The sequence below is a fragment of the Pseudopipra pipra genome, chromosome 24 (assembly GCF_036250125.1).
Source record: "Pseudopipra pipra isolate bDixPip1 chromosome 24, bDixPip1.hap1, whole genome shotgun sequence".
Lineage (NCBI taxonomy): Eukaryota > Metazoa > Chordata > Aves > Passeriformes > Pipridae > Pseudopipra > Pseudopipra pipra.
The window spans coordinates 1,001,853-1,071,192 of record NC_087572.1 but is presented as its reverse complement, the minus strand read 5'-3'; the positions used below and the strand labels follow the sequence as shown (position 1 = coordinate 1,071,192).

General features: G+C 52.1%; 3 protein-coding genes and 1 long non-coding RNA gene across 7 annotated transcripts; 1 reads left to right on the top strand and 3 right to left on the bottom strand.

Moving 5' to 3' along the window:
- Positions 1-113: 113 nt before the first annotated feature.
- PSMB2 (proteasome 20S subunit beta 2) lies at positions 114-9,115 on the bottom strand. Its single transcript, XM_064634895.1, has 6 exons — positions 8,974-9,115; positions 7,829-7,951; positions 7,363-7,433; positions 2,891-3,053; positions 1,248-1,297; positions 114-347 (listed from the first exon to the last, which is right to left on the bottom strand). Exons 1-6 carry the CDS (start codon positions 9,062-9,064, stop codon positions 240-242), a joined length of 606 nt encoding a protein of 201 aa, XP_064490965.1. The 5' UTR covers positions 9,065-9,115; the 3' UTR covers positions 114-239.
- A 28,392-nt stretch (positions 9,116-37,507) lies between these two features.
- C24H1orf216 (chromosome 24 C1orf216 homolog) lies at positions 37,508-40,942 on the bottom strand. The gene is made up of 2 exons (XM_064635478.1): positions 40,830-40,942; positions 37,508-39,678 (listed from the first exon to the last, which is right to left on the bottom strand). Exon 2 carries the CDS (start codon positions 39,660-39,662, stop codon positions 38,841-38,843), a length of 822 nt encoding a protein of 273 aa, XP_064491548.1. The 5' UTR covers positions 39,663-39,678; positions 40,830-40,942; the 3' UTR covers positions 37,508-38,840.
- Positions 40,943-43,605: 2,663 nt separating this feature from the next.
- On the top strand, positions 43,606-46,059 carry LOC135402209 (uncharacterized). The gene is made up of 2 exons (XR_010425054.1): positions 43,606-44,626; positions 44,923-46,059. It is a non-coding gene; the product is annotated as an uncharacterized LOC135402209 (long non-coding RNA).
- Positions 46,060-54,249: 8,190 nt separating this feature from the next.
- CLSPN (claspin) lies at positions 54,250-67,725 on the bottom strand. Of its 4 annotated transcripts, none has more exons than XM_064635498.1 (25): positions 67,626-67,725; positions 66,845-66,956; positions 65,875-66,329; positions 65,392-65,559; positions 64,710-64,799; positions 64,412-64,484; positions 64,066-64,174; positions 63,013-63,566; positions 62,383-62,574; positions 61,781-61,965; positions 61,222-61,424; positions 60,998-61,062; positions 60,385-60,590; positions 59,779-59,939; positions 59,456-59,682; positions 59,147-59,261; positions 58,407-58,488; positions 57,988-58,082; positions 57,221-57,385; positions 57,014-57,135; positions 56,634-56,761; positions 56,237-56,342; positions 56,072-56,154; positions 55,722-55,883; positions 54,250-55,548 (listed from the first exon to the last, which is right to left on the bottom strand). In XM_064635498.1, the coding sequence occupies exons 1-25, from the start codon at positions 67,668-67,670 to the stop codon at positions 55,435-55,437; spliced, it is 4,017 nt and encodes a 1,338-aa protein (XP_064491568.1). In that variant the 5' UTR covers positions 67,671-67,725; the 3' UTR covers positions 54,250-55,434. The 4 variants fall into 4 exon arrangements, with proteins under 4 accessions (XP_064491568.1, XP_064491570.1, XP_064491569.1 ...); XM_064635500.1 differs by having other exon boundaries at positions 59,147-59,258; XM_064635499.1 differs by having other exon boundaries at positions 65,392-65,556.
- Between the last annotated feature and the right edge of the window lie 1,615 nt (positions 67,726-69,340).

The following is a 69,340-nucleotide window of genomic DNA, read 5'->3' as shown; positions in this document are numbered from 1 at the left end:
TAAATAACCTGAGTGTGCCCCCATGAACAGTAAATCAAGTTTCACCTTCACTGTGGAACAATTTACTTAAATCCTCTCAGGAAGGATGAGTGGAATAAAAAGATAAAACTGGCTATATAAATGTCAAACTTTATTTGATCTCCCACTGCTGCACATGACTTGTGTGCTCCAAATGAATAGAAAAAAACAAACCCAAAAGTGAACAAAACAAGAAGGCTGTTGAAGAAAGATCTGGGGGGTTAGGACTCCAGTTTTGTGAGGGGTACATTGTCCACATCGTGGATGCCCTCCTTGTCGATGAACCGGGCGTTGAAGGAGGCCAGGTTCAGGATGAAACGTTTCTTGAGCTGTTCAGCAAAGACACAGAGACAGAAGAGATGAGATTCACCCAAAGCTTTAATAAAAGAGGAGAAAATAATTTAAGAGATGTGCTGTTGCACTACAAAATTTCCATCCTGGTTCTAGTGACCTGAAATGTTTGGAACTAGGGTGGGTTTTTTCACTGCTCAGGAATGAATTAGGGTGAGTTTGTCCTCTGTTGTAAGACAATCCACGTTAGACAAGCCCAGGCTAGAGATGCAAAACTCACAGGCCTTAAATGTTAACATTAAGCAGGAAGACTAGAGTGGGCTACAGTTTTGGGCACAAAGTGCATTTATCACAAAGATACTTCAAGCAGGACCTCTTTAGAGCATTTCTGCCTGATGTTTCCCAGAGTTACATTTGGTTCAATCTCTTAAAGACAAGGATAAAGACTACCTTCCTACAATAAAAGCCTTAGTGTCTGAAATATCTGGAGTCTTAGTTTACACTAAGATTAGTCATGAACTTTAAGGTCAAGGCTTTACTTCAGGTATCACTTCAGAGGCTGGAAAAGAACTAGTATATAATTCTAAGAGTGCTTAAGTGTAACACAAGTGACAGAAGGATGTTGCAGGATGTTCACAAGAACCATCAGAGGAAAAGGTCTGTATCAATATTATGCTAAGCACGGAAGAAGCAGAAGTAAAGAAAAGCAATTAAGCTCCAAGTTTAAGGTTGTGGAGGACGTGAACCGTGCAAAGGCAACACAAGTGCCCACAAATCCCTTCCCTCAGTAGCTCCTCCACATCTGGCCAACGTGCATTTATTACCCTTCTGGCAAAGGCAGAGAAAAACGTGACAAGGGGAACAGGAAAGTCTCAGCGAATGAATGCAAACAAACATCCCTTTCTCAGGATCACCAGGGCCCGAGTTTGGCAACTCACCTCCACGAGGCATTTTTTCAAGAGCTCCATGGCTTCCTCACGTGTGATACCTGAAAGGGAAAACATCCACAGATTGATTTCATTAGAGGCCATCTCCCTCTCTCCGCCGAAACTTTATTAAATTTAAACAACTTTTCAGCTGAGCACCAAAACCTCTCTCCTTCCCAGCTCCCAGCAAACACTTTCCAGATGTCCCTGCACCGCCGCGCTCCCGCCGCAACAAGCCATTGAGAATCGATTTGTTCCAGGGAATGGGAAGCATGACGGAATTCTGCCTCCCATGGCCAGGGCCCGGGCTCTGCCTCCCTCTCCTCGAGTTGATTTCAGCCCCAGATCAGCTCCAGCTGCCCCCAGGCCGGCTGCGAGCCGGGGGCAGGAGGTGGAGATGGGTTTAGCACAACAACGTTCCTGCTGGGGACGAGCTCAATAATGGGGAAGGCACGTGTGGGATGCTCCTGCTATTCAAACACTTTGGGATAAAATCCAGCACTCTGTAGGGATGACAAGCCATGGCAACCTACTGCAGGTCATTATTTTTCTCCGTTCCATGAGGAGTGGTGGAAATGGAGCAACAGAATTTTTAAGGGACATGACTGGAAAACAACCAAGGTCTGTGGATCTCTCAAAATTTGTTTCTACACTTTGTTCCAGATCTGCATCCACTGTTCAGCCAGAAATTCCATTTGAATAAAACTATCAGTTTACAGCTACATGTCTTGCAGGAGGTGGATGAAAGGATTTCTAATCTCAGAGCAGAGATATTAACTTAAACAGCACACGGGAGTGAAGTTGTTTTGTAGGTAAAGCCAAAGATGTCAGATTAACAATATTCCAAGCTTTGCAAATTTCCTCATTTGTACAGCGGGGATGGGGCCATGTTCATTCCTTGGCAGTGGGTTATGATTCTAAAATTAAAACTTTAGACAGGTACAAACATGTACAAGAATTACAAGGAGCAGCTGCCACGTGCACAGAACTGCAAATCAATCCAAAACCTCTCTGTTGCCCAGAGAAGCTGCCCCATTCCTGGCAGTGTCCAAGGCCAGGTTGGATGGGCTTGGAGCAACCTGGGATAGTGGAAGGTGTCCCTGCCCAGGGGGTGGAACAAGATGAGCTTTAAGGTCCCTTCCAACCCAAACCATTCCATATTCCATGATTAATCACCACCACTTCAGAGTGCTGGAGACAATCTCAGTAGGATTATCTTTTCACTTGAATGTTTTTAATGTATCACACACAAAGCCAATTCAAGATATGGAGCAATAGGATCTGGGACTGCCCTCTGCAGATTGATAATCTGGGAAAGTGGACATGTCAGAGCCACCAGACAAGCAGGAAGACAATGTTATCAAACTGTTATTTATTAAAAGCAGACTACCAGCAGCTAATGGTCCAGGAACTGAAACTTCCTTCACTTCAGTCTAAGTTGCAATCAGGAAAAAAAAATTCAGGAGTTGCCTAGTTTCACGTTACCATTCCAGCAAGGCAACGCTTAAAGCTCCCTTTATCCAACAAAAAGTCAAGTTCCAATCTCTAGCACCACAGCAATCACACCTGATTTGGCAAATGTCAGTCTCACTGATCGATAAATTAAAAGACCTAAATTGAAACAGGAGAATTTCCCTGTCCCTGACCCCACTTACTCGGTTTGTAGTAGCGGTCGAGGATGCTGAGGGTGAGGAATGCTCCATATCCATGTGCTGCAAAGGGAGCCTCGGCCAGGGCTGCCAGGTAGTCCATGAAGTACAGGGCAGGGCCCTCGTGGTCGTCGTAGCCAGCCAGGAGGAGGTTCACGTGGTAGGGGGTCTGCAAACACAGGGATGTTTTACACCACAGCACTGACACCTCGGCCTTGGGATCCCAACTCCCCGTGGCACCTGGAGAACAGCAGCACTGCTGCTGCCACAGTTCCTTACCATAACATGCTGCCTCAGCCCTGCCTGCAGCACATCGTGGGTCTCAACCTAAAAACCATCAGCTCTCCTGGCTACATGGGCTGCACAGCAAATAAAACCATAGAACTCTGATTCTCCTGCAAACCGGCGTGTTTGGGGCTTTTTTACAGCTTTCACAGCACACTCCAACTCCAATGTGGTTTTCACACCAGATTCTTTCATCTCAGTGTAAAACATACAGCATTTTACTGTCCACACGTGAGCACAACATGGACATTTTGCAGTTTCTAAGAACTCTTTGTTCCTTTAACCTGCTCTCTGCTCTTTTCCCAGTCCCCTCCCGGTGACCACGGCCCGTTCCAGTGCACATAAAAGCTCTCACACAGTTACACACAGGGTCCTGTTCACTGGCAATTTGATTTTTTTTTATTGCATGTACCAAGTTTAATCTTTGGCAGTTTCCTCCATGTTCTGGGTTTAGTGTTCCACCATCATGAACAAATCAAACATCCCCTCTTCTCCCACATCTCCTTCCAAGATCTGTACTTTGTAAGACCATGAAACACACGTGCACTGTGTTATTTTTAAATGCAGGCTCAGAAAAAAATTTGGGAATTGTATGTATTTTTAAAAGCAGCTCTTATACAGTTCCAGTATTTTCATATCTACATAATGTTTCTCATTAAATTAATTGTACTAACAGGATATCTCTAAACTGCTGGAAAGCCTGGATCAACAAAGCAACAAAATAAGAAAAAAATGATGATGCAACCAACAGATTAAAAAAGCAAACAGAATTTTACCCTAAAGCCAAAACATTAACTGTATCGCAGGAAAAAGTTCATTTTGATGCTAAGTACAGTGAATTTCCACGCAAGAAAAAAATAAATCACAGGACACTGTATTTTTACTTTCAGACAGTAAGCAAGAATAAAGCAGGCTTCAGTTACATATCAAACATCACTGTAAACGGTGTGATTTAATCTTCAAAGCATCCAAGAATATTTGGAAAGAAGTTACAACGCAGCTGTATTCGTTTAATTAGGCTGTATTTCATCATTTATTTATTCTGAAACATCACACAAGTTGATATTTAAGAGCCATGACACAAGATCACTCAAATTATTGTGTGACTTGGAATTACCAACATTGGCATATGCGAGATACTCAACCATAAATAAATGGTGTTATACACACTTAAACCCATCTGTAAACTGATTTTCAGTTGTAAGTTCTCCTGCTAATGGTCTCTGAGACTTCTTAAAACTCAAATGTAAATAATTATCCCCCATGCCTTATTACTGAAGAAAGGCAGGATTTAAACATTAGAAAATCTACATAATCTATTTGCTACTCCCGTGATTATAAATGAAATTTGCAGCATAACACCTCGATGATGGGACTGGAATTTCTTGTACATCCCATTCCTTTAGCTTATCCTGAAGGCAAGCCTTCCTTGGCTTCTGTGACTCAATCCATGCCAACAGTTCTGAACTCTTTACAAGACTGGTGTGGTTAAAGGGCCACCAAACAAGTGATGACTGACACCCAGAGTTCCTTATCCCAAACTCCTCTTCCTACAGGGACACATTCCCCAGCCCCAGTAGCTTTGCACTTGACTGCTGTTTGATTTAAAATAACGACAGCAATTAGGAAATGTGTGAAATTCTTCAGAATTTGCAGCTGAAGAGCAGAGCTGTGCTAAAGGCCCCAGCTCAGGAGGGTGGTGGTGACACAGCCCTGTGACATCTGGCGGAAGCCAAAGTCACAGCAAGGGGGGAAAGGTGGGAGCCAGGAAGTTTCCTGCCAAGTGTGGACACAGGGAGAGGGGCTGACAGGCTGCCTTTGGACTCCAGCCAGACCCTGTCACCTATAATTAAACAGCATCACAACTAGAGACTGAACTTCATCACCTTTAGAGGGACAGGGGGTTGTTTTTCCTACTCCCCACACACACAACCTCACCAGTGAGTTAAATGCACTAAACCTGGCACCTGGTGAACCAAGAGAGGTGCTGGAGAAGGAAAGAACAGAATCATGGAATGGTTTGGGTCGGAAGGGACTTCATCTAATCCTGCTCTCCTTCAGCTTCAGGCCATTCCCCCTTGTCCTGTCACCACACACTGCAGCACCACTCACCTCCAACAAGTCTCTAATGCCTGAGAAAGTCCTGTTGCAATTTAACCTTTCCCCCTCACACACCTTCAGGCCTCTGTAACAGCTTCACACGGTGAGTGCCAATACAGCAAGAAACTACATTTTCCCCACCAAACTTTTTACTTCTCAACTATTTTCCTACTCCTGACAGGAGGCACTGGCATGTTTTACCTTCTGATTTTTTAATTTCTAATTTTTTCCATCCACATGATTACACCAGTAGCCTCCAGGAACCCCATATGCAATTCAAATAGACACTGAGCACTAGTGTTAATCCCTCTGGTATCCCACGTAGGATGACGGAAACGTAACAAAATTCACAGGGAAAAAAAAAACAACCAAACACAAATTCTGACGGCAAGGCTTGTATTATCAAATTCTAAATCCCACAAACAAGTCATTAAGTGCTGTGGTTGGAGAGGAAGGTTCTCCCTGCAGTGTGGGGAGCAGTGTAGTGTGACAGCAGTGTCAGGGAGCGCCGTGCCCCGGGGCGCTGCCATCTGCACCAGAGCAGCGTTTTGTCTCCGGTAAATAAACACATCTGCCTCTGCCAGTGTCCTCCCCACTGTGCTGCCCATCTGGAGCAGGTGAGCTGGAAGACAGGCGTGGGCTCAGGAAGGAGGGGAGCCACGGGGAGGATCAGGCCTCAAGGGATGTGGCACAGAGGAAGACAATGGTGCCACATCGATCCTGATGGGCAAGTCCACCAAAAAGCCTGTTAAAGGCACTTTAAATCATAAGTAAGAAAGAGCTGCCTCTGTCTAAGTGGGGCAGGACACTCAGTCTCATCTGTGCAGGTCAGATGTCCCTGACATGAGCCACCAGCACCAGGCAGCCCCCAGGGCCAGGCCCCAAGCATTACTGCTTCCCATCAGCCTCAAAAACTGCACAGAGGTGCACAAAACACACACAGACCTTCCAAATCCCACCTGAACAGCAGCCAAAGCAAACAGCATCACTGCCAACCACCAGCTACCAGCCATGGAGTTGGCTGAAGCCATTTAAACCAGATGAGTCGTGTGGAATCACATCTGAGCTGGAAGGGACCCCCAAGGAAAAGCTGTGACCTGCAGCTGTGATCCACGCCAGAAAGGAGAACAGTAATCTCTGGCTGCTCCTGGGGATGAGTTCTTGGAGAACTCTCACTCCACACACGTATAGTTCTCAACAATACAGCTCTGAGGTTAATACTGGTCTTTATTTGCTACTGTAAAACCTCATTTCAGGCCTGAGCAGTGCATTGTTAGAATGCAACACAATTCATCCCACGCTCTATCCCTGACAGAGTTGGTCAACTTCATTCTCAACATCCTCTTTCTTCCTGTTTTCTCTCATATAACACATTAACATTCTTCTCAATGAAATGCTTCCTGACCTTGGATTGTTAAAAGTCCATTTGCCCCTTCACAACATCTTTTCACACTTTGAAAAAAACCACCACAAGAAACATCAGTAATTGCAGATCAGTAACTTGAAAACACAGCTCCAACTCGGATTTGATATTTACTGAAAGCTTCATGTTGCTGTTTACAAAAGGCACTTGTTTTGCTAAGTACATCAAACAGCTTTGCTCTACAAAATCACTTCCCAAGAAGATTAAACGGATTTGGTGCATTTGCATGAAAACTCCCAATCTTATCAAGGGGTTTAATTCACTTCACGTCTGCAGCGAGTGACAAAGTGTTTACTGGGCCCAAGGCTGGAATTTTAAGTCTGCAGTTGTATCAGTTATTGATAAGTGATAAGTTTTTTAAGCAAGCAAATAAAGTTATATTTTACTAAGACATCCTTTCAGCAACGTGAATTCACAGAACCACTGAAGTTGGAAAAGACCTCCGAGGTCACCAGTCCCCCCTGTGCCCGATGCCCACCTTGTCCCCAGCCCAGAGCACTGAGTGCCATGGCCAGGCCTTCCTGGGACACCTGCAGGGCTGGGCACTCCAAACCTCCCTGGGCAGCCCCTGCCAAATTGACCAGCACAGACAGCAGGTCCCACCTTGCTCAGACTCCATTCCTGGAGGATGGGCACGTTCCCTGTGGGATGCCCCTGAGCCAGCACTCACCCGACTGCGCAGATAGTCCGCCAGGTTCCGCCGGGTGAAGTTTGCAGCTGCCTTGGGAGACAGTTCATACCCTGGGGAGAGAGGGCAGCACTCAGTGGAGAACAGCACAAACCCACGCTCAGGTTCACCTCCCGCCTTCCCACTCCTGCTCTGAAGTAAAGAGGTGTTCTTTAGTGAGGCAGTGCCGTGTCCTTTCTCCAATTCCTGTTTTTTCTGAAAGCTACAAGCACAAAAAGGACCCTCAGAACCTGGGGAGCTCATCTGTACAGACCATGGCAATATACGTGGCTACAAAAAACTGAAATATTAAGGACATGTAGCTTGAATTTTTTTGTCCAATATATCAGAAGAAGTGGTAACAGTTGGCATGCAATGGACACAGAAACCCAGTCCTTTCCACCAACATTCACCTGGAAATCACCCCACCTCTGCTCCCAACCTCCAGTACCTGTCCTGCTTCACTCACCATTTCTCATTTTGTAGAGCTGAACGTTTTTCTGGATGTATTCTGCAAACTGCACCGTGTCTCCAGCCTCCCCCACACACAGCAGTAAGATCTTTTCACTCATCTTAAACATTTTGTCATGGTCTAGGCAGAGAGAAACAACACTGAGAGCTGTGGTCATAGGAATAAATTATTTTGCCAATATCCTGACACACCAGGACTCTTTAGAAGCAAGAAAGAGGCTTGGATAAGTGCACCATGACCTGGAACACCACCAAAAAAAGTCTTCCTGAGCAAACCCTGACAAATGACTCCCTTCCCCTGATATCCAGCAGTCTCAAAAATCAGAAGTTTACGTGACCGAGACTTTTCCAGACACTCTTTTTACTTGTCATTTTATGTGCCAGGGCCTCACCACCATCACAGGGAACAATTTCTTCCTAATCTCTAAACTAACCCTGCCATTCCCCCTTGTCCTGCCACTCCAGGCCCTTGTAAATAGTCTCTCTCCATCTTTCCCATAGCCCTTGAGGTACTGGAAGGGCCAATTAGGTCGCCCCAAAGCTCCTCTTCTCCAGGCTGAAATTAATTTACTAATTAAAGCAATTACCAGCAAACACCAATATTCTAAATAATTATGTGAAATTTATGGGGTTATGCCCCTAACCCTCCCCTTCAAGAGCAAACTAAGTCCTACATTCTAAATATATATTCCTTAGTGAAAAATAACTATTTGGCAAGTCAACGCTTAGCTGGACAGGGAGGTTAAAGCTGAGAACCCAACACAGTGTTTATTATATATAATAATGGAGAACAGTTTATATATAATAATATATATATAACATAGTTATAGTGGCTGAGGATTGGGAGCTTTACAAGCGGCCCTTTGAGCCCCGGGCTCAGGTTTGGGATCTTTAGAGCGGCCCTTTGAGCCGCGGGCTGGCTCCGAGCGCCAGAGGCGGCCTGGCATCTCCTACAGCGACCAAACCCCACCTGGAGCCCCCGGCATTGCTTCCCCGCACCTTTACCTGTGCAAAAACCTCCCCCGGGGCCCAGCGAGGCCTCGGAGCGCCCCAACCCCGCCCGGCGCGGGCACGGCCGGGGACACCGCACCGGGACACCCCCGGGCGGGGCTGGGCCGCCGGGGCAACCCCCTCATATCTCACCGTGTTTCATCTGCACGATGCTGGAGGCGGCCACGGTGTCGGCGGCCACCAGGACGAAGTCGGGGCCGCGGATGCCGATCAGGTACTCCATGGCGGTGACACAGCGGCTCCGCTGCCGGCGCGCCCTGATGACGTCACGGCGCCGGGGCCGAGGGGCGGGGCGGGGGAGCGGCCCCAGCCTGGGCCCAGCGGGGAGGGGGCGCGGGGAGCGTGGGGTCGGGTCCGGGTCCGGGTCCGGGTCCGGGTCCGGGTCCGGGTCCGTGTTTCGGCTGGAAAAGACTTCCGAGGCCTCCAGTCCGACCTGTGACACACCCCCACCTTGTCCCCCAGCCCAGAGCGCTGAGTGCCACCTCCAGCCCTTCCTTGGGCACCTCCAGGGGTGGGGACTCCAAACCTCCCTGGGCAGCCCCTTCCAACGTCCAGTCACCCTTTCCAGGCAGAAATTCCTCCTGATGTCCCACCTGAGCCTCCCCTGGCACAGCTGGAGGCCGTTCCCTCTCCTCCTGTCCCTTGTTCCCTGGGAGCAGAGCCCGACCCCCCCCGGCTCCCCCCTCCTGTCAGGGGGTTGCAGAGCCAGAAGGTCCCCCCTGAGCCTCCTTTTCTCCAGGCTGAGCCCCCCCAGCTCCCTCAGCTGCTCCTGCTGCTCCAGCCCCTTCCCCAGCTCCGTTCCCTCCTCTGGAACACTCTCTTCTGCGTGTCTTTCTCTGGATGTGCTCCAGCCCCTCAATGTCCTTCTTGTAATGAGGGCTCCAAAACCGAACCCAGGATTTCACATTCAGTCTCACCAGTGCCCAGCACAGGGGATGGTCAGTGTACTTCTATTTGTGTCCCAAACACCACCCCAAGCTGCATCCCCCGCAGCCAAAGGGACAAGCCCAAGCCTGGCTCACCTATTGAGACAATATAGGATTTTCTTCCCAGAGCTGCAGGTGTCCCTGTGGATTCTTCTATCAGCTGGTGGCTTCAGCACATGGCAAATGCCCAGCTGCACCTATACCCAAAAAACCCCTCTGTCATGGAGAGAACTGGGCATAACCTTTGTGTGGTTTAAAAAATACTAAACGTGCCAAAAAGCAACAGCAGATTGTCTCCAGGAAAGGGTATAAATGTGTGCAAGCAGCAAATTCACCATTTTGACTGTTTTCCAATTGCCTGTAGCAACACTTGTTCAGTCGAGTGCTGCGTGTGTAAATCAAAGCAGGAGGTTTTCTTTCACCGAAGGATTTTCTGTGTCGATCCAACCCAAAGTTTTACACACATTTTCCCCCTATAGATTTCCATGCTTGTTCCACGTGTACAACCAGCCCTTCTCATTCAGTGGGTTTTTTTTGAGACCTTTTTAAGAGAAAGGTTAACGAAAAATCCACAGCTACCATCCCTGTTGATTTTTGCTGGGCCCTGGGGTACAATTAAATGTGAAGGTTGTTATTGAATTTTCTTGGCAGATTGGATTTCCCTGTTTAGGAACACACGTGCATGCCAGTGCACACCCATCTACCTCTTCCTGGGGTGCAGGACACTAATCCATGACAGTGGTAGGACAGCTCTGCCTAGCAGGAATCAGGGAATATTTTCCACCATTAAAGGGAAGTTGTCCAGGCTGCACCATGTCTTAAAATTATATCCACCTTTGCCTGTTTTATTTTCAAGACCAACACTGCAGTTGGGTGTATTTATACATGTGTTTGCTCCACAGCCTCCGTGGGGACATTCCAAAAACAAAAGCTGTGAGTAGCACAGGGATGCACTGAGCTCCTCTCCACTGCTGTAGTGTGCCTTTGGGATCACCAACCCTGGAATGAACCCTGCAAGGCTTACATGGGGCTTTGCTCTTAATCTCCCTGTCTGGGCTCCACAGAGCTCCTGGAGCTGACTTTCTGTGGGCCTGAACATGGTATCTTTAAACAGATCCCCCTTAGGGATGGGCAGGGACAAGCCTTACCTTGTTCCTCCTGTGCCCAGGCTGTGGGCAACCCTGGTGCCAACCTGGCTCTGTCCTCCCCACCACGATGCCTCAGGGTCTCCACAGAGCAGCTCTTACTGAAGTTTCAGCAAGCAAAGTTACAGAGTCTCCTTTCACACATTTGTTTTGACAGATGGGTGTTAGACACTACCTGGATGGGGTGTTTGTCCATGGGATTTAAACCCTGAGCCTGGCTCTCCCGGGATGCAGAGCAGACTGTCAGCACCCCCCTGCAGTGCTGGCTGTCAGGGGCACAGAGGGATTGCTCTGACCTCAGGAGGACCCTTTCACCTCCTGATGTTTCTGAAGCTGAGGTCAGTGTGGAGGGACTGTGTCCTCCTCTCCCACCACCAGCAAAACGCCTTCCCAGAGTCCTCATTCCTGCTGAACTCGTCAGGGAATATCAGTGCCTGGCAGCACCAATCCCACAGGCATCCCTCTGCCTCCCAGCATGGCTCTGCTCCCCACTCCCAGGCCCATTGCAGAGTGTTTACCCTCCACCTGTGGTGGCAAGAGTGGGGCATCCACTGGAGTGTGCAGGTGAAAATGGATTGGAACCTGCCACTGCCACCAGCTGATTAACACTCGTGTCTCTGGCAGGATTGATCTTGCAGGTGAGAACATTCCAGAGACCAGCTGGGGCCCTGCTCCTCGGCTGGATGCTCCTTCCCAGTGGTTCTGCCGTGGCCATCATTGTTTTTTCAGAGTGGGGAAGAGGATATGCACCGTGAGCAGCTGGGATGGCCCAGGACAGGGTGTTATCTCTCCATTTTCCCGTTTCTCCCAGCACTCTCCAGCAGTGCAGAACATCTTCCCACTGTGGTAACTTTGGGTTCCCTGTCCCAGTTTGGTTTGTCACTCAGACCTCAGTGAGGTGAGAGATCAGCAGGAACTGCAGAGTCCATTACACAAACCCAGGCTGGTGACACCAAAACCTAATCTTTGCAGGATGATCCATTTCATAAATGTTGTAAACCATAAAAGTTCCTTCAAATCATCGAATAGTTTTTTTCTCAGTGTGGAGACACAAATCAAGAAATCGAAATATTTGGCAAAATATAGATTTCTGCAGTGTCGTGGGGCATTTATGGACAGCAACGTCTAGTCAGAGCTCCCCCCAGCTCCTCTAGCTCTGTCCTGTTTGAATTCCTGCTGGTCACTGAATTATTACTTTTCTTAGTATTTCCTGTGCTTTAAAAGTGGGGAAAGCACAATCAAATTATCGTCATGCTCATTTGGTTAATCACCCATTTAGTTACTTATTCAGTTCATTAACAAGACGCTGGCCAGTGTCAGTGTGGAGGAAATTCAGAGAGGCAGGCAGTTAGGAGACAGGATATAGGAGAAATAGGCCATTACTCCAGCCCAGGGAATGGCAATTTCTAGCCCTCTTTTCTGCTACGTCACTTCAGTGCACAGTTTGTTCTGGATTTTAAAAAAAACAGCCAACAAACAAACAAATGAGGAAAGCGTTCTGCTGCAGATCACCATCGCTTGTTAGAATCCATTTAGGCTCAATCCAGAGCTCTGCAGAAGGACAAACCACCTATTTTAGGATTCCTTTTCTTCGGCTGAGAGAAACGTGCTGCTCCACAGGTCATAAGATGCCTGTAATTATGACCCCGAATGGATGGAAATGCTGCTTCTTGAGACAAATCCCATCTGACAGTTTTTACAGTACGTTCGTTCAGAGCAAAATGCCCTGTCCCCTGTCACCCGGATTGAAATTATTAAGGAAGACAGACATTTCACTGACAACTCTAGCCTCAGGGGGGAAAATATTCCTTCTGTTCCCCTCTGAAGGTCAGAGCTCACATAATGCAGAGCACTTAGAGCACGCGCGTACACAGGCTCACGCACACGCGGGTGGAACCTTCTCCTCAGCGGAGCTCTGCCCGGGTTTGATGGCAAACAGGACCCAGCTCCACGGGCATCTCGGGGAGCTTGGGCCACAAAAGATGGGCTCTGCATTTCTCCAGTGTTAATTCTTATTGTCTGGTAGATAATCTCTTTTCTCCTCTGCGTGTAAATCCCGTCAGGAGATGGTCATGTGTGCTCACATGTTCGGGCTTCCCCTCACATGGCACACGTGGCACATCAGGCACTGGCAACTCCCCCGACAGTGTGGGATCTGTGGGATAGTCACACTTCCCTGCTGTCTGTTTATTCTCTCAAAACACTTCTTGCCTTCTTTCCCTTCCTGATAAAAGCCCATTTGCGACCTGCGTGTCCCATTTCTCACTCAGGCTGCACTGCCAGCTGTCCCCCGGCAGTGTCCCCGTGCTGGGGATGTGCAGGTCCCCTCCATGGGAACACCGACTCCTGGCTGTTCCAGAGCTTTTCCATGCTGGAGGAAGGGCAAAGCCTGGCCCGTCAGTGCCTCCCCAGCCCCGGCTGGACGTGTGAACACGGCGGTGCAGCCGCAGATGAGCTGCCAGTCACCGTGTCCTGCCTGTGGATCTCACCAGCCTCCCTCAATCTAGGGCTGAAAATTGGACCTGAGCCAAGGTGACCGGAGGTGGGAAACCAGCCTGCAGCTCATTAACCTCTTCCCATCCATCCTCCCCATCTCCCTGGTGGTTTGGCTGACACCAGGCTCACACCAGGTCCCTGCTGACCGCACACGTGGCCTGGTGTCATTTGCACCGAGTTTCCCCGGCAGGACCCAGCTCCCCAGCACTGCCCCTGCCTTTACAGCCTGTCCTAGAAACACTTTCCAAACCGGGGTGTTAATGGGCAGCTGGTTTGCAGCTCCTCTCCCAACACCCCAGGACAGCCCTTCCCAGATGCTGATCCACACCTCTCTCCCAGAAGCCTCTGGATTAATGTCACCACCTGCCCAGGGACCTGAGGGGACCCCAACAACCCATCCCAGATTGTTTCTTTGGCAAGCATGTACCTCAAGTGCACAGTGGCAGCAGTGGTAGAGTGGGAAACAGAGCTGGGAAGCTTTTTGCCACATTTACTCACAGAAAATGGGTGGAAATCCCAAATCCTTCTCCACACTCCCTGCTCTGAGCATCCCACCCCACTGTGCTCCTGTCAGGTGGGAGCACAGCCCTGCTCTGCCCCAGCTCTTGCCCCACTGAACCGCCCCATGTCCCTGGCTGCTCTTCCCATGGGGACACCAGCTCCAGCACAGCATCTTCCCTCAGATCCACAAGAATCTTCAAACTTTTCTTTCTTCTTTCTCTCACTCCCTCTTTTTCAAAGTTTAATTCCGAACAGCCGGCTACGTTCAGCCTGACTGGTTTGTTATGGCTTATAATTTGTGTTAGGATTAATTAACTAATTACCGACAAATGTCCGTTGGCAAGATTCTGCTTCTGCTTGTCAACTTGAAGTATTTAATTATTTTAATCATTTACTTTCATCTTCAGAATTTATGCTCTTCCAAGAGCGTTTCTAGGCATCTTTTAATTATTATTCTGATTTTTTTTCAGAGGGGTGGCGAGCTGGGGGGAGAGAGCTGGGGGATGTGATCAGTCCTCATTAACTATTTCAGTGAGGCAACTTCCTTGGAAAGTCATCCCTGGTTTTCAGGTGCTGTTGCAGGGAAGGGACATCCTGGAATGCAGGTGTGCAGGGATGGGATGGGCTGTCCCTTCCAGTCAGAATCCTCCCTTTCCCCAAAGGTTTTCAGGGATCCAGACTGGGTGGTGCCATGATTCCTGTTCCCTGGTCTAGGGGTCAGGCAGGCCTTGGTTTACACAGATACTTCATCCATCAGGAATAACTCCTAAATCCAGAGGAGCGCTCAGGACACCACATGAGGCACCGAAGAGTCTCTGCAGGATGAAAATCCAAGGGGACTCACAGCCACTGTGCCAGCAAGTAAATAAAACAGGATCGTGGGAAAGCACCCATTTATACAAGTTTTTTATCTTTAAAAGATCATGAATTGCTTAAAACCCACAAACTGAATCCTGCTTTGAGCATCCCACAGGTTTGAAGGCAGAAGGCGGGAGCGCATCAGGACAGATTTGGGAATCCCAAATCTGGGGAATTCCCTGGATGGGAATCCCAGCCCAGGGCTATAGGTATGCATGGGAATCCCAGCCCCTGGACATGCTGCCAGTGGTGGGACAGGAGGCCAGCAGGTAACTGGGACAGTGGAAAACACAGCCGAGGGCATCTTGTTTTTACAGGAACTTCCACGTGGTTGCTGCAGACAGGACCCCACCGGAGCACACCCCGACTGAAAAGTCAACCTGCTCAGAAAAATAATGGACCACCTGAAAGTATTTTGTGTAAATTCAATGTATGCGTTTGATTCCTCCCTTCCAAACACACTGGCTTTGCTGTTCCTTCCCAGTTTTGATCTCCAGGTAGGGCAGGGCGCCAGAGGGATGCCGTGGCAGGGATCTTTGGTTTGCACCTGCTCCCACAGTATCATTTGGAGGGCACTGGGAGATGGAATGGCACCTCGGCACCTTCCCGTGCCTGGGCACGTTCTGGGAACGCAGCCTCACACCCAGCTAAGCACCAAGGGATCTAATTCCTCTTTTTCCTTCACACATCGGAGCAGCAGCACTTCTGTGGGATTAAAACACAAGAGGAGGAAGTGTGAGAAGCTGATAGAAGACAGTGAAACTCAGTGTCTTTTGCTGATACTTTCCAGCAGACTTCCAGGCTTTTTTTTCCCCCCTGCCAAATGCTTTATGCTGCCAACAAACCAAATTCTGAGGGGCTTGTAAAAATCTTCCTGTGGTGGGCACAGCCCCACGTTCTCCAGTGGGACACACACACACCCCGCTGACTTCAGCAGGAGTCTCTCCAGCAAAGACTAATGAAGGATTCAGCCCCAAGAATATTTCTTTCCCGAGACAAATGAATCCCTTGGACCGGAGCGCTGAGGAGAGCGTGCTATTTAAAAGGTTTCTTGAGGGTACATAATTATATTGAAAATAATTAGGGCCAAGGCAGCAGTATTATTACTACTTATCATATCACTCTAAACTTAATCCAGAGTGATCTTTGAAAAGGCATTGGGAACGCAGAGGATGGATCTTTCTTAAAGAAGATGGATCCATGATGTTGCCAGTTTGGGGCTGCCATGGGAGGCACGAGGCCAGTTTCCCCGTAGGACTGCCCTGGTGAGGCAGTGGGTATGTCCAAGAAGGGAATGGAGGGCCCAGAAAGGCTGGAACACAGCCCCAGGGTCTCTGGAGTTTGGAATTCCATGCTGATCATTTGGTCCTTTGGACAAACACGTTCCAGGACCTGCCTGCCTGTCAGGTGACATCCCAGACCCTTGCCCAGAGACTTGACAGCCCCTGTGATGAGATTTTCAGGGGGAGCAGAGGCTCCCGAGGAGCCCAGGGAAGCAGCATTGCCCTGGAGAGAGATCTAAATGAGATTGTCTTAATTAACTTCAGAATCCTGTTAATTAGAAGCCTCTATGCATTAAAAATTGCTCCAGAGACCAGACCAAGTCGTGGCTACACATGGAGGCAGAGGAAGAGGCAGGTCAGGATCACACCCAGGACCTGTTTGGGGCAGAGGCTGTCAAATGGCAGAGTTAAAAATCCAGCTGGGCCCCCAAGGCTGCTCGGGAAGCACTGGAAGCTGCTCTGAGGACCCCACAGGGGCCATGGCATGGTAGGAATGGGGCAGGATGTTTTGGAGAGGCTGAGAGCTGCTGGGGGACCTTGCACGAGAGGAGGTGTGAGCAGAGCCCCAGGAGAGCTGCACCAGGGAAACTGAGGCACGAGGGAGCAGGGGGGCAGGCTCTGCAGAGCTGTGAACAGCTCCTGGGATGGGCTGTAGGTACCCCAAGAAATCATCCCTACAGAGACCACGGGGGCTTGGAGGGCTCCCCAGCAGAAGGGGAACAGCTCTGGGGTCACCGAGGAGCAGGAGCCGGGCTGGGGCTGGGGGTGCAGACGGGTCCTTGTGGGAAGGAGAGCCTTGTTCTATTGAAGGCTGACAGAATGAACTTCAGTTTATGCCCCTGGCAGTTTTTTACAGCTCAGCTATTCCATTTAGGGGTTGGGAGCCAGTGGAAGGAAGCTCGGATCGCTTCACTGACCAGCCATAACATCCAGCCAGTACATTAACTGCCCTGCTGCCCTGATCTGATGTGGTTTTACAGACAATAGCTACTGGCTATTTAGGCAATGTATAAATTAACATATTCTGCACAAACTAGAAGCATATTTAAATTAAAGGAAAGTGCCCTTTATTTGTCAATCATTCAACATTCACATTTTTACATTCCTTTGAAAAGACAATTTCAGCCTTCTGAATCCTACCTCAAACTGTTCATCTTCACAGGGGTAAAATGTTTGATTGCTCGAGTGTTGCTTTGCCCCCCTTCCCCTGTCTCCCTCCTTTAATTAAAACAATCCCAATCTGCTCTCTTGGAATTTCTTTCCCAGATTGGCTCAGTAACTTGTGACCTTCATTTCTGCCCAGGCTGGAATCTGCTGGCACGAAGGGTCAGAGATGTGGAGATAACAGAGTCACCTCACAGGCAGCCACCAGAACATGGGTGCACAGAAGTGTTTGGGGTGTTGCAGTAGCAAACTTTATCTGCTATTCCAGTACCAATGCCTGAAATGGCAATAAAGCAAGAAATGGGTGTTGGAGATGTGTTGCATTGGACAAAATGATGCTCAAAGGGAGAAAAAATGACCTGAGTGGTATTTTCCAAATCTGACTCACTCATCTCTCAAGGGCCATTTCCATTAATTTTAAGACCTACACAATGCTGGTGCAAAACATTTCCAAGAGTCTCGGGGTTTCTTGAAGCTCTACAGCTCTTGCAGATGTGAATTGCCACAGCTCAGCAAATTATCAAAGGGCTTCTCTCTTGACAGCCGCTGTCGGCAGTGAATCACCTTTCCCTGCTCGATGGTCTGATCCATCACCAGCAAGATCTGATGGCTTTTAGCAGCACAGTTCTGTTTGAATATTTGAACTCTGTTTTTCTGTCCACAAGTTAAAGGAGAAAAATTCAAAATAACCCCTGTCCTGAAACCTTCCCGTCCCAGCTTCTGCCCCGCTCCCACGGCACAGCGCTGAGAGAAGGGAAATATATCGCAAGGAAATGGCTGTCTGGCAAAGTTAGCCTCTCTCTGCCTGTCAGCCAGGCGCTGGCACCTCGCTCTTCCCGGCAAACCAGGGCCAATGTGTTTATTTAAGACCCAAATCAGCATCGATCAGGGTCTGTCAGTCACTCTCCTGGAATAAAGCGCCGGGGCTGCGGCGGGGTCTGAGCGGGGACGGTAATGGACACACGCTCCAGTGAGCTCACAGCCATCCCACTGCATGCCCCGAGGCTGGAATTCTTTTTTTTGTTATTATTATTATTATTCGGAAAATAAACATTTTGTTTGTTAAGAAACTGTATTTAAGGTGCTGAAATGGAGCTTTCTTTAGCACTGAGCGGCCTTTCCTGTAACCCCTCAGTCACAGAGTTTGGAGGAGCCGCCTGGATGCTGAGCCTGGAGTGTGGGGCAGCCTCAGCTTATCCTGCAGCAGTCCTGGGGGATGAGGAGGAGGAGAGCTGCTCCAGCAGGGACATGGATCCTGCACAGTATTGTGGTGCTGGCTGGAACTGGGCTGTGAACAATGTCTGAGAGGTGTGACCGCTGCAGCACATGGGAGCCTCCAAATTATAACACCAAGGGAGAACCACCCTAACGGCCCTCAAAATGGAGCTGCCCCCTCCCTGCTCCCCTCCCCTCCTCCTCCCACCTGCCTTTCATTTTTCCTCATGCATGGAAGGTATTAATTACCCAATGTGCTTTAATGGCTCACAGGAAGTGCCCTGCAGCGATCCCGGAGCGGGGCGAGCCTTGCCCACTGCGTGGCTGAGGAAGAGGAGCACAGTGTGAGGCTGCTGGGGCATGAGGTGTTTCCCGTGGCCCTGTGGAAGGCACCCCATTTTTCTGAGCCCTCTGAGCAGCTCTTTTATCTCTGATGTCCAGCTCCTGTGCCCTCAGGGTGGCTGCGCAGGGTTTGTTAACCTCTGGGACGGGCAAACTGCGACCTCTCACCTCCCTGTAATGAGCACGGCTGCTCACTCCTGCTCACTGACATTATTTGCTGCTGCTGAGCTGTGCCTGACCTGTCTGAGCTGTGCCTAACCTGGCTGAGCTGTGCCTGGCCCTGTTAACCTGTGAGGGGGGCTTGGGGGAGCATGGCCAGGTAACTCACCCCTCGCTATGGGAGAGCAGAGGGGGGAATGCATCCCTCCTGCATCTCCCAGGCAGGTCCCCATCCTGCAGCAGGATGCAGTGCTGGGACCAGCGAGTACTGGACTCCAGGACTCCCTCTTTCTGCTCCCAGCTCTATGCTCCAGCTGTCAGTTTGGGCACCAGGCTTGTCCCTGGCACAGGGAGCTCACCAGCACTCTCCTCCTGCTCACAGGGCCTGCAGAGGCCTCCTACAGAACTCCATCCCTGCTTTCAGCAGCAGGAAATCCGAGTGCCCTCCCTGCCAAGCCTGGTGCCCGCCGGTGTGGGACCTGCCGAGGCAGCAGGGCCGAGCCAGGGCAGCACGGGAGCGGAGCAGCGGCGCACGGGAGCAGAAGGGCATTAATCACCTCGCTGTGATTAGGGGCTCAGTGAGCACAGGCTGCCTCGGGGCCTTTCTGCTCCCTCCGAGTGCCCCAGTTTGCCGTGCTCTCCGACAGATGCAGCCCGGCCACGTGCACGAGCCCTGGTGGCTCTGGCTCCTTCCCACCCACCCCCTGCCAGTGCTGCAGGAGGCTGTGTCACCACGGTGGAAATGGCCATTTCTTAATTGCTTTTGGTGCTTTCCTGCACTGGAGACCAGTAAAAGCTGAGTCTGCTTCCCACGATGTTCCAGTTCCTGACTGTGAGTCACCTTTGTGAGGCTGAAACTGGAGCCTTCAGAACATTACTCAGGAATAAATGAGGTGGTGGCAAGGACAGGGAAGCCAAGGGTTGTCTGGGGGCTGAACCCCAGGAGGGGCCATCAGGGACAGGCCAGGGCAGCAGAGTTGGAGTAGACAAGCAGAAGGTGGGAACGAAGGGGACCCAACACTCCACCAAGGGAGAGGGTGGCTGGCAGCATGTCATCCTGGGGAACAGCACCCACCTCACAAAGCCAAGTGCCAGGATATGCAGAGGTTGTTTTTTTTCCATCTGGAAATACACAACTTTATTCACTCAGAGCCATCCTTTCATCGTACAGAGATGGATGTGGCCGCACACGTTATTTTAACTTCACGGCTCTCCCATCCGTACATAAAACAGCCCAGGGAGCCGGGGTTGATTCATCTGTTTGCCACAGAAGATGGATCAGTTGGCAAATTATTTTATTGACCCGCAGCGCTGCTCAAGGTCATTTGTTTCAGTGGACAAGCAGCATGCCTGGCATGCAAACAGGGCCGAGAGGGAACCTCCATATGCAGTCGGCAGATCCCAGCCCCGGGAAACTGGCCTTGTTGGGGAACCTTCGGCATCAGGCTGGACCCCTCTCAGCCCGGCTGTGCTCGCAGGATAAGCTCGGCGTTTGGGCTTTAATGCTGCAGCTTGCTCAGTTTGTCTCCAGGCTTTTATCCCTGGCTGCTGCTCGGGAAAGAAAATCCCTCCTTCTTCAGCAAAATGTGGTTTGGAATCTTTTTGTTTTGTTCTCAAAGGGCAACGAGAATGATTTGTGATGAGGAAGGTAGGAAATGGAATTAAGTAGCTCAGTCCTCATCCAAACATAGCCCGGGTCTGTAGCCTGTAGGGATGAGATGTGCACAAAGACCCCGCTGCAGAAAATCCAGGCCCTTCTCCCAAAATCAGGCAGGGAGAAAAATATGGACTTTTTTACAGCTTGAGTATACCTGAGAGGTTTGGTGAGTATCCCTCCTGCCTCACGGCCTTGTGAGGTCCCACCAAGTGCAGAGACCCCCTGGCTGCCCTGGCACATCTCCCCCTCCGTGTCCTGCTGCCCTGACATCTACAGAGCCACCCACTGCTCCGGAGCATCCCCACTTCCTGCTGCCCTCCCTGAGCTTCCCGTTGAGCTGGGGCCTTGCTAACCTTCATTGACTTGCCTAAACATTTATTAATTGATCGCTGCAGGGTTACCACAGGCTTCTGCTCGCGTTCAGGGGAGATGGGATGTCCAGGGAGTATCCTCGCATGAACTCCCGCTGTACCTCCGGCTCCGCGCGTTCCCTTCTGCATCTGCTGCTCTTGCTGCTGGAGCAGCTTTTAACCAAAGACATATGGGGCCCATTAACACGGTCTTGCTTGTTTGAAGAGCCTGATCTTGGGAAGAACTGGCTGATTTCAGCTCACAGTTAAAAATCTCAAGCCGAGATACAACCGGGTGCAAGATCAGAGAGCAGAGAGCTGGTGCCAGCCCGGCAGCTGGCCTTTGGCACACAGGGATGCACCAAACTCAGCATGAAGGCGGGTGAAATCAGACAATGGACACACAGATTAATTCTGTTAAAGCCACTGATGTTTCCTTTTGCCCAGCTTAATGCTGAGCCCTTCCTACAGTAGGTCTTGTCCCACCTGCCGCCTACGTGGATGGAGGGAACAGGAGCTGGGAGGAAGGGCCAGGCTGCAGGGATGTTCAAGGAAGTGATCCTGATGCAAAATACTTGGGCAGAGCCTCTATTCTGCACCTCTGTCTCAAGAAATGGATCTAAAGTAAAAGCTGGGCTTTCTCCATCTGTTGTCCCACCCCGGTCTCCATACTTTTTTTTAAACTTTACAAATGTGCCAGATTTAAAAAAAAAAAAAAAAAGAACGAAAACCAGAAAGGGAAAGTAGCACATCCCTTTGTGCAAGGCTTTCTTCCAGTCCCTGTTAAGTTCCTGTACATGCTGACAGTTTTACAATTTACATGACAGCTGGCTTGCTTGGAGGAGATCTCTGTTAATTAAAATAACACAAAGGGAAAGAAGCGAAATCGTGTCAGCGGATAATTAATTCGGAGCAGGGCACCAGGCTGAGCGCCGATCCCGCTAACAAAACTCTGCAGGAATTCACAGCTTTACAGCCCCGGTCCCGCCGAGCCTCCCAGAGCCACTCACTGCTCAGCCCTGTCCTCCACACCGGGCTGTCCCCTTCCCACAGGACATACTGCCCTGCTGTGCCCTGGGCACAAGCGCCACATCCCAGGGAGAGCTGGCATTTGGACACGTGCCTTCCCAGGTTCCGTCCCCAGCCCTCCTGCCCTCCTCTTTGCCAGGGCTCTGCCTCTCCCAAAGGGATCCTTCCTGCTCCTGCCCCTTTGCCCTGAGCCCACGGCCACCCCTTGTCCCACGTGCAAAGGCCATGGAGAGCATCTCATCCCTCCCCACCTCCACTGCTCCATGCCGGGCCTTCCCGGGGCTGGGAGCAGCCAGCAGGGACCCCAGCCAGGGGCCAGCACAGCCGAGGCCAAATCCTCCCTGGTGGCAGCCGGGCGGGTTATCTCCCTGCTCCAGCCCCGCTCAGCATCAGAAGCTGATCCAGAGGCAGCTGTGCCACCGGAGATGGGCCCTGTCCCTTTTGGCCGAGTGGCAAATCCGCAGTGGGATGAGCCATTGGTGCCTCCATGACGGGATGGGACTTATGTGAGAGGCGAGGAATGGATCCACGAGGGTGGGCAGAGAGGATTCAGGGAGCCCAGGGGAGGCTGGGGAGCAGGGAAGGCACTCCTGCATGGAGTAACAGGATTTAGTGGGACTGAGGACGGCGGAGCGAGCCAAGCCCTTGGCTGCTGGCCGCAGCCCCGGGGTGCTGGCTGGGTGCAGGCTGTGCTGCCACCGTGCTCATCCCCCTCCGTGCCACCCTGGTGCCAGCAGTTGCTCCTCACGGTGCCCCGATGCTCCCCATCCCTGGGCAGGGACGGTGGGTGCCCTCAGCACCCTCCCCAAAACCAGGCACTCAGCACCTCACCCACAGAGCTGTGCTTCGTTAACGATTCTGCAGCTCGCTCCCACTGCCTTAGTGTGCTGATCAGGCGGGCTCGGAGATGGGGAACGGGAAAAAAACATGGAAAGAAAAGAGAAAGAGCAGCCCAGGGCTCCAAAGCAGCTGAGGTGTCAAAGACAGAGATTTAATGAATGTGCCTGAGGTTCACCTGAACAGATGAGCACGAGCTAGAAGGAGAGAAGGAAGAAAATGGAAAAAAGGAAGGATCATTTTTCAGATTGGCAGCTCCCCTCCCAGACATCTTTTAACAAGAGAGGAAAAAAAGGCTTTAAAGGGCCAGCCAGCTGCTTCCCTGTGCTGTGGTGGGGACCCGAGTGCTCTGCACCCAGCAAAGGGGTCAGACTGGCTTGGGGCTGTGACTCCCAGACCCTCGTGTCCCCTTGGGGACCAGTGGCTGCCCGTGTCCTGGAGGACCAGGGTGCTGTGGGGCCGTGGCAGAGAGAAGGATGGGGAGAAACTGTCAAAATGGGACGAGAGGAGGCAAATCAGCAGCTCATCCATCACAGCACCAGCCCTGTGTGAAGGCAGCAGTGTCTGCCTGCAGAGCCGATCTGTGCCCTCAGTGTGTTCAGAAACAGGGCAGGGGTGGCAAGAGCCAGCCCAGGCCAGTGGCTCTGCCCTGTCAGAGCACTCTGGCACACCTGGGCATCCCTGGCCCCCAGCACTCCATGGCTGGAGCTCATGAAGTTGCTCAGGGAGCCTGGGAGATCCTCAGTTTTCCGAAAGAGAGACTTTTCTTTCCCCAGCTCAGCTCCTTTTCTGTTTTCCTTTGTAACTGTTTTCCATGCATAAACCTACTTTCTAACCACATCCAAGCACTTGGCCATCAGTTTTTATCCAACATTTCCCCTTAAAACGTGTAGAGGGGATAATTTTAATACAATTGTATTAAATGCAATGTGTGATGTGTCCCAAGCCAGCAGCTCCTTTGCACGAGGACCAGCACCGCAGTTCTCATTTGCACATCACGCCCAAGCTCTGTGGGAACAGGGACAGGAGTACTCCAAAAACAAACCCAGCAAACCCAGTGTAGCCCTGGTGTTCCTGTCCCTCCCAGCTGGGTGCTGGGACCTCTGGGTTCCCCCCAGCCCGTCCCCGACTCCCGCGCTGTGCCGAGTGCAGCAATTAGGGCGATCTGGGTTTCTTTGTAGCTGCAGGACAACATTTTTGAAGGCAGGACTTTGATCTTATTTCCTAAGAGTTTCTCTTTTCCCTTCCTTTTCATGTGTGTTTTCCCTGGGTTTTGTCTCATTACTCAGGTGAAGGCTGATGTTCCCCACGGCGGCCGTGCCGGAGCCGCGGTCCCCGTTCACCCCCCTGCCGTGGGACCCGCGGGCACAGGGACGGGGCAGCATCGTCCTGGAGCAAGTTTGTCCATGGCCTCTCCTGGGCAGAGGCTGCCAATTACGCTCAGCACGCAGAGCTCTGTCACATCGGCTTCTTGTCAGGGAAAACGCCACGCCGGGGTCCTCCTTCCCCCCCGTTTTTTGTCTGTGGTTGCTTTTTTCTCAATGTTTTTAATGATTTTGCAAAGGAGCCCGAACGATGGAGATGCTCACGGTCCCCACGTGCTGCTCTGGGCAGCCTGGGACTGTCACCCCTGGGCAGGCAATGAGGACAGGGACAGGGACAGCCCTTAGCCCAGGGAAGTACCACCAACACCCAGGCAGCCATAGGGGACCTGTCACTCTCTCAGGATGTGCTGTCGGCTCAGCCCTGAGCATCAAAGTCATCCTGGATAAATAAATAAGTAAATCTTGTCCCCTGAACATCAGCATTTCATTTTAAAGCAGGCCCAGCCTTCTTGCAGCCGTAATCCTGCCCAACACCAATCTCTGATTAAAACTCCAGTGCTGAGTGAGTTGTAATCCTCAGCACCTCGGGGCCATATTATTATTATTATTACTATTATTATTATTATTAACCCATTAAAACCTGTTTTCTCTAAATGAAATAAAATAGGGGCAGAGATAACAAAACTCGCTGCTTTTTCATATATATACATAAAAGAAAAAAACACTTCGTATTAAAGAAAAAAGTTAATAAATGGCCGAGCCCCAGCAGATGGGGGTGTGTGCAGAATTTGCATTTTTCAGATTAACATGCACGAGCGAAGATAGAAAACGCACTTGCCCCGGGGAAATAATTTGAGAAATCTTTGCATATTTTATTTAAAAGCATGCCGCGTTAGGCAGGGTAATAATGCAGAGCGATGGTGATTAGGTTAGGCCTGGAGGGATCGCAGCCTGGGACCCTCCTTCCTCCCCATCCGGCTCATCCTCTCCCTGAGCCCCCCTCAAACCTTTGGTGTTACACCCCAAAGGCCCATCCAAAAAGCCAGCCCTGTCGGGGGGTTGGTGGGTTTAGCCCCACGGATTTGGGGCAGCTCCTGGCACGTGGTCCGTGAGCTGCTCCTCTCCACACTTCCATGTGCCGAAGGATTGGCAGTTTGGTTTTATCCCAGACTCCTGAGGCACAGGATGCTCCATCCCCACGTGTGTTGGTGACAGGAGGAAAGGGGAAATCCTCCCCCCTGCACTCAGCCCTCTCAGAGGTGAGGTGTCTCCCTGGGGCTCTGCAAATCCCCAGGGATTTACAACATTCTGCAGGAGCCATCAAGGGTCCCAACACCCAGATCCCACAGGATGCTTGGGAAATGCTGGAGGTGGAATTCCTGGAGGGCTGGCAGCATCGAGGTCCCTCTTCTGTGAAAGTATTTGTGCCATCGTGTCCTGTTTGAAGCCAGGAACTAAATCAAGGCTCATCCCTAAATGTGCATCTTAACTAGGAATTCTGCACATGGGATGTGCTTTAAAAATGCCTGAGCTTTGTTGGAGGATTCAGGCAGCCTGGGAGACCTTGGGTGGTCTCTCATAACCTCTGACAGCCTGCTCTGAAAGGTGGTTTGTGTCCCATCCCACAGCAAGGAAGAGGAAGGTGAAGCAAGGCCAGTGCCAGGTGCCAGAGGACCCTCAAAGCCCCCAGGAGCTGTTCCTCCCTTGGGCAGCAGTGATGGGCAGCCTGTCCCTCCCTCCAGGCTCCCAACCCCATGGACATCAGCTCTCAGGGACCTCAGGGTCCTGGGGATTTCACACCATCCTGGGGGTTCCAGGCCATCCTTGAGCTTCCTCCTGCTAATTAATACCAGACTCTGGCAAAAGCATGGGCAGATGGAGGTGCCCCTCCAGGAGCCCACCCCTCTGCAGAGCTGAGGGCACCGACTGCAGCCCCCATTAACACTGGCAGAGCCAGGTGGGGGCACAACCAGTGGTGCAGGAAGTCCCCCAGCTGTGCAGTTTGACAGGGTGATAATTGGGCAGAAAGTGGGAGCACAGCAGGGACAGCGGCTCCTGCACTGAGGGGGAGCTTCTGCCTCGGTGGAGGGAGGGCTTGACAGCTGCCTTGCAGTCCAGGGTGCCTGTGAGGTGCCCTGCTCACCTGTGCCCTGCTCTTGCTGGATGTGGAGACAGTTAATGGCGCAGATCCTACAGAGCATCTTTTCACAGGGGGCTCATCCCATTCCTGCTGATGGAAAGGTAAACGGAGGGAGAAGCCCTGAGGTCTGTCCTGCTCAGAGGCGAGCAAAGCTTTGCTTTCCTGGCTGGCTGGCACATGCCAAGCCTGCAGCCTCCTCTGGGGTCAGGGGTGCTGGGCTGGGGGCTGTGCACTGCCGGGTGCAGCCAGAAGCTGGGAGGACCCCAGCAGCAATGTGAGGAATTCTGCAATTCCACCCAAAAGAGGTAAAAGCAGCAACACCAGGGCCAGGATGCTGCTTTGGCCTTGAGAATCCTAATCTTACCTTTAATGTGGCCACTTCCTTGTGGTGTTTAAAGCTTAAGGTCTTGTTTGCCAGGTCTCTTTCAAGGTGATGAGATCTTGCCATCAGTTGAGGATTGCAGGGGACATAGCCCTGTGTAATAAAGGGAAGGGTTTGGAGCAGCCCCTGAGCAGTCAAACCAACCTGGCCGAGAGCTGGGCACTGCCCACCCCTGTCCAGCCACATCCAGGGGGTCCCAGGTGCTCCTCAGAGCCATCACCAGCACTTCCAGACCCAGCTCAAAATATGGCAAAGACCCTCCTCCCTTGCAGAACCAGGCCCTTGGAAAGCTCCTGCCACTTCCCTGGCTTTGAAATCTGACCCAGAGCCTGACTCTCTCCCTGTCTGCTCCCATTATTAATAAACTTTGAAGGGCTCCCTTCTGTCCTTAATGAGATTAGTGTTATTTTCATGCATTGCTGCAGGGCAAAGGATTGAAAAAGTGGCTGATCTGTAAACTAAAGGGTGCTAATCTATAGAGGGTGGGTCCCCCATTCTCATGGCCTCGGGGACTGGGTGAGAGTAATCAATTAAAAGAGGGGATTAGAGGTGCCGTGGTCACCTACTTTATTGAGGTCACCCTGACACCCTCCAAGCACAGTTGGCTGTGGGTCCAGCCTGGTCATTGAGGCTCTTGGAATTAAAAAAGCCTTAATCACCAGCCCCCGTTCAGGCTCTGGACCCAAAGGAGCAGTAGTAAAAATCTGTTGTTAATATATTAATGGGCACAATTTGCTTAGTGGGTCTGTCTGGGCTTTGTAAATTAATGCTAATTTAAAGCAAAACCTCACTGTCTTGGCTTTTTTTTTTTTTTTTTCAGCTTTATTCAAGTGCTTTCATTTTGCCAGGAACTCGAGGAGGAAAAAATACATGACTTGGCCAAATAGGGTATTGCTTTCGCTGTGGTTTCATGGAGTTGTTTTAAAGGCAGATTGTTTAAGTAAACTCAACACAGAAGGAGAGGGCGGCCCGGCACAGACAGAGTGTGTCCAAACACAGCTCCAGTGGCCATAATTGTGGAGACAAGGGATTTGCACTCTGAGCTTTTTCTTCACCAGAAGTGCCTTGGGCAGCTCTGGGCAGGGGTTGAGTTGCTGCCCACACGCCTCGTGACCTGTTGGTAAAAACCAGCTACAGTGCACGCAATGTGCTCCTGAGATCTCTGTCCTTCCTTTTGGATCAAAAATCTGCATCCAAAAACGGCCCTGACCTGCCCCCAGCCTGTCCCTGGGGAGAGGAGGGAGCAGTTTGCTGCAGGACCCAGGCACTGACAGTAATTAAAAGCCTCTTTGCAGCGAGCAGGAGCCTTGGAGCATCCAACTGAGGACTGCAGCACACTGAGCCCTGGGGAGTGGGATGCAGCACACCCCTCACCTTTCCCCTGGCATCCCTCCCCTGGGGTGTTCCAGCCACCCCTGGGACCTCCCAGTCACCCTGGGGACACCCAGGGCACCTCCCTGCCCCCAGCCCAGCGGTGCTCACCACAGCCAAGCCGTGCCGGGGGCACAGGGAGCAGGGCTCCGGCAGCGGTGCCAATGAGGGGTGCCATGGTTGTCACCCGCAGACACGGCCCGTTGTGCCCCGAGCGCCGGCCAGGAGCCGCTGGGACGTGTCGCCGCCACCGTCGCGCGTCCCCCACACCCCGCAGGGCCCCCCAACCTCCCAGCAAGGACCCTCCGGCGCGTCTCTCCTCACTTCCACGTGCGAAAGGGATGTCAGTTCGGGTTTGTCCCCAGCCCCGTGGCTGTCTGGGTGATGGTTCCGGGGTGCTAACGGGATTAGCGGCCCCGCCGTCTGCCGAGCCGGGCGGGCACCGCGCCGGGCGCCGGCAGATCACGCGGAGAGCGCCAAAGTCATTACCTTGATTTCAAGACCAACTTTAGAGAGGCCTGATGCTATGGGAGAGACTGGTGGGGTGCTGGGGGAATGTCAGGCCCGGGGGAAGGAGTTTCCCGTAAATCAAGGACGGGCAGCGTGTGCTGGGAGCTGAGACTGTGACGGACACTGAGAGTCCGTGGGTCTTGGTCTGTGTGGGGCAAAGGGATGTGAGCATCCCCAGTCCCAGCACTTGGCTCAGGGGTTCATGGCTCACCCCATCCCTGCCCCAGGGAGGAGATTCCCCCTCTGTGAAGCCTTGGGAATGGGGGTGCCAGCTCCCAGCATGGCACTGAGTTGGGAGCTTGGAGGCAGCAGCCATGAAGGAAAAGCAGCCAGTCTGGTGGCTCACGGCATGGCCTTGGAAGGCCTCAAGCTGGGCAGTGTAGGAGCTGCCATTTGCTATCAGCACTTTCTAGGCTTTTGTGTAAAAACAGGAGGAATAAAAGATTTCTTTGGGCCGGAGATGTCACTGGGGACACAGGCTCTTGCTCCACCCTCAGCATCTCTGCCGAGCCCAACAGCATCAGTGGCTTCACATCCTCAGTCATGTCCCGACATCCCATCTCCAACCTCCGTGGGATCCACACCAGCCCAAGGACCGGTGCTGCTTCCCCGGGGATGACTGGAGGCCTCACTGCCTCCACCCCACCTACTGCACCAGCCCCTGGAGAGGACAGACCCCTCGGAGGGCTCTGGTGGCAGAAGCCCCTTCTGGTGGGACGGGCAGGGGGACGCCCCTCGGCACCCCCCAGCCCTGCCGCTAAACCCCAGCGCTGGCAGCGGGTCTAATCCGCGCAGCCCCGCTCCGGGCTGCATCGCCACGGGCAATGCTGGATTAGGGACCGGCCGCCGCACGCCTTTGTCCTCCCTTTGTGCGGCGTTTTGCTCGCCTCTGCCTTAAACCTTGTAACCATTTTGCTGCCTTTTAAAACCGGGTTGAATAGGGGGAGGGATGGAGAGGGGGTGCCGGGGAGAGGGGCCGAGGCTTTGAGGTTGAAGAGAAGCATTCAGGCTGCAGCTGCCCCGTCTCAGCACATTCCCCGTGACCCCCACGGGCGCCGCCGCGGCCACCGAGCAGCATTGGCAACGCGGCCGCTCCGGGACAATCCACCTGCTTGCTCGGGACAAGCACTTTCATGCCTGTTGGGATTAGAGATTTTAAGTGTCGTTCCAAATTGTGCGGATAAACAGTCTTGTGAAAACTTGTTATCGTGGGGGAACGGCCCCGCCGCCACCCTCCGTCCCCGGCCTTTTGTTCGGGCAATTTTTATTGCCGGATTGGATTTGATGAGGTTTAGGGTTTATTCTTAGGACTCCATTGAAGAGCTGATCCTTTGTCTCCCGCCGTGGAGCGTGAAGAATATGAAACGTAGGCAAAAATAAATCTGCTTTTCACACGTATTAGCCCCCGGTACACGCAGAGACCACCAAATGCAGCTGAGAGCAGCAGCACCCCCGGCCCTCTGCCCCGGCTGCACAGGGTCACTCTGACCTCCACACCCTCTCCCCAACTTCCCCAGTCCCCTGTGAGGGGGGACAGATCCTGGGTGGCCATAAGTGACCTCTCAATGCAGCCCCACTGCAGGAGCCACCCAGGGATGCTTCTGGCAATATGGATTTAAGAGGTGCCAGGTCTGTAAAGAGCCCAAATGGAGGTGGGGGGAACATCCCTCCCTGTCCACCCCCCAAAGACCCAGAGCCACAGGTAGGTCAGTCCCTTAATCACTTCATTTATCACAGGTGACTTCAGGAGAGATTAATCAGCAGGATAATTCCTGAGGAAAGGTTGCTTCAGGGGCTGCTTTCATTTCAGAGGAGCTCCCTCTCACCTTTACTGCAGGAACCTGCTCCAACACGCTCCATGCAGCACCAGGACGAGCCCCGGGCTCCATCCCCACCTTGTCCCTGCAGCCACTGTCGAGCACCGGGTAAGGCTCGTGCCCAGGCTTTGAGCTGGTGACTCCCAAGCAGCCTCCAGGGCAGTTTTGGCAGCACCAGGAACCAGCAGCAGCCACCTGGCACGAGCCGAGAGGTTGAGTTTCTGGAGAGCCTGGAGCCAGAGGCAGAAAATCATGCAAAACTTTGTGGATTGGGTTGGTTCCAAGCAATGAAAAACAAAACCAGGGCATGGAAAACTTGCTCAGAGCTGAACCAGAGCAGGGCTGGCCCAGAGGAGCTCAGATGGTTTCGAGTGACAGCTCTCCTGGTGGCTTCTGCTTCCTGGAGATCTCCGGACCCAACCTCTCCACCTGCCGGGTCCCACAGCCTGGAGCTGCCACGGCCTCCTCATCCTCTACACACGAGGAAGGTGCAGGCTCTGGCATGGCAGCTCCAGCAGGGCTTGGAAAGAGCTGGCAAACCAGCAGGATGGGACAGGAGTGTGCCATTCCAAGCATTTAGGATGCTTGGAGGTGGATACCCACTGTCTGGATGGTTGTCCCACCATGACATACCACGGGAGGGACAGCAGAGGACGAGGGGGACGAAGGCTCAGCCCTCAGGAGACACAGCAGCCGGAGGTGGCTTGGCTGGGACACCCAAGCTAGTGGCACATACTCAGGACAGTTGTTGTCCCCCTGTCCCACCGGGCAGCCCCAGGCAGGGTCGGCATCAGCCTGTCCCCCATCCACCACATCGCTTCCCTCTTTGCATCTAGCGAGATGATTCCCCAGATACCCAGGGATGTTGCAGCTCCTCCTGTTTGGATAAAATATCGGTAATTACACGCATGCCTAATTTGAATTATTTCCACAGTGCGATCCTGGCGCTTTGGACCCCACTGAGCAACGTGGCAGGAGACTCCTTCCTCAGCAGGGAGAAGTTGGGTGGTGGCACTTCTGCTCCTGGCCTGGGTGACCAGCGTGGCCATCAGGTGACCCACACAGGGTGCAAACAGCTCGTTCCCAGCACCCAGAGAGGGTCTTCCCTGGGGTCCAGCAGGTTCCCAAATATCCAGAAAGAGGAATAGGGAGCAGGATTCTGCAACTGCTCTCAGATCTGCCGTGGGTGTGCCCTGAACCTGGGAGGGTGTGAGGAGTTAATTGCTGTGCCCACGGCCTCATTTGTCACCGCAGAGCCACCGGCTGCTTTCCCAGATGTGACGCTGCTGTCAGAAACTGTGGGGCTGGTGGAGAAGGTTCTGGGTGAGTTTCCTTGGCCTGTGCTGGGTGAGACGTCAAATCCCATTCGTGTCATGGTCCCTTCTGGCCCCGCAGTCGATGGGCTCAGAACTGGGGTTGGCCACAGAACAAGAACTGGTTCATCAACTGTTCAAGGTTTTAAAACTTGGTTTTCTTCCAATGTGCAACCAAACCGAGTCCTTTGAAAAGTTTTCCATGACGAGCTGCCCACATGTCCCAAGGAGCTGGGGGCTGTGGGCAGAGCAGAAACTCCCCCACAGCAGGCAGGAGTTTTTGGGGTACATGTTCCCAGCCATGAGCATCTCCAGCCCCAAACCCCCCCGGCCCCTCCCCACTGCCTGCCCACCCTGATCCCTGCTCTGGCAGGTCCCTGCCCACACTGCCGGGCACATTCCCTCCGCATGGTGGGTTCCTCTCTGTGCAGGGGGCTCTGCAGCCCCTCGCAGCCCCTTCAGCCTCGTGCTGTCACATCATGTTATTTGCTCACAGAAAGTGACTGATGAACCTTCTCCTTCCGTTCCCCTGCCTGCAAAATTCCCAGTGCTGGAGGGGGATGCTGGGAAAGGGGACCCCAGACCTCAGCACCCACTGCTGCTCCCCCACCCACCCTCACCTGCAGTGAGCGGCTCCAGGATTGGAGAGGGGTATTTTTTGAGGATTGGGAAGTGATGTCTCAGCTGGGATTCATGTCCTGATCCCCTCCCAGGGATGGAGTGGGGCGGGCAACCCCCCACCCAGGCTCCTGCCCACTGCTGGCTTTGGGGGCGAGGGTCTGGGCAGGGCTGAGCCCCTTGTCTGGGGCACAGCAGCCCCCCCATGTTCCCCCCAACTCTTAATTCGTTCTCCATCCTTTTTGCATCCGCCTCCTCCCCCTCTCCGTCTCAGCTGCCTGATGAATGAAGGATGGGTTTTTAAGCCTTTTTTCCCCCCAAGGCCTGCAGCTCTGGCTCGGCTGCTATCGCTGGGATAAATGCCGCTTTTGGGCCCGGAGCAGCATCCGTCGGAGCCGCGGCCCCCCGCGCCGGGTTATCAATCCCTGCTCAGCACCACCGGCGCCGGGCTGGGTCCTCTCCACTGGGAGCCCTTTTCCTACCCTCTGGCCACAAGAAAGACCAGTGTGGCTTAATTCTACACAGTATCAACACCAAACAGACTCAGCCCAACACTGCTCGCCTCTCCTAATTCGGCTTTGTGTTCCTCGGTTTTCATGAATTTTTAAAAAGTTTCCGTTTCTCCCGGGGTTCCGGCGAGTTTCCCGGGTGCGCCTGCCCTGCTGCTGGCTCTGGGTGCCCCTCCTCGCCCTCCCAGAGAAAACAAAGGAGGCAGAGAGTCAGCTTGGAACTCCCCACCCTGGGAAGTTTTTTGGATGGCTCGGGAGATGGAAGGGCCGGCATGGTGATGGGATCCAGCGCTGGGTCCTGGCACAGCCGGTGCCACGGTGCCGCTGCTCCTGCCAGCAGCACTCAACCTGGAAATACAGATGGTGCCACTCTCAGGGCAGGGCTGGAGTTGTGGGGGAAGGAGACTTTGGGAAGGCAAAACAAAACGAGATGAGCCCTCAGTGGACTGAAAAAAAACCAAATGCATTTCTTTGTTGTTTTGCTCTAGTGTGAAATGCAGCCTCCATCCATGACTGGGAGCTGGAAGCTGCCTTGTCCCTCTGGCCCTGTCCAGAGCAGAGAAAATGAGGCAGGATAGAGGAAAATGGAGATTCCAAGATGGCAAACACAGATAGAGCCTGTGAATGAAGCCAAGCCAGGCGCTTCAGTTTGAAACTAAACACAGATAAGCTGAGAGCGTCCCTCCACCACCTCGACCCCAGCCTTCCTCCACTTCCAGTGGTCATGGGGATTATTATCCCCTTGGAGGAATAAAGTGCAGCATTGAGGATTCTGGGATTCAGCCCGATGATTCCAGGGCTCTAGGTATTCCAGTGCAGATGCTGAAAACTGGGAAGGCATCCCCTCCAGCCAGGCAGCCACTACATCACCCGGGAACGGCGAGGAAATAATGATGTACGGCTGGCCTTGGGGCACTCTTTGCAGCTCGATTGGCCTCCCTGGCAGAAGAATAACCGAGAGTTTATTGCTTCTCTTCCAGTGATCTTTACTCCCAGCTGTTTTCTCTGGGAGGCCTGGATCCCTGTACCTCACCTGAAGAGCCATGGGCTGCCGGTGAGGTGCTGAGTTGGATCCCAGGCACTGAGGTGCTGGTTCCTGGGATGGGGCTCTGCTGTCACAGGGAAAATCCCCCCTGAGCTCTGGCCAAGGGAGGAGATGGGGCCTGGGCACATCTGGGACCCCTTTCCCCTTCCTCCTGCAGGTGCAGTGAGCTCCTGGAGCAGCACCAGCACCCTTGGCCTCTGCATCCAACCGTGCCCAAAGGAGAGCATCCATCTGCTGGCTCCTTCACACCACATCCCCTTCTCCAGCACCAAACACCCCCTGCACCCATCCCTGGGCACTGTACCCAGGCAAAGCCCCTGCAAGGGGCCCAAGAGCCCTTTTCTGACATCAGTCCCACCTGGCTGGGCAGGAGAAGGGGGAAAAGAGCATTTCCACACCAAAAGCTGGCAATTCCCAGCTCCTGGTGCCATTTGTGGAGGGCAAAGGTGAGGTGGTGGCAGGTGACTTTCCCCCTTTTCCTTGGTGGGGCCGTGCTGCAAACAGCCCGATTGCCGCGATTTCTCTGTCATTAAAATGTAAATGAAAACAGACACAAAAAACAATCTGAATTTCCAGCCGAGTTGCTCTTGCTTAATATTCTGCCCCGAAGGGGGATGTGCGGAAGCAACAACATTTCAAAGGGAATCGTTAAAGAAGGGAGGCTCAAACCGCGTTTCCATCAGATACCGCGGCAGAGCCCGGCACTCGGGGTCCTGCCCATCCCGACGCCGCTGGAAAGGGAGAGCAGGAAGCAGGTCTTGGAGAATGAACTTTCCAAGTCGGGATGAGGGGGATGCTCGTGCTGAGTAGGGCTGTGCTGGCCGTATCCCGGCGTGGTCCAGCTCCGGGTGGGGATGGGCAGCACGTGCCTGGCTGCAGGGATCGAGCTGGGATGATGCTCAGATTTTAATGCATCCAGAGGTTTTAGAAGTGCCCTGGAAGGGCAGTGGGGGTTGCAATGTGTCCAGACCCCCCAGCAGTGCATGTGAGGGGAAGATCCCGGTATTCCCAATCCTGCCTCCTCCCTGTCCACCCTGAGCCTTGGGACTGGCACTGCCCCACTCTGTTTCAAGCAGGAGATGACTGTATTTATTCTGTGTTTATTCTGCCAGTGTGAGGCAGTTAAAATAAAATACAAAATGCCAGGGAGTGAGAATAGCCTGAAAAATCCTGTGAACGGTGGTTCTGTCCCAGTGGATGCCGCTGGAAAAGGAGGGATGCACCAAGGCTCAGGGTCACACATGAACTCCCAGGATCTGCCCCCAACCCTCCAATTCCCACTCCTCAGTGCCACTTACCCAGGGCTGCAGGGAAAGGGAGCCTGGCTGGGCAAGGAGCATCTCTCTGCAGAGTGACAGAGGCCTCTGCTCCCCACCACCCTCCCAGACCTCCGAGGCAGCAGCAGGTGCTCCCAGCACGGTGGCTCATATGGATCCTATAAGGGCTGAGCTCATCTCTCCAGGCAGCCTCGCTCCTCCAGGCACTGGGGAGCAGGCAGAGATGGTGGTGGTGGGAACCCGGGGGTGCCCAGGGTGTGGGACCCCTCACCACCCTGGGCACTGCCTGGATGTGATATTTGGGATGAGCAGAGCAGCCCTGGCTGGGCTCACCCTCCCAGCCAAGAGCAAGGAAAGCCCTTTTCCTGCTGGAAACCAAACATGTGGGATCTGGAAGTCTCCAAGACACAATAAACAAGGGATTCCGGAATGCTTTAAGTGTGTCCCAGTCTGGATCTCTGGATGTTCATGTCCTGAGATGATTAATTTTCTTTTGTACTTTCATGGCATCAGTTATCACATCATTCGGTTTTATTTTTAAAGACTTGTTTTTTAAGCCCACAAAATACTGGAAAGGGTTAGAGTGGATTCCAATTACAAGGTAAAATATTTCCCTCCAAAGCTTCATAAATACTTGATTTTGGTTTAATGCCATTATTTTAACTTTCAAAGCAAGGCAACATTTGCCAAAGCTCGCTTTCTGCAGTAAAACCAGCCCAGTGTCACAGGGATTTGATACAATAACAATAAACTTCCAGAGGAGACCTTGAAACCAGAGGGGCTGTTGGCCAGGCAGAGGAATTCAAGCTCAGATGCCACGGGGTCTGTAGGTCAGATCCCCCCGTGCCAGGGGGACCCCAACACGGCTCCCCACTTCTGCCTGGCACGGTGGCTGCATCCAGATCCTGCTGGTGCTGTTCCCACCGACCTGGGGGCTTTGGAGCTGGAGCATCTTCCCTGAGAGCCAAGTTCTCCACCTGTGAGCTGAGAATACATCCCTTCACTTACCGAGGCTTGGCAACCCCTGGGGGTGGGGACATCCCTGGCATGGGGTCCTGGGGCCCATCCTGTGTCCAGCCCCGTGCTGGTTCCTGCCCATGGCACCCATCCCATCTGGATTGCACCCAGAGGGGGCTGAGCACAGGGTGTAGGGTCACAGTGTCCCAGGAGGGGGGTGCCAGGGGCAGAGGGGGGCCCTGCCCCCTCCAAGCTGGCCCAGGCTCAGCTCTGCAGTGTTTTAGGTCTTTATTACTTTTCCCCCCGCAATTGGTTGGTTTTTAATTGATTCCCAAATCTCATTTGGGCACGGGAGCTGGGGGTGGAAAAGCTCTGTCTGAAGTTGATTTTGCAAATCAGCTCTGGCCATCTCCAGCCGGGTCCCGGGGCAGGAGCATCGGGCTCCCAATAATCAGGGAGGAAGCCTCTTGCTGCCAGAGCAGATCCACCTCTTTGATGTGCTCCCTCAGTTATTCTTTCATTTCTTGAGCAAATAATCTGGATTTTCACAATATTTACCTTGGAAATAATTATTTGTGTAAAGCATTCGACCAAGACAAACAGAGAATTGCTCAGTGTCGCTGCGGGGCTGGGAGGGCTCATGTTCCCCCAAACCCTCCAGAGCGTGGGCTCCATGGGAAGTGGATGAGGGGAGAAACGGGCTTGGAGCTCGCACCCCACATCCTATGGAACCCCCGAGGGCTGGGACAAACCTGGCAGCCCCAGCTGCAGGGCATGGATAACAATGGAAAAACGCAGCCACTCTGCCCTTCATGCCTTGCTGTGTCCCTACATGGACTATTGCATCCCTGAATTCCCACAGACTCAGAGGCTGGAAAGGAGAAGCAGGAAGGAGGGGTAGAAAGGTGAGGGAAGGTTCAAAGGGCTGCAACAGCCTCGGTTTTTCATCTCTAGTTAATCTCTGCGAGGCCTGAGGCAAAGTCACCCTTGGGTCAACACTCAGGTGTTGTTATCTGCAATCCCCATCACCCAGAGCTGCCCCCAGCCCTCCCCATCAGCGGGGCTGCAGGGCAGGGTGCTGGGAATCCAGATCCCCCGGTTCCAGCCACTCTTTCCCGGGGTGGAGGGTAAATCCTGCACCTACACTGCACCCCAGCACCGGCCCCACGCTGCCCCATGGCCACGGCAGTTTATGTGACTTCCATTTTCCAAAGCAAAAAGGCTTCTAAATTGTGCCTGGATGAACTGCTGGTGCTGGCACAGCGTGTTGCCAGCTGGGGTGTGCCCAGGGGTGCAGGGATGGGATGAAGGTGCCAAGCCCTGTGCCCTCGACCCACCGCTCCCCTGTACCCGCTCCAGCCCTGCAGTGAGCACGGGGTGGCTGCTCCCAGTCTGGCAGGCTTGGGAAGGGAAATAAAGGCACAAATCCAGCCGGGACTCGGCTCCTTCAGCTGCAAGGCTTTTATTAAGGTGTGCAACATGCCCACGATCACAGGTGTGGGGTATGACAGAGGCAGCAGGCGCTGGACGCGAGTGAGCAGGAGGGCGGCGAGGGCAGCGTGAGCCTCGTGGGTGCTGCTGGAATCCTGCAGTGCTGGCACGGGTTGATTTGAGCCAAGTGTCCCCTTTGCCACCAAAATGTCATTTTTGGAGGTGGAGTTTTGTGGATCTCCTCACTTTACCCGCTGGCAGCAGTTTGGCCGGTGGGACACAGCAGCTCTGGAATCCCTCATCACCCTCCTTTTGCAATGAGAAATGGAATCAGTGCTGTGGGGCAGGAAGGGGAGCTCGATCCCCTCCAGCCGAGCCCTCGCTGTCCTGCTGCCACTCCTGCACATCAGCACTTGAAAGGAATATGAGTCCTATGGAAACACAGCAAAACACAGCAAACACACACAGCAGCTCCTTTTCCACCTCTAGTTAAGCCAGCTGCTCTTTGGGTCCTGTGTGCAGCCCTTGCTGAATAAAATGCAGATTAGAAAAAAATACTCTCTTTGCTCTCAAACGATAAATTTATATATAAACACCAACAGCACAAATTCATGAGCAGCTTTGGGATCATGCAGTGTTAGAGCATCGCCCGCGACAGACAGACGTGCACACACACACACAGACCTAAATTAACTCTTCTCTAATACTGACACTAAAAACATACATTGGCATTGGATTATTTGACACTTAAATTTACTTTTCAGCACTCTGAGGTTGCTTTTCAGACTTTTTTCCCTCTCACACAGCCCAGGACACCTCACCCTCCCCAGCGAGCGACGTTCCCCAGGGGCTGGGCTGTGACACTCGGGTGCAGGTGGGATGTGGGGATGAAGCACGTGCCCAAGTGCTTTGCCCAGGGAGGTTTAGAAGCTTCACTGCCCTGAGGCCCCTCCCTGCCCTGCAGCTTCCACACAGGCCCATCCTGGTACGGGCTCAGCCAAGCTCATACAAAGGACTGGATCAGATGTAAAGATGAGCCTGGGCACCCAGGGCTCAGAAAACCCCAAGGTCCTGAGGTCGACCCAGCCCGGCAGGATGGGGTACAGGACAAAGTGAATTCCCATGCAGAGGGAAAATGGAGATGAGTGTTCAGGGACTCTTGGCTGCGTTAGGGAGAGATGGGAAGGGCAGGGTGGGCACCCAGGGGCCCAGTGACTGCTTTGCACAGGATGGAGATGCCACCAGCCAACACCACACCGGCCAGAGGGTGAGGGCTGGGCCAGGCAGTGCCGGTGGCTCCGCAGGGGTGTCACCTCAGGGGTGGCACCTCAGGGGTGTCACCTCAGGGGCCGGGGGCAGCCGTGGCAGCCAGGCAGGCCGGGCCCTGCTGCATGCAGCGGATGAGCTCCTTGCGGTTATCGAGGATGGTGTCGAAACTCTCCTGCAACCGGTTCTGCTGGTCCACGACTTTCTGCTGGAGGCCGTGGATCCAGCGCAGCAGGGCCAGGCGCCGGTACATCACCAGCTGGATGTGGTGCTTCTCCTTCTCCTGCTCCTTGAAGCGCTCCTTGTCCTGGAGGTGCTGCACGGCCTCTGCCAGCGCCGGCAAGAGTGGCCCCGGCTCGGGCTCGGCTGTGCCCGGCTCGGGGGGGCTCCCGGCTCGGGGGGCAGAGGCGGGAGGGTCCCAGGTGCTGCTGCAGGCGCTGTCGGGGCTGTCGATGCTCAGGGAGCTGCTGGCGTAGCCGTTGTCCTCTGTGGGGGAGCTCGGGGCTTTGACGCATCCCCCGGCCGCCTCCTCGGCGGCGTTTTGCCCCCCAGCCCCTCCGACCTCCGCTCCCTCGGGGGGGCTGCGCACCCCCTGCTCGGGGACCCGCGCGGCGCCCGGGCCCGGGGCGGCGTCCGTAAGCCGGCCCTGGACCATCTGTCTCTGCATTAATAACAGCAGATTATCGGACGGATTTGTGGTGTTTTCGCTCCGGCTGGAGCCCTCCTCCGGCGGGGACCCCGGCGCTGGCCGGCTCCAGTTCTCGTTGCTGTCACACACCTCTCCCACGAAGTTGGAGTTGGAGTCCTGCCCGTGCCCGGCCCCCGGGATGGCCGTGCCCAGCGCCGGGGCCCCCCGGCCCTGCCGGAACGGGGCGTTGGGTGGGCAGACAGCAAACATCTCGCCGGTGTCCTGCCTGCAAGGGAAACGTGGAGCTGTGACGGGGCTGCGGGCACACGGGCTGGCACGGCCGGACCCCAGGGCAGCTACACCGGGGGAAAACACCCTCTTACTCTATTTACCTCTTTAAAGCTACTGGAGCCATCATGAGCTCAGCACTCCTGGGTGTTTGGCCACTGCTCTCAGAGTGTCCCCAGGCCACATCATGGAAACACAGAATGGGTTGGGTTGGAAGGGGCCTTAAAGCTCAGCTATTTCCAATGCCCTGCCATGGGCAGGGATGCCACCCATCCAAGGGCAACTTCCCACATGATGCAGAACTTCAAGAAGGCACCTCCCAGCCCATCTCTCCTCCCTGTGAGCTCCAGCCCAACCCCACGCTCCCGTGGCCTCCCCTGGGTGATGCCAGGGGGCATCCCAGGGTGCAGGGACGCAGCCTAAACACTGCTCAGGCTCCTCTGCACAACCTCTGCCATCAGCCCTGCCTTGGGCTGAGGGAGCTGGTCCCTTCCAGTGCCCAAACCAGTCACCCCTCTGGTTTTCCTCTGCAGGACTGGGAGCAGACTCGGCCAGAAAAGAAAAGGTTATCCCAGTGTTCCTTGCCGGGTCAGTGGCAGCGACAGCCGCTCTCCGAGCTCAAGGACACGCTCACAGGAATCGCATGAAGGAGCCCATCGAGTGTCCCGGTCTGACCCCGCACGGCAGCGGGGCAGCAGGAGGGGTGCAGGTGCCCCGTGCCCAGCTCAGGGTGCTCTAGGACCCCGGCCCCCCCCCCAACACCCCCCTCCGCCACTTGCCCGGTCCAGGGTTGGGTGCCGCCCCCGCAAAAGCGCTGCACCCCCCAAAAGCTGCACCCCCAAAAGCGCTGCCCCCCAAAGCGCTGCCCCCCCCAAAGCGCTGCCCCCCCAAAGCTTTGCCCCCCCGCAGGCGCGGCCGGGCGGCTCCGCCGGGGGGGATGCGCGGACCGGCGCGGGGGGCGAGCCCCGGAGCATCCCTGCCCCGCAGAGTCCTCACAGAGCCCCCGGAGCCCCCAGCCCGGCGGGGGGGTCCTGCTCCCCCCCAGCCAAGCTCCCACAGAGCCCCCCGAGCCCCCAGCCCGGCGGGGGGGATGTGACCCCCGCGACCCGCCGGTGCGCTCCCACCGCCCGCCCGGCCCCGCGCACTCACCGCCCGGTCCCAGCCCCGCTCCGGCCCCGGTCCCAGCCCCGCTCCGGCCCCGGGCTCCGTGAGCCGCCGCCGCCGCGGGTGGGAGCGGGAGCGGAAGCGGCCCCGCGTGGGGAGGCGTCACGGCAGCACTTCCGACGGCGCCGGCGGGGCTGGGGGGGGACCGGGATGGTGGGGGGGGGAACTGGGATGATGGGGGGGACCGGGATGAATGGGGGAACTGGGATGATGGGGGGGACCGGGATGATGGGGGTGACCGGGATGATGGGGGAGGACCGCGATGATGGGAGTGGAACTGGGATGATGGGGGGGACCGGGATGATGGGGGGGAACTGGGATGGTGGGTGGGGGGACTGGGACGATGGAGGGGACCGGGATGATGGGGGGGATCGGGATGATGGGGGAACGGGGATGATGGGGGGGGGGACGGGATGCTCGGCGGAGGGACGGGGCTGCGCGGCGGCTCTTGATGCCCCCCCGGTCCTGCCCCCCGGTCCCACCCGCCCCTCGGCCGCCGTGACCGTGTGTGTATCCCTATGGGTCCATGTGCACCCACTGCATCCCTCGGGAAGCTCCCACTCGTGTCCACCCGGCCTCTGGAGGGGAAAGGGGAAAACTCCTGCCCATGTCAGGGAGAAGGAGCCGGAGCCCCCTGTCACTCCCAGCCCGGTGCTGGGTGGGTGCTGGTGGGTGCCCCCCGACACGGGCAGGGGGGATGGTTTGGGACACGCTGGCTCCTTCCTGCCGGCCTGTGGGTCCCGTGAGCCTCAGCAGGTCCCTGTGGGGATGGGGATGGGTGAAACAAGGGTGTCGGGTGCTCAGTGAGTCCTTTATTCCCTTTATGCCTGGAGCTGAGATGTCCACGCTGGGAAAGGAAAAGGCTCAGGAACATCAAACGAGTTCCCACGAGCTCCAGCCCAGCTCGGGGGTCACATGAAGCACCGGGAGCATTTTGGGAGATAAAGAGGCTTTGTGGGACTGGGGGTCACAGGGGGCAGCTGGTGCCACAGATCCCCTGTCACCCACAGAGCTGCCCCAGGCAGGGATGGTCTCATCTCCTGCCATGCCCACACGATGTGGCCTCCACCATCCCGTGGGAGCTCTGGGATAGACGTGGCACAAGCACAGCAGCACAAGCCCATGCTGTGCTCGGCACCTCCCACCGACCCCGAGGAGGGGGAAGGAGGGAATGAGGGTGATTCCAGGGTGGACAAAGATCCTCTCAGAAGCTCTGGACTGTTGGAGGTGGGATGTGGGAGAGAAACATCGAGAGCAGTTGTCCCCTCATGACATTGTGAGGGTTTGGAGCACTGGAATATCGCTTATAAGTGATAAATAAGTTGTTTTAAGTTCTCGTCTGCCTGACAAGCCCCTCGGGAGCCTCTCCTGCTCTCGGCTGCTCCAAAGGCTTTGACACCTCCATGGAGGAGCAGTCAGAGGGGAGGACGAGAGCTGTAACTGGGACACTCGGGCTGCAGCTCCAGGGGAAGCCTGGGATTAAAGAAACAAACCCTTCCCGTTGCACAGGAAAGGCAGGAGCTGACTCAAGCGTCTGGGAATGGGCAGGACAGAAACAGGAGTTTGGGCACACAATGGACTCAGCTCAGCCTTTGCCTTGAGCTGAGCTTTTGCTTTGTGCTGCTCTGAGCTTTGCTCCCATCGTGGCCTGAACTCTAACAGTGAAATATTAATTACCGAGGGAGGTTTAATGCATTTGTGGATTTTCTCCCCCTGTTTACCAAGAGACACATCCCAAACAGGCCTTTTCCATCCCAGTTTAGGCTTCAACAGCAAAAGAAAACTGCAAGTCCAGCTGGAGTTTGGCTGCAGGGCAGGACAGGGTTTGCTCCTCTCTCAGCTTTCCTTGTCCCCACCCCAGGAATTCCCACAGGCTGGCCGTGCTGGAGCCTGCTGCAAACCTGCTGCTCTGCCTCTGGCTCCACTGGTTTGGGGGTTCTTCCTGCAAGTTCTGGCAGTGGTGGGAGCCAGGGCAGTGCTGGAATCATGGAGGGATCCAGGAGCAGCCTTTGCAAGGGTCTGTCTTGCTGGTGATGGTTTTGCAGTGGTGCAGCTCAGGTTCAGCCCAGCTCCCCCGGCCCTGGGATTCTCTGTGTCTGGACACCAGCAGGATTTGGTGCTTCCTGTGACTACAGTTCTGTTCCCCTATGACCCAGTGTCCCCTCAGCCCCAGCTGACCCTCATCCCAAGCACCCACCTATGGGGAACCCCAGAGCAGGGAACCCCAGCTCGGGGTGCAGGACAGAGGGAATGTGGGGACTTGGGGAAGGCTGGGCTGCTCCCTTTGGGGACGGTGGGAGAGGGAAGGTTTGGAGGTGGAGGGGACTTAGTGATGGATTTCAGTCGTCTTCCCCTCCCCTTCAACCACTTTGTTCCAGAAATAAATTAAAAGCTCTCCCTCCAGGAAATGAAAAATAATTTAAGAAGGCTGAGTGCAGGACCTGATGTGCTGGGGGTTTGGACTGGAGATCCTGGGCTTGGAGGGGAGAGGGGTGCTGGGGTGACCTGCCAGAGCCTCTCCAGACAGAACTGGCACCAGACTTTTCCACCAAGGCAGGTCCTTGTGGCCTGGATGCAGCTCCTGTCCCACCTGCAGGAACCCCCTTGCACTCTGGGGCCTTACATGGCCACTGGGACCTTGCACCATCAGATGATGCCTTGGGACACACCCCAACACGGTGCTTCAGTCCCAGTTCCCTGCTCCCTGTGCTGACCCTGTGCAGGGAAGCTGCCTCCTGCTCCTCATGTGCCGTGTGTCCCACGAGCCCTGGACAAAATTGGTCCCAGAAGCAGCCCCGGTGCTCGGCCCCCGTGGCCAGTGCCCAACCCCTCTGCCAGGAAGGAGGCACCAGAGTTCCAAACCACACACCTGCATCAGTCCACCCAGCACACAGGTCGCCCAGCAGCCACCATCCCACCAGCAGGCTCATCCCGGGACCCCAGTGCTGGGAAGGGGAGCTTGTCCCGAAAGAGTTAAGGGTGAAGCATTGCAAACAAAAAAAAAAAGAAAAAAAGAATTACGAAAGAAAAAAGTGCCCTGAACCACATGCGACCTAACCTCCCCAGCGGCTCATCTGAGTTTAATAACGGAGGAGGGAAATCTCCCAAAAAGCTCTCTGAGAAATTAAAGTAAACAGCGTGCTGACCTCCAGCCCGCGCTGCCCCGCCGCTGACTCGCCGGCCACGGCGCTCTGCCTTCCCTGGCATCCCCTGTAATTGTAAACACATTCGGGTAAATACGAGGGGGGGGCGTGGGGGGGTCCTGGGGGAGCAGCTCTCCCCACAGCCGGCAGGAATCCGGGCTGGGCATCGGCTCAGAGCCGTGGGAGGCACCGTGGGCTGAGGGTCTGGGCTCCGTGGCCACGGACACCCCTGGCTGTGAGGGGCTTCACGTGGTCCAGGCTTCAGGTCTGACACTGCCAGTGGGAACAGGAGCCACTGGTACCTTCATGCTGCCCCAGGACTGCAGGGTTGGGGCTGGAAAACCTCATGTCGGGAGCACTGATGGGTCCTGCCGATGGAGGGAGCAGGAGGAGGAAGAGGATGCTATAAAGGGTTTGTCTTCTTGGCCTCACAAAATTTAAAAACAATGCTCTTATTTTCATAGATCCTGGGCATTTTTGTAGGCTGAGGGAAAGAAAAGCAACCCCAGGCTGTACAAGTGCTGGCATTCCTCTCTGGAGAGGGGCTGGAAAAGCTGCTGGCCAGGATGGGGGAAAACATCTCTGCCAGCCCAGCCCCAGCCCCAGCTGTGCTCCATCCTCATCCCTGTCCCCATCCCCGTCCCATCCCTGTCCTGCCCTCTCACGCAGCATCCCACTGTCTGCATTTCCCACAGGATTTTCTGGGGAAAACGCCACTGGAAGGCTGGGGAAGGGGTAGAGGGGGCCGGATCCAGGCAATCCCTCTCCCCTGCCCTCAGCCCCGGCCCCTGGCCAGTCCCACTGCCTGATCTACCTGTAACCCAAACTCTATTTCAATCAGAATCAAGAGCAGTAGTAGGAGCACCGAGTTTGGTGAAAAATGCCAGGAATCTGCAGCCAGATTGGATTTCAGAGGATCCCAGAATCCCGCAGAGGCCAGACCACTTGCACAGGACTGGAGGTCAGAGCCTGCTCCCTGCAACAGCTCCCAGCCCTGGGATTAGCCTTTGGGGAGGCACCAGGGACAGGAGGAAGAGGAGGTGGAGGAAGGGGCTGCAGGGCTGGGGAGCCCAGAGGAGGTGTGACCCTCCCTCCAGAGGGATGAGCCGTCGGTGATGGGGACTCTGGTCACCTGGAGGGGGGAGACACCCCTCACCAAACCACTCCTGTTGGGGGGGAAGCCTCCTTCCTCTTTGCTTTCCTAAAACCTCCAAAAAAACAGTTTCTCTTCATTTGGGGTTTCTCTTGGCCAAGGGAGCGGGGCTGACGTTCCACAGACGTTCCCTCTGCGGCTCCTCTGCTGCCGAGCCACAAAAAGGGAATATTGCTGCCGACTCCACCCCTTTCATCAGACCAGGACCCAAAATCATCATTTCCTCTCGGCCTGTGAATCACTAATAAACTCCAGACAGAAAGGTCTGATTAGGAAATTGTTTGGGAAATGGAGAGGAAGGGGGAGGGCTGGGCTCTCACTGCAGCCGGTGCCTCTGGGTGGCTTTGCCCCTCAGTGTCACCTCCCAGTGCCACGGGCAGGTCCCTGCCTTGGGATCCCCAAACCTGCTCCGGCCACGGGCCCACCCCTGGCTGCAGGCAGAGCTCTGCAGTGGATGGATCTGTCTGTCTGCAAGGGCTGGGGGGTGAAAATCTCTGTTTACATTGAAGTGTATATTTTTTATTTGGCTGCTGTGCCAGGGCTGTGGCGTGCAGGGAAACATTCCCATCCTTTGGTACCTGTAGCTCGGTGCCTCATCAGCCTCTGGGCACAGGATCCTCAGCTCAAGTGCCCGTGGAAGGGCTGATGTCTTTAGAGGGGAAGGGGACTTGTGACGTGTCCTGCAGCCCAGACCCCTCCCTCCCTGCCGATGGAACAGTGATGGCCCTGCAGCTCCCACCACCCCCCGACTGCTGCACACTTGTCCTGACACAGAAAGGCTCCACATTTGGACCTCATAAAGCAGAAAAATTTCAGGATTTTGAAATTTCGGTCTTGGACCCAAATCTGATACATTCCACAAATGCTTTAATTTATCCCTTTGTCACAACATTCAATAAAAGGTTTCGTTTCAGCCGCACTGCTTTGATTAATAACTGTAACAGATTCTAACCTGAAGGAATCCTCTGATATTGCGTCCGTGGAAATTAAATGTTTGATTGCACATAGTCAGGATTTTCTGATGTGGAAGCGGCTCCACTGGAGAACTTTGAACAAGCTCTAATCAAGAAACACTCTGAGTTATTTTTCCTTCACCTATAACAAGTCAAAACATCTGTTAAAAATTCAATCAGAGGAAAACTGGCTGAAAAAAAAAAAAAAATTAAAATTTGGGGTGTGCAATGAAATGACAGTGCAGGTTGCAGCCAGGTGGGATGGCAGCACATAGGGTTGGCACACAGGGTGCCCACCTGGCCAGCACAGGCTGTGAGAAGTGGGGTCCCATGGGGGGGTCCCACCACCCCATCCCCTCTTGCCCCAGCACCGAGTGGGACACCAAGGCAGCAGGTGCCAGCCCCAGGGAGGCACTGGGAGCCACTCAGTGCTGGCCAGGGCCCCCCCAGCAGAAAAATGGGGCAAAAGGGGCCTTTTGGGCTGAAAAGGACGTTTTCTATATGCTTGAAATCCTCTGCACTTTAATACAAACCAAAACCACCGGGATTCCAGGCTTGGGTTTGTTCTCCTTCCTCTCGTCCTCTCCCGTGGCAGGGTGAGGGGTTTACATCTCTCCAATCTGCGGCAGAAGGCAGAGGGACGGGAAGGAAGAGGGAAAACCAAAATCCCACGGGAGTTTGGGAACAGGAGCCCTTTTCCACGGGCATGGCATGAGCAGGGAGCCGCTGCCTTTCGGCGCCGATCCCGGCTGCGCCCAGGCTGTGCCACAGGGAGCACTGGCACGGTTTTGAGGTCAGAAAGCGGAGTTTTCAGCAATTAGAGCGGCATGCCAAGATAAATCCCTGCTTCCTGGCGGAGCCGTTCCCATCGGCCGCAGCCCCAGCGAGACAGACCCCGGCGAGGGGCTCTGCTGGCGGGAACAGCCCGGCACATTCTCTCTGCATGGGTGAAATTCCCTCCGCTACCGAGGTTATTATCTCCCAACAGGAACCAACAATATCCTTTCATTTAGGCACTAATTCGAACAATGTGCGCCGGCCGGGGGAGGAAGGGCCCTCGCTGCTCCAGAGCCTTTGAAAAATCCAGGCGGGAGCCAAACCAGAGGGAAAACAAAACCCTGGGATGCTGCAAATGGCTCAGCGTGGCAGGGCTGGGACCGGAGCCGGTGCTGGAGGCTCCAGCCGTGATGCTGGAAAGATCCATGGTGCTGCCAGTGCAGGGCATGGCACAGGGACAGGAGGGACATGAGGCACCCGTGTCCCAGCTCCTATCCAGGGAACATCAGCCTCGAGGCCATGCTGGAGTAGACAGCCCCATCCGTGGGGAGGTTTTGCCCGATGGAAAAATCACCTCCTCTGATAACCAGCCTGTTCAGCTTCACAATTCCAGTTCCCATCGAGCAGGAGGGTGAAGTAAAACATTTCTGAACTTGTTGTATTGCAGAGCTCGCAGGAGGCACCAGGAAAAGCTCATCCCATCCCCACCACCATCTCCATCCCCATCCCTCTCTCATCCCCATCTCCATCTCCAGCCTCATTCCTGACCCCATTCCCACCTCCATCCCCATCCCAGTGCCTGCTGGAATGCAGCATCCCATTCCCACCGGTCACCCCAGAGGTAATCCCTCCTGGGCACACCCCACAGGGGTTTTCAGGGGGATATGGGGGGATTCTCCCACATTTACTCCACCGTTGTGGATATTCACCCCCACGCAGGGAGAGCAGGCGCATTCCCCCTTCCCGACAGGGATATCAGTTGGAACATCATCTAATTGATTACATGGAAATTGCTGCTGGTGGAAAGGGAAGCCCTTCCCTTGCTCTCGGTGAATTAATTTCGCTTTTGCCATTCTTGGCTGTGCTCAATTAATCTTGTTAAAGTGATACAATTTTAGCTCACACTTCACTCACGGGTACCAGGGAGGCCCTGGTGGGTGACTGGGGGGTTGGTTAATCATGGAATAGAATCGTGGAATATCCTGAGCTGGAAGGGACCCCCAAGGGATCCTCCAGTCCAACTCCTGGCCCTGCACAGGACATGCCAACAATCCCACCCTGTCCCTCAGAGCGTTGTCCAAACCCTCCTGGAGCTCTGGCAGCCTTGGGCTGTGCCCACTGCCCTGGGGAGCCTGGTCAGTGCCCAACCACCCTCTGGGGGAAGAACCTTTCCCTGAGATCCAACCTAAACGTCCCAGTGATGCTGGGATGGACTCCACCAGGCACCTGTGTGGCCATGAGCACCCAAAGCATCAGGCTCATCCCAGGTCCCCAGTGCTGAGTGGACCCCAGGATGCCACCCCTGCCCAGGGTACCGGGGCCACAGGGATGCAGGATGCTGGGTGGGGAGCCTGGGCTGTCCCCAGCTCCACGTCCAGACAAAGAGCATTGGCAGCCCCCGGCAGCTGGTGTGGGGGGACATAATCCCACAAAAGTCCTGCTCCGGGGGGCTCAGCGGGAGAGGGGAAGGACACATCGCTGAGCTCCCGCCTGTCCTGCCCCGCTATTGACTGCCTAAACAGTTCTTTGGTGATTACAATGTAAATATAGCTTTTCATGGAGTAAAGGCCTTTTATGGGATCCACACACACTTAACCACTTAACCCCGGCGACAAAAAGAGCAGTGAATGAGCTGTTTAGAGGCTGCTCGTGCAGAAAAGCTGGGCCTGAATAGGATTTGGGGATGTCTGTGTATCAATTGCTGTGCTCCGGGGGCCCTCAATGGGGCTCCTGCGTTCGAGCATGTGCCAAAGGGCTCGCGTGGGTACGGATGGGGTGTCAAAAAAAAAAAAAAGGAGAAGAAAAAAAGCAGCTGCTTCTCTTTAATAAAACAATGATTTATTCATAGCGACTTGGGGAAGGGGCGGGAGGACACCGGGATACAGTGAAGTGATGCTTGCCCTGCTCTGTGCCTGGGAGAGGCTCAGGGGATGAGCCTGCCCGGGGAGTGGGAGGCGTGGGGACCCCCAGAACAGCCCGTGGGGACCCCGGAGCAGCACTCAGGGACCCTGGAGCAGCACACAGGGACCCTGGAGCAGCCTGGGTGGCAGAGCCAGGTCCTGCTGCAGCCCCATCCAGGTGGTGAGGGTGTCCCTGTGGCTCCACTTCTTCAGGCCAGGCACTTTTTGGGGGTGCACAATCCAGGGGCTTGGGGACACCCCTCTGCTCTTCCTCTGCCACATGGGCACCTTTGCAGTTGGCGTCAGCCCTGCCCCAGGAGCAGCAGCAGGGCCATGTAGGGGCTGACGTGAGGCTCAGCCTGACACGCCCCATGAATTTCGGGCTGGGAGCAGGGAACAGTGCCTGGGACAAAAGTTAGGGGAGGCAACTGTTGGGGACCCCAACATGGCCACTTGGCATCAACACTCTGGCAGGGAAGTGGCACCAGAGGGACACCAGCAGGTCCCGTCCCCTCCACAGACGGGATCACACCCAGGTCCCGACGGGCTGATGAGACACAGACCGAGCCCGGCCACGGCCCTATTTTTAGGCCTGTGCAGATGGAGGGATGAAAGCAGAGGGGGAGGTAGGGCAGGAATGGGAATGAAAGACAAACAAACGCCAAGCAGATGTTGGGAGCAGGGCTCTTCCCCTCGCAGGATGTGCACGTGGCTCCTGGCAACGCCGGCTCGGCTGCCTCGACCCCCAGAGCCCAGGGGACTGTGGGGGGACCAGGGCAGAGCAGGGAGTGATGTCCCCTTTCCCCCCACTGCTGAGGATCACACTGGCCCTCTACCAAAGTGGGGCCACATCAGCCCTGTGCCCTCGTTTGTGGCCCTGGCGAATTTTGGGTGAGGATCTTGCTGTCAAGTCCCTAAATTTTGAATTAAAAGCACCCTGTGGTCACCATGTGTCCCCTCTAGGGACAGCTGTGGCTTCAGGCAGCAGCCCCAGCCCACTGGCACCAGGCTCACCAAGCCAGGGTCACCACCAGCACCACGACGGGAGGCTGTGCTGGGGGTGGGTGCTGGGGCACCTCAGGAGCTGTTTTCATACTTTGGGGCTCGTGTCATCCCAGCTCCGGAGATCACACACGCTCAGCAGATCTGTAGGGGGAGCGAAGGCCACCAAGACTGGCCCAGCTCTGCCTGTGAGCTCATCCCAGATGCCTCACCCGGAGCTTTGTACCCCGAGCGTGGTGAAATCGGGACCACATGGAGGCTTTAATTGCCTGTTGCTTTAATTATCGTCCCCCAGCAGTGGCTGGAGGGGTTGGCGTTGCCTTTGGTTGGGACAGCTGGGATGTGCATCCTGCAGGAGGTGCTGGCTGTGGTCACTGCCCTGCCATGGGGTTGGGATGGGAAATGTCCTGGATGCCAAAACCTCTGTGTGGGTCCTTGACTGGGAGGCTGCTGTGGGGTGGCTCATTCAGGCACCACAACCTGCCAGCCTGCGGGCTCAGGGTGCCCTGGGGACCCGCAGCAATGCCCATCCCATCATGGTGCCAGCCCGGAGCTGGGACTGGGAACAAGCCAGCCCAAGTGGCAGCTCCCAGACCTCACATTCCCAGGCAGGATCAGGCCCCTGTGCCCCAGCCAGGCTCACTAAGGAGCAGGAAGGAAGAAGGAAAAAACATTTTTTTCTCTAATCTAGTGTTTAACTGGGAAAGATCTGGGGTTTCAAAGCCCTCCTCCAGGTTTCCTGTAAAACAGGAACGTGGAAACACCACCTCTGGATCCCAGGCAGGTGGGAAGGCAGCGTCAGTGCCTTGTGGTTAATTATTCTTCCTGCACAGCAACGAGAGTCAGTGAAGTGGCAGCTGGAAATTGGGCAGTGCAGGAAGGTGCTGCAGGACTGGGCCACATCCACCTCCAGCCAAGACCTCGGGGCTGAGCCCAGCCTGGCACAGTGACCTCAACCAGCCATGCTGGGATGCAGGACAATCCTGGGCTCTGTGCAGCATCCCCGTGGCAGAGGTGAGGGCTTGGACACCACAGGGGCTTCTGCGGTGCCAGGTGGGTGCCAGGACACACGTGAACGTGCCCCTTGGATACTGCACTGCAGGCACAAACACCATCAAATATTGAAAATCAATGGGCCACTGCAAGGGAAGCAGCACAGACTGTGTTGCACGAAAACAGCCCTGAGGAGCGGAGAAAAAATATTAGCTAAAAATAAAATTAATCTCTTGCAAAGCTGTAAGATTTCTGCTTCCCCTCCCCCCTCCACTGCAATCTTTTATGTCATTTTCTTTAATTACAGCTGGTTTAGATCTCTGCTTCCCTGGAGAAGCAGAGCTGGAGTCAGCCCTGAATTGGGCTTCTGGATGATACAGGAGAAAATAACAACCCCCCAGGACAGAACATCTGCCCACCCAGAGCAGGGGCAGCACTGGGATTAACAGTGATGGCTGATAGTTAACAGGGGATGGAACTGCTGCTTTACAGGTCACCCACTAAACCCAGCCCTGCAGGTCTCACAGAGCTGTTTTCCATGCCATGAGCTTGTCTGGACTCTGCACACCCAGGAGCCCCCCCGGCTGCTGGGATCCTGTCTTGGGGCATGAGGAATTCCAGGGAGGGGGGGGCTGTTTTGGGAATACAACAGCAATGGGAGTGTCCAACCTGTCGGTAACAGAGGGCTCTTGTTTTTACTGTATTCCTGTTGTATTTCTCTGTTTCTGGATTTATCTCCTCCCTGTCAGTTTGACTCCAGCCATCCCTGCTGCTCTCTGCCTCCTCCGTTTCCTTTTCCAGCAAGAGAACCCAAAGCAAAAGAAACAGGCACCAAAACCAGTGCCTGCTCTGTTCCCAAAACCAACACATGTTAAAAATGCTTACATGGGTCCAAAAACCTGCCCCATCCATCACTGGGCAAGGGATGCACCAGCCCACGAGCAGGGGAAAACCAGAGAGGGTAAATAATTGTGACATGGCTGCTCTGGCAGACACCCCCCCTGTGTGCCTGGGGGGCTTTTTGTCCTTTAACCCCCTTAATGGGTCTGGGACAACTGATTAGAGGCCCAGGACAGATGAGGTGCAGAGCTCACGTGGTGAGTGCTCACCAAACCTGCCCCACGCTGCTTTTCATGTGTCCACTCCGACATAATTTTTCACACGTTGGAAATACAGATGATTTTAGCCTGGGTCCATCTGGTTTCCCAAATAACCTGTCTACTTGATAAATAACATAAATTAAATTAGACAAGACAAACAAATAGTTTTTTTTCTCTCCCCCTTTCAGTCTCTTGGCAAAAAAGGGAAAGAAAACATAATTCAGTGAGTGCCTTGAGCCCCGAGGAGCGGCGCGGCGGCAGGAGCTGGGATTATAAACGTGTCTGCAATGTCAACCTGCACCACACACCCAAGGCCGCTCCTCCCTCTGCTTTTAAGCCCTTTTTTTTAAATTTCTTCATTATCATTTGGGTTCCTAAAGGCTCATTCTCTCTGCAAACTCAGCAGGTAACAGTACATGTTAGCAGCACTGCGGTGCTGTCAAGGATCAGCAGCTCGGATCCCAAAGGCTTTATTCCTCCTGTTCTCTGTAGGGGAAGGGGAAACTGAGGCACGGAGGTGTTGTTATCAGAGCTGCCCAACTCGGGTGAAAATCCACATCCTGCCAGGCTGCAGCCACTTCTGCACCAAACAAAATCAAACCCAAACCTCACGGATCCCGACTTGCAGCTGTAACTGCTCGGAGTTATCCCAAGGTACAATTAGAGGGGAAAAGCAGGGAGGGAAGCAGAAGCAGCTCTTCCTTCAGCCCAGGACAGCCCTGCAGACACCACTTCACAGAAGCATTTAGGATGGAAAAGACCTCCAGGATCATCGAGTCCAACCTTTGACCAGCTCCTGCTCAGGCTGAGCCGCAGCACTGCCCGGGGCTGGGCACAGGACCCTCATCCTGCTCTGCCCAGTCATTCCCTCCTTCCCAGCTCACTCCTGGCACTTCCAGCAGCAAGAGGGAGGATTTTTCTCCCTGTTAACACAGCGGCCTCATGTCAGTGCCAGGAGGGGGGAGCTGAATCGATACCTGAAAATGAGAAGGCAAAGCTGAGTCAATGTGCCAGACAGGAGCAGGGGGAGCCCTGGAAAAGCCAGAGGGAGGAGATGGATTGGGAGCAGGGCAGGACAGGGGTGGGGGCACAGGTAAGGGCCAGGGCCAGACCCACAGCTCTGGGGATGGAGTTGGCACAAGGAGCAGCAGCAGCATCTCAGCATGAGGCTCAACCCTCCTGCTGTCGAGATTCCAGCTCCCACAGAACGTGTCCCCGGCCTCCTACCACTGCTCCCCTTCCATGGAATGTGCTCCCAGGCAAGGAATCTATCTTAAAGGGAAAATTCTGAAGGGAAAACAAAATAAAAGCCAGAATTATGGCCAGCATGTGCTGAAGAGAGGCCAGGAAGCCACTAGGACTCAGCCGACCCTCTAAAGGTGCTCTTCAAGCTTCCACTTTCTAATGCAAAAATGGAGCAGTTTCAGGTCTCTATAAAATGTAATCCTTTCCAATGCCAGAGCATGGACAACTGCAAGAATTTCCCCTGGAGTCAAGACACAGTTTAAGCTTTAGTGATTCTGCCTTCCCCTTTTGCCAGAGGAAGCACATTCTCTTGCTGCTCTCTAGTGGCAAAATTCAGAGAAAATGCCCAATTTTGCAGCTTGGAATAATTTTATCCAATAAATCTGTGCTGAGTTAGTACAACTTACTGATCAGAGAAACATCATGATAGGGAGTTAAGAGGATGTTCAGAAATCATCTTTCAGTTACACTGTTCTTTAGGAAACTTCTGATAATGAAGGAGGAAAGCCTATTTCTCTTCCTTTAAACCTCCAATCCCAAATCCAGGTAACATTAATTACTAGAATTGCTGGTATGAGCTGAAACAGGCACTTCTCAAGCCCAGGATAAAGGAAGTTTTGTCTAGCAACTAAAAAACCCAAAACTACTGAAGCAAGAAAAAAGCAACATATTCTTCAGGCCAAGAATTTTATGCAAACCCAAGTGGAGGACTTGGGGAGTTGAAAATTCACACTCCAATAAACACAAGGGGTTGTTTTTGTTGTGTTCCAATATTATTGCAGCTGTTCCTAGTGAAGGGCTTATAGTGTGGCTACAAAAGCAATGAAAAAAAAGAGACAGACAAAAATATTGGGGAAAAAAACCCCAACACACATATATACAACTGAGTGAAACCCTGTAAATTAATTCCAACTGCCTCCAAAATTAAAACCACATTTTATTGTAAACTTGCACTTCAATTAGTACCATAATTCTTTATAAACATAATATACAATAAAACATTTTACACACAGCACACCAGGTGTGTGCTCACGATGGTACAAAATTTACAGCCCAGACATGTTGGCACCTCAAGAATGTGACATCCAGTCCCAGAGATGTTCAGTCTCACAGAGCAGGGTCCTGTGGCACCATTATCTGCTCTCCAACACCTTCAACATGTGACCAGAACCATCAGGAATGCTGGATACGCTGGCTCAGGTTTCTCTCACACTATTTAGAATAGTTGTGAATGATGGTTCCTTCTTAATTCCCTCATCCTAGACCAGCCCTTTCCTTACTGGCTGCTCAGGAATGGATGGTTTCTCCTGGATGAGTGCAGCTTCCATGAAAACAACGGAATGGATAATTTAAGACAGTCTGAAGTTGGGCAAACCAAACCAAACCAGCCAACTCTCCCCACCAAAGCAAATAAAAATCCCACATACCTCCTCTCCCACGTTACTCACATCCTTCCCTCTCCACACACACATTCATCTGCATGTTTAAGGATATCAACAGTAATAAAAACTTGGAAAGAAACCCTTCTCATACTGGGACATTTTTTTTTACAAAGTAAACATTTCAGAGATAAATTAGAGCTTCTTAAAAGGTGAAGCTTAATAAATGCTCAACGTTAGAGAAAAGACACTGGAGGAAGGCACAGCTAAAACTTTGTGCTGCAGGTGTAAAGGACAGTGTCCTGCCACAGCCAGCACAGCTGCCTTCTCTCCCAGGGCTGCAGAAATCCCTCCTTTCTTGTGCTTTCAGCTAAATGAGGCATTTCTGTGTCATCCCTGTCACACAAATGGCATTTCCAGGTGGAACTGATACCACTGCGACACCTGTGAGGGCAGCCCTAACAGCAGGGTCAGGTTCCTTAATGCTTGGGAAAGACCAGGTTAGCATTTCATTCCAAACCAGGAATGGATTCTGTGCTCCCATCTGCCACGGAGAACTGACAAGAAACAAAGGGGAATGCACAGAACCACTGCCTGGAAATCTCTGGAACCTGTGAAGGAGGTGACAGCAGTTTGTTTCCCTGCCTGGTGACTGTTGGCAGATTGGCTGAGCAAACTGAAGCTGGCAAAGAGGAGACATGGCTTCTGGCCCTGAACAGGAATATTCAGCTCTCCAAGAACTGGAAGATGCTTCGGCTCTGACTGGTTTCCTCTGTGCTCTCCACCCTGGGCCGCTTGGCCAGCGATGTTACCGCTGCAGAAGGGCCTCTCTTCTTCACCTAAGGGGAGTAAAATACATTAAGATACACAAAGTCTTCCCAAAAGATTAAATTCTCAGTTATGAGATAATTATTTGGTGTGACAGCAATGCTCTTAACTGCTTGGCAGAGTTCAGTGCCTGTGTGTTCAAATAATCTACACAACTGGCAGCACCTGCCACCCACATCTTTACCTGAGGTTTTGATTTCTCTTTTGCCTCTTCACTCTTCTCTGGGGAAAGTGTATGAAAGACAAAATTCCTTGAATTTCGAGGGGCATTTGGATTCAGATCTGACATTGCTGCCAGTTTCTGAAGGACAGCTTTAGGTCTCTTCAACAGAGACCCATTTTTTATCTGAAGGACAAAGAAAAGCTGTGTTAAACCACTCACAGGAACAAGACAGGTTGTTTAGCAAGTTACTCTTTATAGTAAAACTACTCCCTACTCAAATGTTACTACAATGCAAAGCAGGAGTGCCCAGCATGCAGGGGCAGCTGACCTGGCTCTGTTGGGAAATGCCATTTTTCAGGATCATCACTCACCTGGCTGTCACTGGAGGGTCTGAATGCTTCAAAGGGGTTCCTGGGTAACAGGGCAGTGTCCCATGCCACCACTGCTGGGCTGGCTGGCAGAGACACACAAAGAGTTCAGACACTGACCTTTCCTTCTCTTTATTTGCTTGTCACTTCAATAAAATTCAAGCTCACCTTTCTTCTGCAGGGACTTGGCAGTCACTTTTTTTGCTAGTTTCATGAATTCGCTGTCTTCACCAATTTCTTCCTCTTCCTCCTCCTGCTCTTTGTTTTTTTCCTTCTGTAACAGAGAAAATAGAAAAAAAATTCCTATTAAGAACGAACATTTCATTCAGTATTTTAAGTAGACCAAGTATTTTCTTTATGTAAATTAATATATTATTTATTTACTTTCTACTGTAAGAGTTCATTACGATTTCTTAGATACTTTATCATCCTTGTTCTATTAATGAACAGCATCACATTCAGCTGAGAAATCTAACCAAATCCTGAAGTTTAACTTGAGGAACAAACAGCTTCCCATCCAGCAATGACAGAGACTGAGCAAGCCTCTCTGGCAGCTCAGCAGTACCTGCTCACGGAGCCACTGCTCTCGCTCGAATCGCTCCTTTCTCCACTTCACTTCTGTCTCATCAAACTGCTCATTGTCCTCCTCATTATCCGAGTCTCCCTGGAACAAGTCCATCTGTGAGGCAAAATCTAGGCAAAGAAACAAGATAGTTATCTATCCATTTTAAAAAACAACAACAAAGACCATCCATAACAAAACCAAAAATCAATCAAACAAACAGAACAAAAAACTCCAATCAAACAAAACCCCAGAAACACCCCCCTGATTTATCCCTGAAGTGCTTTGTTTAGGACCACTGAGGATTCCTGAGTGCTGCTCCATGTCCAGACACAGCCTGTTTCCCACGCCTGCCCCTCTCTCAGCTCTGGATCCCTGCTCACCTATGTTTTTCCAGCGGAACCTCCTGGTCCTGCCCGGGCCGTCGCTGTGCAGGTCCCCGTCGGGCAGGTACCTCTCCTGGTACAGGCGGAGCTGGCGCTTGTCGTCGTCCAGCATGGCCTTCCTGCAGCACAGGGCACAGGGAGAGCTTAGGCCAGGGGATACCCCAGAGCCAAGACCTCACACACACTGCTGGTGCTGTCACTGACATGTGTAGTTTATGTATTTGGTTTCCTAATTCCACTTCACTGGGCAGCTCCTCGTCGATCAGCTCCTCCTCATACTCGTTCAGGTCTTCGCCGTCGTACTCATCCTCACTTCCCACGTCACTCCCCGACAGCTCTGCCTCATCCTCCATGAAATCCCGCAGTTTTCTGGAAAAGGATGTTAAAAGAGTTCGGTTTGGGTGCACAGTAATCATCACACAAATCTTCAGGAAGCAAGATTGATCCTTTGACATAAAATTAACACATTTCCTAAGGATGTATCAGTTTCTCCTGCAATTTTTGGAAAGACCAAGCCTTGAGTTCTTGCCCATTCACACACACACAGCCTGTCAACATGCAGCACCCCAAAGTAGTGTCATCCACCAGATTCCTTACCAGAGGTGATGGCAGGAACCACCAACCAGAGCTTTTACTTACTAGAACAAACAAGATCTAAGACACGAGGAGTGAGAACAATTCTCTTGCATCCTATTTCTTAGTAAAAAAAAAATGTTGCATTGCTTTCATTGTGGCCTTTTGATTTTCATTAATAATGAGAATTGTAATCAAAATTATCTACAGCCCACCAGCAACACAGTTGGACTCACACAGTGTGACAGCACCAGAGCAAAAAACCAGAGACATATGAAAAACCAGACCACATAAACATCAGTTACTAATGCTGGAGAGGGAACAATTACAAATCACATTTCTAGTGCTATTAGTATTCTATTCTCTGGCAATTAATTTACAAAAAAAGATGTTCTTACAGTTTCTTCTTCAAGCCCTGCCTATGTCTCAGCACTGCTTCCTCTTCGTCGCTCGTTTCTGCTTCTTCAGTAGCACTGTCTCCATCTTTTTCGTCCTGTCAAAGAGAAAATTTTCAGAAATAAAGGAATTTTTGGCAGTGGGTTGCTTTGTAATGACAGATTCTGCTGTTCTCAATCAAGAAACAGACTAAAACACCAGAGGTTTTTCAGAGGATTTGCTATGCTGACACATTATCCAGTGTATCATAATATTGAGGAGACGTTTTGAATGATCCAGACTTCGCTCTTAGAAGTGTCTCAGTAGCTTGGTATGGAAGTTGTGATACTTTGCATTGATGGATATATTAAAAAACCAGGAAAATAAATGGAATTATCTTAGTCAGGAGCTGTAGCAGCCTCCTGGCTCCATCAGTCCCCACCTCTTCACTTGCAAAGGCATCTTCATCTGTTAAGAGCTGAAAACCATCAAGTTCTTCTTGTTCCTCCTCCTCTTCCTCTTCCCTAGGGGAAAAGTAAATGGGAAAAATGCACATTTTCAGGCTTTGCATTAAATCAAATCAAAATTTCAACCACCATCCAGCTGGTGTCAGGCAATTCCCTGTGAGTGTACAGTTACAGTCTCCCACCAGCATTTACCTTTAAATGCCCCAAATCCCCATTAGTGTCCATGTTTTAACACCTCAGGCCTTCAGTTGCAGAAACCATGGGACAAGTACTAATTTCCAAATGTGTTCCCCTCTAAAACTCCTCTTGCATCCCCCTCACATTCCCACTTGTATGGCTGCCTGACAAGAGGCTTAACACCTTTCAATTTAGTCAATAAAAAACTCCGAGTGTCCAACTCACACTTGGTTACAGCAGTTTGGTGACAGCCCAGAACAGACCTCAAAAGTCCCACTTTTAACCACTTTTTCTCAGTTTAATGCAAGTTCTTCAATGTTTCTCTCACTACCACTGAAAGTCAAGGAACTTCCCTTCACAGTAGCTGTGGGAAACAGTTTATGCTGCCAATTTAGAGAGTGACTGCTGAGCAATTTGCAATATTCCTCCCCTTCAGCTCCAAAACAAACCACACTTTTGCTGACAGCAAACACGTTAACAGTGAAACAAGACAGGTGCCAGAAAAAGCTTCTGTAGATTTTAGGAGAGCCATGCTAACCTGTCTGTGGGAAAGGAGCCTGAACAGAGCTCCAGAGCCTCTGCCATTGGATCTTCTATGTCACTGTCTTTTTCTGCCTTGGAAGACACCGAAGAAGCCCATGTGGGAGAACCTGCTACAGAAAGCAGTAAGATGGCAACTTATTTCTACTCTTAAAGTGTCAGAGAACTTCCCAGAAACAACAGTGTGCAAGCTCCCAACAAAGATGAAATTCCACACGTGGCACCAGTGCCCAGACCTGAAGGTACCCCAGCAAAAAGCTTCTAAATGAAGCAACCAGCAAAGCTGAAAAGAGAATTCAGGACATACTCTGAGACACGAATTTTCCTGAACAAAGATTGAGCAGTTCTTCCATGTTCTGCTTTTTGCTGCTGCTGGGGTTTGGCACATGCTCAGCCTGGCTGCTGAACTGTCCAGAGCACAGGTCCAGCAACTCATCCATGTTGGCATCCATGGCATTCTCATCCATGCTTGCCAGAGGCAGCTGATGCTTGGAGGACTGGTATTTATTCCTGTGTTGTCCAACATTCAAGAACCTGAAAGAAAGGCTGTAGTTAGAAAAATCTTGCTGAATGGTACATCCTGTTTATACTAACGGGCACAAACCCCCATCCTTTACACCCATCACTTACCCATCTGCATCAAGCAGCTGGCTCTGAGTGTCATCTTCCAGGGAAAACTGAAACCGGGACTCCCCAGCCCCTGGGAACAAACTCTTGGGCTCAGGAGAGGCATTGTACAGGTCCTGGGAATCTTCTATGGGGAGGGAGGGCTCAGATGTCTTTCCTGAGCTCTATTCAAAGGAACATGAAAATATCTAAGTTGTTTTGCAAACCTAAATTCAAAAGCAAGAACGGAATAAAACAATTAAGTTATTTTAAAGGATTAAGACTATGCAGGAGTCAAGTCTGTCCACACTGCTCCAATAAATTACAGGAGTTCACTGACATCACATGTAAATAGACTTAGAAACCCTATTTATGATGTACATACTTTAGATATAAAAAACAGATTATAGCATCTTTGATGCTTTAGAATATAAGTTTTTATAATGTCATTTTTATCCATTCCAATGTGGACACGTTGTAAGCTCCAGGGACAGTTTGCTCCTCTGAAATCTTACTCTTCCCAAAGCATTTGCCTGGTTTGATTTCTCTGATAGCCCTGACCAGCAGAATAAAATACATTTATTCCCCACCCACTGTGTCCATATAAGACAGGGAGGCTGAGAACCTCACCTTGGAAGCAGAGCTGATGAAGCTGGTTTTGAAGAAGCCTGGGGAGGGTGACCTGAACCCTCCTGCTGCAGGGAAGAAGGTCCCTCCCCGGGAGGCCTGTTTGTTACAGGGCTGGTAGGACGGGATCATGGAGCCAATGAACTCAAAGCTGCTGTTGTGGCTGTTGTCCTTTGCCAGTGTTGGCAGAGAAAATGAATCATCATCCTCTGGAAATAAAAAAATACAGCGCTTAACTTCTTTTTTTTGTGTGTGTGTGTGACCCAGCAGAACCTCAATACAACATTTTGCAACTCTGACACTTTGCTAAAGATTCATTATTTTGTGGTCAGGTTGGATTTCCTTCTTCTCAGAGGATGCATGTTACACTTTTTGTATGGAATTTCATCTTATCGATTCCTGATATTTCATATTTCTTCCAGTATTATTTTGAACCTTATTTTCCTCTAGTTTTTTCAAGCCTTCCCATTTTTTTCATCAATCTAAAGTTTTATAATCATGCTGTAAAACTGCACAGGTGATGAGATAACAGAAATACTGAGTACCAATCTCAAATTTAAACTTCTACTTGTGCCAAGTGAAAAAAATGCTAGTTAGGATAATAATTCTACTTTACCTAACTTGGTAGAGCCTTTGTCTGCAGCTTCTTCCATTTCCAGTTTCTCATCAGGAAGAGAATACCTGCAATTCATTAAATAAAAGGTATTTGCTAATAAATTCAGGATGAGTTGCAAAACAAACAAGGTGACAAACAAAAATTCCTATAAAACTCTTCAAATAAAACCATCTACATGTAATCAAATTTAAAATCGCTCAGTCACCGTTTTTAAGGCTATTTACCCCATTTTTGAGGAGCTGTCCTTAAAAAGCATCAATGTAGACTCTGTTGAAGGATGTTTTAGAACAGAATCACAGTGCTCAGATTTCTCCAGCTTTTCTCCATCAACTGATTCTTTGTCCGTTTCTTTATCACCATCTTCAACGTGTTTCTCTTCTGTATCTTCATTGTCTTCCTCTGCTTCATCAAGCAGAAACTCTGACTCCTAAAAGACATCCCCAAATATGGCACAGAGATGGTGATTATTGCCATGGCAAACCCTACCCCAGGTCAGGCAGGTGACCTGTTTGGCCCTACCAGGAACAAGCCAAGGGTATGTAAAAAGAGAAAGGAGCATCAGAACCTTTTATACGCTTATATTTGATTTTAATAGTGTTTAGACAAATAAAGAAAATACTAATAAATAAAGTTTCAGACAATCCAAACCCTGAAAGTGACTACAGCCACTTTTTAGCTTCTAGGAATCTCCCTAATTAACAGTGTACAGAAGTCACATCGCACTGGGGAGAGGAAGCGGAACAGAGAAGCTGATGAGGTTATGGAAAAGTGCTGCATACAGACCTCGTGGTCACCTTCTTCCTCCTCCTCAGACTCATCTGTCATCTCTTCCTCCTCCTCCTCCTCTTCCTCCTCCAGCATCTCCTCGTTATCCAGTTTGAACAGCGCCTGCCGCTTCTGGCGCTCCTCGGTCCTGCGGAGCTTCATGGCCTCCTGCAGCTTGGCCTTCAGGGCCTGGAGCTTCTCCCCTGGGCAGGAATGGAACAAGGGAATGGTTGGAGCTGGAAGGGACCCTAAAGACCACCCAGTTCCACCCCCTGCCATGGGCAGGGACACCTCCCACTAGCCCAGGTTGCTCCAAGCCCCGTCCAACCCAGCCTTGGGCACTTCCAGGGATGGGGCAGCCACAGCTTCTCATGGAAGCATGAAAAATGCAAGGAACCAGTTGCAGAGATCTGACTGAGGCTGTTCTACACTGGCCACTGCTATTTAAGAGGTCTACCAAGATTTATTTTTTTAAAGACAGAGAGGGACCATAATCCTCTCAGAGATGAAGATCCCCTCACCTGTATTTCCAAGGGCAGAGCTGGGAAACAGAGAATGAGAGAGGAGAATAAAGACCAAGTGTTTTCCAATTCAATCCTCATCACTTCTCCCCCACCAACCTGGTTTTGTGTGGGCCATTTCCTCCAGGCTCTCTGCAGCCAACACTGCTGGCACCACATCTGCTCTCAGTTCCTCCTTCCCATCAGACGTTGTCTCCTTACGGATGATGTTCATGTTCACGGCCCGTTCTGGTTTGGATTTTGATGTTCTGAGAGTGTGCTTCAAGAAACGTGCTTTCAGGGCTTCTAGTTCTTTAAAGGCATATTAAATTAAATTAGTTTGATAGCATTTAAAAGCATCGAGCACTGAAAGTTGTAGCAAGAGCAGGCCTTGAGATTGTTTTTTTTTCCTAAAAGTAGTTTAAAAATTAAATCTTTAATACTAAAATATTTGCAAAGCCATTCTATTTTCTAATAATAAAGCATTACAGGATATTTATGCTGTAATTTGTATTTTATTGATATTAGCTGATATTGGATTACCTTACCTGTGACTACCACTTATCCACAAGACCTCACTTCCAGCCCAGCCTCCCAGACACCAGGCAGCTCCAAATTTCTATTAACACATCTCAAAGAATCCACAGTAGTAAGTGAATTTGCCTGACTGTTCTATCACCTAAATACTTCTCAGAGATTTTCCAGCTAAAGTCAGGTCAGTGCTGCTCAGGATTACGACACAAGTGATACCTTTCTTTGAATCAGCTTCATCGAGGTTTATGAAGGATTCGTTGTCAGAGCAGATTCTTGGCTTGATGGACAGGTCTATTCCCAGCTCACGAAGTTTATCCAGCTTGGATTTCCTCACTTTTTCAGGCTGTGCCACCGATCCAGGCCCTGCCTGGTGACTGTTGGCTTCACCTGCTACGTCTGGTGCTGTTTGGCCTCTTTGCTCAAGGGCATCTCCAGCTGCTGAAGGAACTTCACTCTCCTTTTGCTCACCACCATCAGTGCTCAGGAGGTTGGAGAGCTGCTGCTCCTCTGTGTTATCACCAGTTGTTACAGTCCCAGCTGCACAGGAACCCTCATTATCCTGCCTGGGCTGCTCAGCACAGTCTTCTGGCAAGTTCTTCCCCACAGCAGCAAGAGGCTCATTCACAGCAGCATCAACATCTCTGCCAAGGCTCCTTTCTGGTTCAGCAGCTGCTGATTGATCACCTTCCACTGGCCCCTCTTTGCAATCCCTGCTCAAGTTCCCAGTGGCTGCAGATTCCTCATTTAGGGGCAGCTGGTATTTTGAGGACCTAATGAAGGCAGAAAGAAATGTATCATCCATGGCTGGTGTGAAAGGGAGCAGAGGGTGAAAACAAACCCAGAGAGAAAGAAATCATTTTCCAATTATTGCCATCAAAGTGTAGGACGAGGTGAAGGACAGAAATCTGGAAAACCATTTGGAGAACAGAAGGAAGTGCAAAGACTTTGTACTAGTTCCATTATCACAGTACCAAATTCCTGAGGGATCCTGTGATTACTGTAGCTTCAGTATTTTACTACTCATTACTCAAAAAAACCCCACCAAAACATTGGGGTCCAGCCTAAACCCCATTAAAGCAACTTTGCAAGAGGAAGTTCATTCATCTTAGTTACTCCTGGGCTCTGATTACTCCAACAGTAGCACTGTGCCATGACTGCAGCAGTGCTTTATGCCAACAGTGATATTCTCCAAATGGCCAGGTGTTCAAGGAATTCAAGGAGCCTAACAAAGCCTGAAAAAAGAACCATGAGGAAGGTTTAAGTCCTTACTTGAGCAAGGCCATGGCATTTCCTTGGCAGGCTGGTCGAGGTCTGCGCTTGTAGAAATCGTGAATGGTTTTCGTCTCAGGCACGTGGTATGGGAGAGACACGGATGATTCTGCCAAAGAAAGGAGGTGAGAGAAAACTCAAAACATCCAAGACATTTATTTGATAACAAGTGTCTTTGTTTTCATTAGTTACAAAAATACCTTTAACAGCATCGAGCACCCTTCAACCCTCAGTAACGCCTGTCAGGTCAAAGGAGGCTCGAACCTTTTGGGTAAATCATTTCAATTTCTCCCCTGAATTTCTGAACAGTTTATACCCCTCTACACACCAAGAATTAAAGTTTTACCTCTAATAAGTCGTTGGGTCTCACTGTGCAGCTGTTTAATGGCCTCTTTACTTAACCTTGCTGCTTTCCGCTCCTTAGGGGAAGAAAAGAAAGGTTTCTGAAGTCAGGAAACAAAACATGGGGCTCTCTTTCTATTTCTTAAATAGCTTACTTTTCCCTTCAAACAGAAAGGAGTCAGAATAAAGCAGCTAGTTTAAAAAAAAAATTAAAAATAGCAAACCAACAAAACCATTGGACACTGTGCATACATTTGTGTCACAAAAAACAACACAGAGCTTTAAAAAGAATACCAGCTCACCTTCCTCTTTGGTTCCTTTAGCACAGGCTCCTCATCCTCCTCATCAAATACATGTTTGTAGCCCTCACCCTCCAAAAAACGTTCCTTATTCTACAGAGCATAAAAAGAGACTCAATTATTTATCTTGATACAAAGGCACTACCAAGGGCAAACCAGTGAAAAATAACTGTACAGAACCACCACTGGTCAGCAAAACCACCACAAATCCCACACAATGGCAGATTTCCAAAGGTCCTGCCCCAGTGTGATCTTTATAACTTGCCAGGACAACACCCCTCCATCTTTAGGAACAAAAACCAAAAGACTGTTCTCCCCTCTGCCACAGTGATACAACTCCACCATGGTCAAAGAGAGTTTTAGTAGCTGCTCATGTGCAAATTCCTCACTAAAAAACAATAATCATGGAATGGTTTGGGCTGGAAGGGACTTAATGCCCATCCAGTGCCACCCCCTGCCATGGGCAGGGACACCTTTCACTAGACCAGGTTGCTCCAAGCCCCATCCAACCTGGCCTTGGACACTCCCAGGGATGGAGCAGCCACAGCTTCTCTGGGCAACCTGTGCCAGGGCCTCCCCACCCTCACAGGGAAGGATTTCTTCCCAATATCCCATCTAACCCTGCCCTCTGGCAGTTTGAAAGAGAGTATATTTACAATAATCTTGTACCACAATCAACTGTTACCTTGTGTTTTTTCACTTTGTTTTTCATTGCTGCTCGTATGGATTCCAGGGACTCCTCATCCTCGGGGGGGTGATCATCCTCATCTTCTAAGCCATTATCAAAGAGCTCTTTGTCATCCAGAAGACATCCACTGTCATTGAAGGGAAACCTCTCACCACCATCCACCTGCTTCCAGAAGAGTGAAGTATTTGTGTGATTCATTTCAGAAGGTCCCTTTGGTTCTTTGGCACTAATTTAAGATGACATTAAATCCTCAAGTGTTAGATGCAGATTGAACTGCAAATTTAATCTAATTTAATTTAATCTAATCTGCAAAATTTGCAGATTAGACTTGTCTGGTGCTCTGTGGATCCCTGTGGATCCCACACCTGCTGCAGGAATGTGGACAGCACAACACTGAAGCACTGGAACAGAGCAACCACAAGCAACAATAAATTGAACTTAGTTGAGAAAATATCTGAGATTTTCTGCCAAAAAACCCACCTCTGCCCCAGGCTTCTTTTCTTTTTTCAGCTGTTTAAGGACCTCCATTCTTTTTTCCTTCTCCTTCCTTCTTCTTGATTTCCCTACAGCTTTTCTTTCTGTCTCCTCTTCAACATCGTGTTTGTGTTTCCTGCAATTTCTCCCAGATTTTAGGGGTCTCTCCTCTCCCAGCTCACCCTGAGCCAAGCCAGGCACCCTGCCTGTTTCCAGGTTTTCAGTCTGTAGCTGGTCACCAGTGTCACTGTCCTCACTGTCCAGCAGAGCCTGGCGAATCCGACTGGATTTCTTGTTCCTCTGGGCAGCAACGTTCTCCTTTTCCTCCCCGTTTCCCTTGTCTGCACCCAGAGTCTCCTCCTGCAGGGACGAACCTCTCTCCTCTCCATCTTCACTCTCACTGTCCTGGAGCACCTTCTTGCTTTTTCCTTTCTTACGTACAAAAATCTCTTCTTCTGAATCTGACCAAACACGTGGAAACAAAACAGGAAATCCCACAAGTTAATTAACAAGCAGTCAGAGTTCCATCTCTTAAATTTCACGGGGGTCGCCATCTACACCAAATCAGCTTGAACTCAACTTTTCAAAACCCACTTCTCCCCGTAGTGCAGCATTTAATTAAACCCAAACTGATGTTAAAGGTTTTTAACCTACTAAAAAAAAAAGGCAAAGCTGAAAATCCTTCACTGATGGTGACTTGCCTTGAAAGAGTAATAAAACCCCAGAGATAAAGTAAAAGTAGAGGGGTCAAAAAATCATAAAAGAAAGGGAATAAGCAATTAAGGCACTCACATCCCATTCATTATTTTCCTTTCTGTACCTCAAAAAACGCTTTTCAGAGATTTACAGATGCCTGAGCAACAAAAAGGAGTTTGGATTCCTGCAGGCCAAGCAACGGCAAGTTCCTAGAAAGGCATTTATGAAACAAAAAAATGCAGCGTTGTAGGGAAAAGCAGATTCTGGGAAGGTTACAGACCTCTGTCCTCGCAGGAGGCTGAGCCCTGGCCCGTCTCACAGCTGCCCTGGCCACTGTCAGAGTCGCTGTCCAGGGCCTTCTGCAAGTCGGGGTTCAAATCTGCCAACGGCAACTACAAACAAAACACAATTGATCTCGTCATGGCAAATATGGGTTATGTGGTTTGACTCCGAACTCATTTGAAAACCTGGCCAACCTCACACACAACTGAATACACACCCATTACCGTGTTATATTTTAACTACTGGTATCTACACGTTTACTGATATTTATTAATGGTATTCACCATATTTACCAACGCACATGGCTATTTACAAAAGGGGAGGTGACACTATGTCAGCTTTCGCTACAATTTAAAGGCGAGTTTGCGCAGAAGAATGACAGACTCCACACGGGGCGATGGGATTTTATTCAGACACGATATTTCATTATTCGCTGATTTTCCCCCAAAGCCCTCGGCCCGGGCCCCTCCCGTCATGCACCGCGCCCTCAGGGACAGGCCGCGCGCGGCGCTCCCGGCGTGCCCCGCGGCCGGAACGGCGGGCGCGGGGCACGCCGGGAGTTGTAGTCCGCGAGGAGCACCAAGCCCGGTGGCGGCGCGGGACCGAGGCCGGCGGGCAGGAAGGGCTATAGCCGCCAGTCCCCATACCTGTACCGCCACTGGCACGGGCACCGCTACCGCCACCTCCTCGCTGCCCCTCTGCCAGAGGAGCCGCGAGGCCGCAGGCAGCCGCCAGCAGCCGCCCGTCCGTGCAGAGCGGAGGGGAGCGGCAGCACTCACCTCGGCGAGGCCCGCCGCTGTCGCCGCTCCCGGTGCCGCCGCCATATCCCACCCGCGCTCCCGCCGTCCGGGAACCGCTTCGAGCCTTCGCGCGCTGCCTTGGCCCCGCCCCGCGCCCCGGGACAGCCAATGGCCGCGCGGAACGGCCTCGGCAGCCCCGCCCCTCACAGCGCTATTGGGCGGGTTTCCCGCGTAGCCCCGCCCCCTCGACCAGGACCAATCGCTGCTCGCGCTGCGAGTGCGCCCGCGCTCTGTGGCGCCTCCTGGCGGCGGGGGCGCTGCCCGCGCGGGGGAGCCGTGAGGGGCCGTGAGGGGCCGTGAGGGCAGTTACTGACGTTGTGGGGCTTGAACTTTTTGGGTAAATCCTTTCAGTTTCTCCCTTGAATTTCTCAATAGTTTATACCCCTCTGCATACAGAGAATTTAAGTTTTGCCTCTAATAAGTGATTGGTGTCACTGTGTAGTTGTATGATGGCTTCTTTTCTTAACCTTGCAGCTTTCTGCTCATTAAGGGGAAGAGCCACAGTTTTGTGAGGGACAAGGAGCAGATGAACTGATCTACCACCACAGTTCCCATGGAGCCAACGAGCCTGAGAACGAAGGAAGTGAGAAAATCAAATGTCCATGAAACCCACCTCAACCACCACAATTCTGCTTTCCTGTAGCTGCTGCAGGAGCTACAGTAATTAATTTAATAATTAGTGTTTAGTAACAGGGGACAGATGCTGGCTCTGCACAAAAACACCTCCTCAAAGCTGTGCTCTCATTGCTGTGTCAGGAATAGTTCAGAGTCAGCTGACAAGAATAAGGTGGCAAAAAGATTGGCCACAAGCCTTATTAGGTAATTTCTGCTCCCAACTTCTTACTCATACCTGGCACACAGAGGCAACGGAACAGGTAAATGTTTGCCATTGAGGAGGTTCTGAACTAACCACAGACTTTCAGCACTCAAGACATTCATGCTTTAAAAACTGGCTTATGAATCTATTTTTTATTAAACAACATACTCCTTCCCCAGCTTGTAGCAGGTGAGGTGTTTAGAAGCAAATATTCAGAACAAATCCTGTCATAACTATGGCCTGTCATTCCCAAATCCAGTCTTGCTCCTGGAAATGTGGCTGTTTTCACTAAAAGGGTGGGTTAACAGGTAGAAATGAGGTTCTGACCACTCTGGCAGTCAGGATGTCTCAATACGTATGGAATATTTATCAAGTTAATTGAATTTATAATACTTTAAATATAGGCTTTGCTTGTCATACTCAGCATCTTACAGGACTGAGCCTTTGTATTGCCAATTTTCTTGAGGTAGAGATTATATCTTTGGTGGGTTTTTTTAAGTACTATTTGTGTAGCCCTACATACATGTGTTTTATACATAGATATGCTGAACAATAGCATGGAAATGTTGCCAGACACCGCGGGGTTTGTTACTGGTCTTGTAAAACTGGTGTTTCCCTCAAGTGTTCATCAGCTGCTGTCAGGGGGATTATATGAGAATCCCAGATCTATATGAGAGTCTCCAATTTCATTTCATTTTAAAATAGGTTTTTGATGTTTCAACTTGGAAAACATCAACCCTGCAGGTTATAAAAGGCAAATAAAGTGGACTCGGCATTTATTATTTATAAAATGTTTTGACTTCTGACCTCCTGGTGAGTCAGCAGAGGGTTGTTGGCTGAAGAGAACCCGGGGGGGGTGCGCGAGGGAGCAGCTCCC

Coding starts and splice junctions, on each gene's coding strand:
- C24H1orf216 (XM_064635478.1), bottom strand. CDS start 39,662: ATGTTTGCTGTCTGCCCACCCAACGCCCCGTTCCGGCAGGGCCGGGGG.
- PSMB2 (XM_064634895.1), bottom strand. CDS start 9,064: ATGGAGTACCTGATCGGCATCCGCGGCCCCGACTTCGTCCTGGTGGCC. Junction 7,952..8,973: donor CATCGTGCAGATGAAACACG/GTGAGATATGAG, acceptor CTCTCTGCCTAG/ACCATGACAAAATGTTTAAG. Junction 1,298..2,890: donor CGACCGCTACTACAAACCGA/GTAAGTGGGGTC, acceptor TTTCCCTTTCAG/GTATCACACGTGAGGAAGCC.
- CLSPN (XM_064635498.1), bottom strand. CDS start 67,670: ATGGCGGCGGCACCGGGAGCGGCGACAGCGGCGGGCCTCGCCGAG. Junction 61,425..61,780: donor AGGAAGAAGGTGACCACGAG/GTCTGTATGCAG, acceptor GATGTCTTTTAG/GAGTCAGAGTTTCTGCTTGA. Junction 59,683..59,778: donor CAGCTGCTTGATGCAGATGG/GTAAGTGATGGG, acceptor CCTTTCTTTCAG/GTTCTTGAATGTTGGACAAC.